Here is a 72089-nt window from a genome sequence, read left to right as displayed (position 1 = left end):
ACACTTGATTATAGTCAAAGCCCTTTTGTTAGCTAATGCATAATAATTCACAACCAACCTACCTTCTTTCATATCTTTAAATGATATTCCAACTTGCAATTTCTTGTAGTTTTCAAACCTATCATGTATTAGTCTTCCCTTTTCCTTGATAATAGCCTCTATCCACTCATTATAATATTCCTCACCCTTGGAAAGATCCCATTCACAATTAGAATCAACATTGTGTTCACAGTCTGTACTAACTTCAATATCTACAAAACATTTTTCAGTATGATGTGTAATATGTTGAGCAAAGACTATGAGCTCACTCTTCTCCATCGTAAAGAAGTTGACAATTTTAAATTCCTCGCACAATAGGTTGAGGATGGAACTAATGCCATCATCCATATGATGGTGCCAACCCAACTCAAGCAGAAGTCAAAATTCATTTTAAATACATAAATAATAACATAAGAAGGTGGAAGCAAGACTAATATAATAAAAGGATTGGGGCCAACGTATAGATATATAAATGCGATACAAAATATATCAAAAGGCCCGAAAGTGATCAAAAATGACAAACTGACGTTAGACCAACCTCAGACTTGGTGTCACCTATACAGGAGTTATTAAGTACAAAAGCTGACAATATATGAATATACAATGCAGAACTGACTGTCCAAAATAAAAAATACAAGTAAGTGCAAAAGAGGGAATGTAGCAAGTCTCTGAACGCTGAAAGCTCACCATAATCCGGACCTTCCACAGCTATGGATGATCAGGCACGCGCTGGGGTGACTCGAACTGAGAGATGCATCACAAAGATACAAAAGTGCAGTATGAGTACCAAATTACAGGTTACTAATAAGGCATCATCGGCCGACCAAACTTAGAAAGAATAAATATATAATAAGTAGCACGATGATACTAATAATAATAGGGAAGAAGCATAAAATTTACAATCTTAGGAAAAAAGGTATGGGAGGATCATACAATAATCAAGCAATTCCAATAAATCATGTCATCACGTCAAAAATCTTAACTCATAAAAATCTTAACTCATAAAATATCGAAGAAATGCATAAAAGTAAACTCATAGTTATGGCTCAATATCCTCCAAAAGCACCATGAAACTCCGAAATAGCCCTCGAGCTCATCAATAAAAAGGATCGTCCAGAATCATACCTCGAGCTCATCAACAGCGAAATATTAAACCAGAATATGTATCAACAGGACGCCCGGATTTCACATTTCAAGCTCATAAAATAAAATAAAATATAGCCTAAAGTCAATAAAAGAGGCCGCCCGAAATCATACCTCAAGGTCATCAACCATGAAATGCCATAAATAAGATATCACCATATTCCCTTAATTTTCTCATATTTATCCATCAACCAAAGTCTTAATATCATCGTTTATTCCTTCTCTTAAAACAATTTTTAACACCGGTGAGGTAAATAAGATAAGTAGCATGTCAAAAATCATATATCACTCAAGCCAGGTAAAATTCCATCAACGGCACCATATTACAAACCTAAAACTCCGGTGTACCTAAAGCACGCCATCATGCCCAATATTTTAATATCATAAGCAAATAAGGCATAAACATAAACCAAAATCATAAAAAGAAGGCATCCTAAGTTCAAATCACCTAGGAGCAAGTTCTAAAGATTCTAAATGATATAAACAATTCTAGCTAGCACCTAGACTAAGGCTCCAACGGCTAAAATCCCAACTAGATACTAACGATGATCATCCACTCCAAAAAGCTCAATAGGATATCAACACCTAAATTACCAACCTAATCACACATTACCACCAGAAATATATCCATTCTAACCAAGCCAAGTCTAGTAAGAGGAAGCCATAACCCACCACAAAGCCAAAACCGCTCACGAATCGCTAAACCTGAGTTTTTCCCTTACGGACCACCTTCGAACGATGCCACTATATCAATTTATCAAAGAACACATCAAAATAAAGTCAACGATACCCATATTACTATAGTTTAAAGCAAAACCAAAATTGAGTCAAAATTTGACATTAGGACCCGCGCACAAAATAAAAAAATCAACTACGTCACAAGGTCCCAAATAAATCAAGGAACCAGTTCCTAAACAGTGGGCTCATTAAGGGCATTGGAATGTAACACCCCCCAAAATTTCTCACTAAGATTTGGACCCTTTTTCGTATAAGTATAGGATCAAACTCGACTATTAAAGAGTGTTAGAGGTGATATGGGGTCACAAAGGATCCCTAAGACCAAGCTAAGTCCAAAGAATTCGTCTTGGCTAAGTTTTAGAATGAGTTCGTATAAGGGGTCGACTACTAATGACCATATCTTTTGAAATATAATGATCTGGGTAGCCCATAACCTATTAAATTAAAGGACTTTGAGTCTTCTTTCCAACGCCGCTAAAATTGTTATTTTTGGAGTTCGGAGTCAAAAGTTATGACAATCCTTAAACGAACTAGTACTGCAGGAATTTCAAGCCTGGGTTGTAACTGCAGGAAACCTGAGCTTGGCACCGCAGTAGTGCGATGCGCCACAATAGCGCCAGGAACCAGCCTCAGTAGTTTAGTCCCTGGCGCGGCACACAACTATTGGATATGCAGGGTTTTTAAGCCTATTTTCCAAAACCCAGAAAATTTAGGCTTGGCGCTGTAAGGGTGCGACGCGCCACTATAGCGCCATAAAATAGCCTCAGTAGTTTCATCCTTGGCGCGATGCGTCACTATCAGATGTGCAGGTTTTAAGCCTTCGACTTGGCGCTGCAGTGGTGCGGCGCGCCACTATAGCGCCAGGAGTGTTTTAGCCATTTTTTCAAATTTTTTGGAGAAAGGGAAAATTAGGCATTTCCCTAAATTATATATACATTAGCCTTGGGACATTTTGGACCATTATTTTCAGTCCATTCCTCTCTCTAAAAAGCCCTAGAAATCCCCTCTTTTTTCTTTCAAATCCATTTCCAACAAGGATTGCCTTCAAGAACTTCAAGAATTTAAGCCTTTCATTGAAGACCTAACATCAAGGTTTCTTTAAAGTCTTCACCAAGGTATGTAAGGCTACTCAAAGCATGGGTTGAGTCCACCCATGTGCCCTACATCTTCTTTGAGCTTGATTGTTCATAAGAATGGAGTTTATTGGTAGATTTATGTCCAACTAGGTCTTTTTCATCTATTATCCTAATTTTTATTATGTTGATGTTGTAGAGTCAAGAAAGTGATGCGATACATGTTGGTATGAGTTGATTGAGATGAGAGGTTGAACATATTTCGTTGATCTTTCTTAACTATGTTGACTATGCTAAATATGTTAATTTTCTTAAATATGTTTCTCATCTTAAATTGTTGATTTAGAATCTTGGAGTTGTGATGAGTCCCAAAGGATGTGTTAAAAGAATAGAGGAGCGATTGGATAGGTTTGTATGTTGTTACAAATGCATATTTAACTACTCATGAAAGATATGATTGGGATTGATCGGATAGTATGATTGGGAGATGTTTGATTGTGATAGAATTAATGATTTGACAAGGTTCCAAATGAGACTTGTCGATATGATTTGATTGAGTTGATTGGATGGAGTTTTATGAGCATTGAGTCTTGGGAGGAGTATCGAGCACCAAATTAGGTGAGAGTAAGTAATAACTCGAATTCAATAACAACGTCGCCAAACGTAGAAGGGGATTGAACCGTTAAAGTCGAATGTTTCCCCAAAATTATTATCCTGACTTGATAGGACTTGGTTGGATTGGATCCATGATTGGTTGATTCGTTCATACCCTATCAAAGTATGAACGGACGCGGCAACAACGTCGGTTTGTTGTATTGTTACTTGCTCATAAGTGATGGTTGTTGGATAAGAGAAACTCATATATAGGTCTTGATAGTATTCAGAGTTGGATTGGGTTGAATGGTATGTGATTGGTCCCGTCTAAACCATATTCTTGTTTAGGCTTAGGACACTTGATTGAGTTGCTCTTCTTTCTGAGTTGAGATTCCGAGTTGGTTTGATTCTCTCTGATGTTGTTTCATTCGGCCATTTTACATACTCGTATATTCCATGTACTAACGCCATTTGGCCAGCATTATTTCATGATACAGAGACAGGTACTCGAGATCATCAACCGGCGCACCGTTGAAGATCCACTTACTTCCAGCTAGTTGGTGAGTCCTTTCAGTTTTCGAAGGATACCGAGACTTATCTTGCAGCTTTGATTTGTTTCCCTTATTTTGACTTTTGGTAGCCATGGACTTGTTATTGGCACATCTTAGATTGTTGATAGAGGCTTCATAGACTAGAGTGTGGAAATGTTGATTTATTCATTTTGACTAGTTTTATTCTAGCTGATTATTGATTTGATAGTTGTTTGGTCTTTGGCCCTAAATTATAGATAGTAGTCCTATAATAGAGTCTTCTGCCGATAGAATATGATTAAATGAAAGTGTGACTGGACCAAGTGGTTCGTTTGAAGGCCAGAAATGGCTTTTGAGTGCCGGCCACGTCTAGGGTACCCTTCCGAGTCCTAGGGAGTCTATGAAGCCGTATCTAGTAGATTCTTGCTTATGGGTGTGTTGTGCACTACATTTATAATCAGGAGGTTATAAGACATTAAGAATTGTTTCACTTCTTTCATACTCTAAATTCGTGCGGTAGAGTTAAACTCTATAAGACTTCCTTTCTAATTCGTGCATTTATACGTTACAGATAATTCCTCCTAAACATACTGCTAGCCAGAGGAATGACGATAACACAGAGATTCCACAGTCAGAAATGCGCCCAGCGAGGACTAGGGGCCGACCTGCAAGGTATGCTGAGGCACCTCAAGTGACTACTACTCCGTCTGCACCAACTTCGTAGGCAGATTTTCGAGGAGAAATTGCCATGCTCACTCAATTAGTGGCTGCCCACAATGGTAACCAGAGTTCGCCCACTCTTAGCTCTAGTTCCCAAGAGTCGTCTGCTGCCACAAGAATTAGAGATTTTCTGAGAATGAATCCGCCAGCATTCATGGGTTCTAAGGTTGATGAAGACCCCAGAATTTTATTAATGAGATGTGAAAGATCTTGAAAGCTATGCATGCTACAGAGATCGAGGGGGTTGAGTTGGTGTCTTATCATCTCAAGGATGTGGCAAACATCTGGTATAATCAGTGGGAACAAACTAGAGGTGAAGATGCTGAGCTTGCTATTTGGGATGAATTTGAGGGAGCCTTTCCTGACCACTTCTTTTCTAGAGAGTTGAGGGAAGCGAAGGTGAAAGAGTTTGTGAATTTGAAACAAGAGGAGTATAGTCTAAAGTTCATCCAGCTGTCTAGATATGCTCCAGAGATGATCCCAGACATGAGGTCAAAGATGAGGAAATTCATCTCCGGATTGGGAAGTCATATGAAGAAGAAGTGCAAAGCGGCATTGTTAATCTCTGACATGGATATTTCAATATTAATGGTGTATGCTCAACAGGTGGAGGATGAGAAGAGGAAAGACAAGGAGAAGCATCTGAGTAAGAAGGAAAAATCAGCGGGACATGAGAATGAACAAAGGAAGAACAAGGGAAACAGGTCCTTCTTCCAGAAGAGGTCTTCCAATTGTGCCTCGTCTACCGCAAGTGCACCTATATTGCATAACAGGTATGATCGGCAGGAACAAAGTCACCAGAATGTCAGATCTTAGGGTTCTCAATCCTAGGCTAGCGTGGGTCAAGGTTCAAAAGGAAATCCACCATGCGGCAAGTGCGGTAAGCTCCACTTGGGAGAGTGCAGAGCTGGAAGGGTTGGTTGTTATAAATGTGGACAAATGGACCATTTTCAGAAGGAGTGTCTAACATGGGGGAACAGAGCCCAGTATTCTACCACCGCACCACTAGCTAGAGGTAGTTAGAGGGGCACTACTTTAAGTACAGGCGAAGGTACAAACCGTCTATATGCCATGGGTAGTCGCCAAGATCAAGATCAGAAGAACACCCCAAACATCGTGACGGGTATGATACGAGTCTCTTCTCTTGACTGTTATGTTTTGATAGATCCGGGTGCCACACTATCTTTTGTGACTCCTTACATAGATAGTAAATTCAATAAAATTCTTGAATGTCTTCTTGAGCCTTTTATTGTAGCTACTCCCATCGGTGATTCTGTCTTAGCTGAGAGAGTCTATAGAGATTGCACCGTGTCAATCCATCATAGGGATACCTTGGCTGACTTAGTTGAGTTGGATATGGTCGATTTCTATGTGATCCTTGGCATGGATTGGCTTTATGTCTGTTATACCTCCATTGATTGTAGGACTTAGATTATCAATTTCAAATTCCCGAATGAGGATGTCATAGAGTGGAAGGCTAGTCTTGTCGTGCCTAAGGGTAAGTTTATTTCCTACCTTAGGGTCTGAAAACTAATCTTGAAAGGGTGTATTTATCACATCTTCTGAGTGAAAGATGATAGTATTGAGTCTCCATCCCTTGAGTCGATCTCGATTGTCAACGAGTTTCCTGAAGTCTTTCCCAAAGATCTGCCCGGAGTCCCTCTTGATAGGGAGATCGACTTTAGGATCGATGTCCTTCCTGGTATCCAGCCTATCTCTATCTCTCCATATAGAATGGCTTCTGCTGAGTTGAAAGAGTTGAAGGAACAGCTGAAGGATTTGTTAGATAAGGGATTCATTAGGCCGAGTGTCTCACCATGGGGTGCTCCCGTCCTATTCGTGCAAAAGAAAGATGGGTGTCTTAGAATGTGTATTCATTACAGGCAACTAAACAAGGTCACCATAAAGAATAAATACCCTCTCCTCAGAATAAATGATTTATTTGATCAACTTCAGGGTGCCACTTCTTTCTCAAAGATAGACCTAAGGTTGGGTTACCATTAGTTGAAGGTGAGGGAGTGTGACATCCCAAGGACAGCTTTTCGGACCCGTTATGGCCATTTCGAGTTCTTGGTTATGTCCTTTGGGTTGACCAATGCCCCTGCAACTTTTATGGATCTCATGAATCGAGATTTAAGCCATATCTTGATATATTTGTGATTGTATTCATTGATGATATTTTGGTTTACTTCAAGAATGAAGAGGAGCATGCCTATCATCTTAGAGTCATCTTGCAAACTTTGAAAGATCAGGTATTGTATGCAAAGTTCTCTAAATGTGAATTTTGGCTTGCATCAGTGGCTTTTCTCGGCCACATTAAATCTGGAGATGGTATTCAGGTTGTTGCTTAGAAGATTGAGGTAGTGAAAAATTGGCCCAGACCCACATCCCCAATATATATAAGAAGATTCTTGGGTTTGGCTGGCTATTATCGAAGGTTTGTAGAGGGATTCCCATCCATATCATCACCATTGACCAAGCTGACCCAAAAGAAGGCTAAGTTCTAATGGTCCGATGCTTGCGAGGAGAGTTTCCAGAAATTGAAGACCAAACTGACCACTGCTCCTGTTCTAACTTTGCCCGAGGGAACAAAGGATTTTATGATCTTTGTGATGCGTCTAGAGTTAGTTTGGGTTGTGTGTTGATGTAGAAGGGAAAGGTGATAGACTATGCTTCAAGACAGCTTAAGATTCATAAGAGAAATTACCCAACTCATGACCTTGAGCTAACAGGTGTGGTAGTTGCTCTTAAAATTTGGTACCACTATTTGTATAGAGTGCATGTTGACGTGTTCACCGATCATAAGAGTTTACAATACGTCTTCAGCCAGAAGGAACTCAATCTGAGGCAAAGGAGATGGCTCAAGCTACTCAAGGACTATGATATGAGCATCTTCTACCATCCAGGTAAAGCTAATATTGTTGCTGATGCTCTTAGCAGGTTGTCTATGGGTAGTACTGCCCATATGGAGGAGGGAAGGAAAGATTTGGCTAAAGAGGTGCATAGATTAGCTCAATTGGGAGTTCATCTTGAAGAGAATAACAACGGTGGAGTTAATGTTCGGGATGGATCTGCATCCTCACTCGTGGTAGAGGTAAAAGAGAAGCAAGACCAAGATCCCATCCTTCTCTAATTGAAGGAAGTTATCCACAAACAAAAGGTGATGGTTTTTACCAAAGAGGGAGATGGTGTGTTGAGGTACCAAAATAGATTGTGTGTCCTAGATGTTGATGATGTACGAGAAAGGATTATGGTCGAAGTACATAGTTCTAGATACTCTATTCATTCTGGCTCTAGAAAGATGTATCATGACTTGAGAAAAGTTTATTGGTGAAGTGGAATGAAGAGAGTAATCGCGGAATTTGTTTCCAAGTGCCCGAATTGCCAACAGGTTAAAGTTGAGCAACAAAGGCCATGGGGGTTAGCTCAAAACATAGAAATTCTGGAATGGAAGTGGGAGATGATCAATATGGACTTTATTACGGGTTTGCCGAGGTCCCGAAAGCAACATGATTCGATTTGGGTGATTATGGATCAAATGACGAAATTAGCTCAATTCTTGGCAGTTAGGACTACTGACACCGCAGAAGATTATGCAAAATTATACGTTCAGGAGATCGTCAGATTGCATGGGGTTCCCTTGTCTATCATCTCAGACAAAGGAGCTCAATTCACTTCCTAATTTTGGAAATCCTTTCAGAAGGGACTCGGTTCAAAGGTGAATCTTAATACGGCCTTTCATCCCCAGACAGATGGCCAAGCGGAGCGCACCATCCAGACATTGGAGGATATGTTGAGGGCATGCGTACTTGACTTCAAAGGAGATTGGGATGATTACTTACCTCTCATAGAGTTTTCATACAATAACAGTTATCATGCGAGTATTCAAATGGCTCCCTATGAAGCTTTATATGTGAGGAGGTGTATATCACCAATTAGGTGGTTTGAGGTCGGTAAAGTCGAGTTGATTGAGCCTGATTTTGTTCACCAAGCTATGGAGAAGGTGAGAGTTATTCAAGATAGGCTAAAGACAGCCCAAAGCCATCAAAAATCTTACACCGACGTGAGGAGGAGAGACTTAGAGTTTGAGGTGGATGATTAGGTATACTTGAAAGTGTCACCCATGAAGGGCATCATGAGGTTTGGAAGGAAGGGAAATCTTAGTCCTCGATACATTGGTCCTTACCGGGTTGTGAGGAGGATAGGGAGTGTCGCTTATGAATTGGAGTTACCCGTGGAGCTAGCCGCCATACATCCGATATTTCACGTTTCGATGTTGAAGAAGTGCTTAGGCGATCCCTTGATGGTAGTCCCCGTTGAAAGTATTGGAGTTAAGGATAGTTTGTCCTATGAAGAGGTTTCGATCCAAATTCTTGATCGCCAAATTCGCAAATTGAGAAACAAGGAGATCGCCTCAATCAAAGTCTTATGGAGAAATCAATTCATTGAGGAAGCCAAATAGGAAGCGAAAGAACATATGAAAGCTAAATATCCGCATCTATTCATGCCCATCGATGAGAATGTTGAAGGTAATGCCCATTTTCTTGATTTGAATTTGTATGCGCATTTTGAATTTAGATAGTAATTTATTTGAGAATATGATTGGTTGAATGACTGAACTCTGATTATGATTTGTACCTCGAGTCCATCCTTGGTTTACTCGTCATTCGAGGACGAATGATCCCAAGAGGGAGATAATGTAACACCCTTCAAAATTTCTCACTAAGATTTGGACCCTTGTTCGCGTAGGTGTAGGATCGAACTCAACTATTGAATAGTGTTAGAGGTGATGTGGGGTCACAAAAGATCCCTAAGACCAAGCTAAGTCCAAAAAATTTGTCTTGGCTAAGTTTTTGAATGAGTTCGTATAAGGGGTCGACTACTAACGACCATATCTTTTAAAATATGACAATCTGGGTGGCCTATGACCTATTAAATTAAAGGTCTTCAAGTCTTCTTTTCAATGCTGCCAAGATTGTAATTTTTGGAGTTCGGAGTCAAAAGTTATGATAATCCTAAAACGAACTAGTACTACAGGAATTTCTGGCCACTATAGCGCCAGGAACCAGCCTCAGTAGTTTGGTCCCTGGCGCGGCGCACAACTATTGGATATGCAGGGTTTTTAAGCCTATTTTCCAAAACCCAAAAAATTTAGTCTTGGCGCTGTAAGGGTGCGACGCGCCACTATAGCGCCATAAAATAGCCTCAGTAGTTTGGTCCTTGGCGCGATGCACCACTATCAGATGTGCAGGTTTTAAGCCTATATTCGACTTAGTGCTGCAGTGGCGCGGTGCGCCACTATAGCGCCAGGAGTGTTTTAGCCCATTTTTCCAGATTTTTGGAGAAAGGGAAAATTGGGCATTTCCCCAAATTATATATACATTAGCCTTGGGACGTCTTGGACCATTATTTTCAGTCCATTCCTCTCTCTAAAAAGTCCTAGAAATCCCCTCTCTTCTCCTTCAAATCCATTTCCAACAAGGATTACCTTCAAGAACTTCAAGAATTCAAACCTTCCATTGAAGACCTAACATCAAGGTTTCTTCAAAGTATTCACCAAGGTATATAAGGCTACTCAAAGCATGGGTTGAGTCCATCCATGTGCCCTATATTTTCTTTGAGCTTGATTGTTCTTAAGAATGGAGTTTATTGGTAGATTTATGTCTAACTAGGTCTTTTTCATCTATTATCCTAATTTTTATTATGTTGATGTTGTAGAGTCAAGAAAGTGATGTGATACATGTTGGTATGAGTTGATTGAGATGAGAGGTTGAACATATTTCGTTGATCTTTCTTAACTATGTTGACTATGCTAAATATGTTAATTTTCTTAAATATGTTGCTCACCTTAAATTGTTGATTTAGAATCTTGGAGTTGTGATGAGTCCCAAAGGATGTGTTAAAAGAATAGAGGAGTGATTGGATAGGTTTGTATGTTGTTATAAATGCATATTTATCTACTCATGAAAGATATGATTGGGATTGATCGGAGAGTATGATTGGGAGAGGTTTGATTGTGATAGAATTGATGATTTGACAAGGTTCCAAATGAGACTTGTCGATATGATTTGATTGAGTTGATTAGATGGAGTTTTATGAGCATTGAGTCTTGGAAGGAGTATCGAGCACTAAATTGGGTGAGAGTAAGTAATAATTTGAATCCAATAACTACGTCACCAAACATAGGAGGGAATTGAACCGTTAAAGTCGAATGTTTCCCCAAAATTATTGTCCTGACTTGATAGGACTTGGTTGGATTGGATCCATGATTGGTTGATTTATTCATACCCTATCAAAGTATGAACAGACGCGGCAACAATTTCGGTTTGTTGTACTGTCACTTACTCATAAGTAATAGTTGTCGGATAAGAGAAACTCCCATATAGGTCTTGATGGTATTCTGAATTGGATTGGGTTGAATGGTATGTGATTGGTCCCGTCTAAACCATATTCATGTTTAGTCTTAGGACACTTGATTGAGTTGTTCTTCTTTCTGAGTTAAGATTCTGAGTTGGTTTGATTCTCTCTGATGTTATTTCATTCGGGCATTTTACATACTCGTACATTCCATGTACTGACGCCATTTGGCCTGCATCATTTCATGATACAGAGATAGGTACTCTAGATCATCAACTGGTGCACCGTTGAAGATCCACTTACTTCCAGCTAGTTGGTGAGTCCTCCCAGTTTTCAGAGGATACCGAGACTTATCTTACAGCTTTGATTTGTTTCTCTTATTTTGACTTTTGGTAGCCATGGACTTGTCATTAGCACCTCCTATATTGTTGATAGAGGCTTCATAGACTAGAGTGTGGAAATGTTGATTTGTTCATTTTGACTAGTTTTATTCTAGCTGATTATTGATTTGATAGTTGTTTGGCCTTTGGCCCTAAATTATGGATAGTAGTCCTATAATAGAGTCTTCCGATGATAGAATGCGATTGAATGAAAGTGTGACTGGACCATGTGGCTCGCTTGAAGGCCAGAAATGACTTTTGAGTGTCGGCCACGTCTAGGGTACCCTCCCTGGGCGTGACATGGAAGAACTCAAATAACCCCACCGATTTCAAGCTTTTGAATAGCCATAAATATAATGAAAAAACAAAATAAAGCAAAACTTATGAGGTTTTTAGGACGAGGAAGGGTCTCAGAACGTCCCCGCAAGAATTTCCAACACACCGGAACAAAAATAATAAAAAATAGTCAAGAATTGCTCTCCAAATCACACTTTTTCTAAGTCCCAAAATGGGACTTAGATTGCTAAAAACAGGCATTTAATTCATTGAAGCCAACGAATTTGTTCATCATGATTGCGAGGCCTAACAAAATTACCCTTCACGATCGCGATACTCATACCCATAAATTCGATGACCAAAGACCCTGTCGTTCGCGATCACAGCCCCTGGCTCACAAACGCGAAGAGCATAGTGGCCTGCACCAGCAGTTCAGCTGGTGCTGAACTTTGAGGAATGAGATTTGTCTCCCATGGGGGTCTGGTATTCATTCGGAACCCTGAGAACATAAAAAGACTATGCTACCCAACTGAAAATGGTATTTCAAATGCAATGGAATCGACAGATTTTCCAACAAAGGTCGTTTCATTGAAATGTTGATCAAAGTCAACACTTTCCAAAGAAGGCATTCAAAATGCACAAACGGTCTAAAACTCATTTTGAGTAACTCGAGAATTAAACCAAAGGTCATTCTAGGCTAGACTCAGCATTTTGGAACTAACCACGCTAAAAAAAATCATCCGAGCGCATTTACTCAAAATGTTGATCGAAGTCAAACTTGACCAAAACTTTAAAGTTAAAATGATAAATCGCACAAACTCAAAATGAAGACTCCAAAACCCAACCAAACTTCCTCCTAGACCAAAATGGACTTTCTGGAGCTGATGGAACCGTTGGACTTCTCATACGACGGCCGAAATCTTAGGATGTTGACTAAAGTCAACTCTTTCAAGACTTAAGCTTTAAAAATCATCAAACTAACTTAAAACTCAACTGGATACCTTGTGGAGCGTGCCACCAATCCCAACATCATATAAGAGCTATAAAGAAGCTACGAGAAGAGGTAAAATGGTAAAAAAAAATGTAAAAGTACAAAAATAACCTTAGAGGTCATTATAACATCCACTACTAAAAGGACTTTCGCCCTCGAAAGTTAAGAAAGAAAGATTCTTGGTGGCTCAAAAAGATGAGGATATCGGGTCCGCATCTCCTACTCAATTTCTCCAAGTGGCCTCTTCGACTGGACGATGCCTTCACTGGACCATCACCGATGGGATTTACTTAGACTTAACTTCTTAACTGCCTGTCCAAAATAGCTATAGGCTCCTAATCAAAGACTAAGGACTCATGAAACTGAACAGAATCCCACTGATGTACGTGAGACTCATCTAGAATGTACTACCACAGCATAGAAACATGGAATATCAAGTGACCATTGAAAGTGTTGGGGGAAAGGCCAACTCATACATTCCATCCCCTACCTATCTCAAAATCTCAAAAGGGTCGATTAACTTAGGGCTAAGCTTACCCCTCCTCCCGAATCTCATCATGCCTTTCATGGGCGACACTTGTAGGAATACTCGGTCCCCAACCATAAACTCCAAAGGCCAAACCCTTTGATCAACATAACTCTTCTGCCTACTCTAGGCAGTATGGATTCTCTCGTTGATCATACAAACTCTATCCATCGAGTCACGCAACAAATCAGTGCCCCAAGGCCTAACCTCGAAAGCATCAAACAAGCCTACTAGGGAACAACATCTCCTACCATATAATGCCTCAAAGAGAGCCATCTCAATGCTAAAATGGTAGCTGTTAATATATGTGAACTCTGCCAAAGCCAAAGATTGATCCCACTGACCTCCAAAATCAATGACATAGGCATGTAGCATGTCTTCCAAGACATGAATAGTCCTCTCTGACTGACCATCGATTTGGAGGTGGAAAGTTTTGCTAAGCTCGACTCGAGTGCCCAACTCTCTCTATATAGATGAAAGATCCAAACTCCTCTGTCTTAATTTAATTTAATTTATATGACATAGTTCAAATTAAGAGAGTCAAACAGAAAACATTATTTTAATTTATTCATATATCCTTTGAATATTTTAAATTGTTAATTCTTGTGACTTATAGTACTTTTTACATAGATTCTAACTATGTAATTATTTATCAAAAACCTTAAACATTATATGTTTGAATGAAAGATCAAAATTAGGAAGTTTGACTATAACAAATAAAGATGTTACTAATGAACAATAATAATAGCTCTCAAAGACCACCTTTGTATTGATAAACTGAATCAAATACAATTGTTGGAAATAGTAAGGGAATTTAAAATACAAGAAGAAGTAACTAGATGTAGATAGATAAGAGAATAGAGATGAGAAGATTGATTGAATAAGGAGATGAGAAACTAGAGGAATAGAGGTGACAAATCAGAAAGATCTATCATAATTTTACCTACTCCATTATGTTCGGTCCTTGCTCTATTTATACATCTTGTTGCAACAAACTCTCCCCTTTGTCACGTGACTTCCCACTCTTCAAAACGTAATCTCCAAGTCTTTTAGGTAGAATTACTCTTCTAGAACTTTTATGTGGCATATCCATGTGATTATTCTCTATGAAAGCTCCCATGTCATCCTTATAAGCAACTTGTCTCCTCTTATTCACAACAATACTCCCTTCTTGAAAATAGCCTTGTCTACAAGGTTAGGGTTAAGTTGATCTGCCAAAGATGCAATATCTGAAAGCTGCAACGGTGTGACTTGTTGGAATGGTTCACCAACACACCATTTCAAGGTAGAAACATGGACCACAAAATGAATTTTAGTAGCCTCGGGAAGATCCAATTTGTAATCCACGATGCCCACACGTTTCATAATTTTGTAAGGCCCAAAATAGCGTCTCCCCAACTTGTGATCGCGTTGCAAATGCAGAGTAGACTGATTGTAAGGTATAAGCTTCATAAAAACCAAGTTCCCTACCTTAAATGTAATCTCAGTGTGAGATTTATCCGCAAAGGCTTTCATGCGATTCTGAGCTTTTTCCAAATTATGCTTGAGAAATTGCAATACTTTGTCCCGCTGTAGCAAGAAGGACTCTACTAACTCACTGGTTATACTCCCTAATATGTAGCATGTAATAGTAGGAGGCTCGTGACCATACAAAGCCTAAAAAGGAGTTATTCCATCAGATGTTTGCTACAAAGTATTGTACCATAACTCCACCCAAGGCAATATGGAAACCAAGTGGCCGGTACATCAGCAACATAACATCTTAGGTACTGCTCCACACACTTGTTGAGTGCCTCAGATTGGCCATCCATTTAAGCATGATAAGTTGTACTAATAGCCAACGTACACCCCTACGAATGATGAATCTCCTCTCAAAAAGAGTGAAGAAAGAGTGGGTCTCGATCAGTTACAATAGTCTAGGGGGTTCCATGTAACCTGATTACCAAAATCACAAATGCTTCAAGTATCGTATAAGTAGAAAAGATAGATAGTAAGGGTATAAAGTACCCATATTTTGTGAGACGATCCACCACAGTCATAATGGTAGTCCTGCCTTTGGAGCTAAAAAGGAAAGTGATAAAATCCATGGCAATATCCTCAAAGACTTGGTCTGGTATTGGCAAAGGATGAAGTAGACCTGCGTGGTGCAAGTGAGAGTCTTTCATCTATTGGCAAATATGGAAAGTTGCAACAAAATATTGGACATCCTTGCGCATATGCTTCCAAAAAAAATAGATTCCAATCTATGGTAAGTCTGAGAAGCCTCAACATGAACCCTAATAAAAGTGGAATGAAACTCAAACATCAACTTATGGCGCAATGGTGAATCAGTAGGAATTCCTATCTGACCTTTGTAAAATACTAATCCTTCCTTAAACTGGTAATGAATAAAGTTCTCATCCAATCTCTGTTTAGCTTGTTGTATTTCTACTAATTCCAAGTGATTTGCATTTAGTTGTCTCAATTCTTGTTCCAGTTCTAGTGATGCAACAGAGATGGTCATATAAGTGCCTCAAAGTTATGAGAAAGTGCATCCGCAATAGCATTTTGTTTCCCAAGCCTATAGACTATCTGAAAATAAAGCCCCACTAACTTGGTGAGCCATTTTTATTTCTCTAGAGTTTGGATAGCCCAATTCATGAGGCTCTTCAATGATTGTTGATAAGTAATAATAGTGAACCTTCGCCCTAAAAAATATTTCCTTCATTTACTCATAGCTTCAGTGGTTGCAAATATTTCTCAATGGTAAGTGGACATTATTTGCTTTCGAGTACTCAATTGTTGACTAATGTATGCAATTGTATGGCCCTTTTACAAAAGTATAGCATCAATGCATTGCCCCGATTCATCTGTCTTGACCTGAAATTCTTGGCTAAAGTCAGACAGACATAGGATAGGAGTAGAAGCTAGTTTGACCTTAAGAGTGTCAAAGGTGCTCTGCCTCTATCCACTGATAGGAGTCTCATCGCAACAAGTTATTTAGTCACCCGACTATAACTGCATAGTGATGAATAAAACATCGATAATACCCAACGAGTCCAAGGAAACTACACACCTCTTTCATAGTTTTAGAAGGGTGGCATTGTTGTATCACCTCAATTTTATCCAGATTCATTGCCAAGCCTTGCGCTAAAATTATGTGGCCCAAATAATCAACTGTTGTCTGCTCAAACAAACACTTAGAACGCTTAGCCAATAATTGATGTTGTCTTAGTAATTGTAAGACAATCTCCAGATGCTCCAAATGAGTGTTCTAAGAAGGTCTATAGACCAAGATATCATCAAAAAATACGAGAATAAGCGACACAGGTGCGGCCTAAAAATCTCCTTCATAGTTGCCTGGAAGATTGAAGGAGCATTATTTAATCCGAACGGCATTACTAAGCACATCTTCAGGTGTCACACGAATCTGGTGGTAACTAGAGAGTAGATCAAGCTTAGAAAAATAATGAGCCCCATGCAATTCATCAAATAATTCATTAATAGTTGGGATTGGGAACCTATCTTTCACTTTGATTGAGTTGAGTGCTCGATAGTCAATACAAAAATGCCAAGTGCCATCTTTCTTTTGAACCAATAACACGGGCGATGAAAATGGGCTGGTGCTAGCCCGTATCACCCCTTATTTAAGCATTTCTGAAACCATTTGTTCCATGACCTATTTCTGAAAATAAGAAAACCTATAAGGCTTAACATTCACTGATTGTACCCCAAAATTATGATGTATAGCGTGGTCCTGGAAATGGGAAGGTGGAAATATTGTTGGCTTTTGGGATACATTAGCATATAGGTCTAATAAACTAGCTAGTTCCACAGTAGGCTTCTCTATAACGAAATTATCTCCAATAACTATCTTTAGGAAAAAGCATGATGCAATGGCTTCCGTAGCTGTCATTCGTCTTAAACTATGCAGCTGTACGGGTTGTACATCAGTTGAAGATACACCCTGCCATACAACTTGGTTTCCTCCTAAATAGAATTCTAGCGTCCCCATCGCATAGTTAGTGAGCACTGGACCTAGTTTTGCCAACCAAAACACTCCAAAAACTAGGTTAGGACCATGTAGTGATAAGATATACAGGTCTTCAATGAGCGTGGTTCCCTGAATCAACACAGTGATTCCTCTGGCCACTCTTCCACACCAAAGGCATTGGCCATTCCCCACAACCATAGGGAATCTGGAAATGGTTTCAATAGACAATTGCAGAAAGCGTGCCACTCATTCCAGAATGAAGTTATAGGTACTTCCTCCGTCCACCAAGATCTGAATTGAAGTCCCATTCACTTTCCCTATAAATCAAAGTGTGGAAAGTGAACTTCCATCGGCTAGTGCATTATAGGAAATGACAGAGTGTTCCTGTATCTCTAAGCACTACAAATCCTCTGCCAAAATATCATCTGTGACAAAAGGGTCCAGTAATAGGGGGTCTATAGCTGACCCATCCGTAAGGAGTAGAAGATGACGTGGGGTTTTACATTTATGGCCTACAGTATACTTCTCCTCATATTAATAACAAAGACTATGCTCTCAACGCTTTGGATCTCAGCATGTGTTAAATGCTTGAGTGGTGGTCTATTGTGTGTTGGTATCGACAGTGAAGAAGGAACAATAGAATTAGAAGACGATAGATTATGAAAGGTTTTTGTGCTAGGGCTAGGAAGTAAGGGAGAAACCCTATTAGCAAAGGCGGGCCGGATATGCCCCTTTTTCTCTTGGATCCTCTTCTCATGTATATGGGTCAGAGTAAGTGCCTCCTCAAAACTTTTAGGTCCATGAGCAAGTACTGAACCCTTAATATCCTCTCTTAGCCCAGAGATAAACAGATGGACCATCAGCCTCTCTGACATATCAGTGGTCTAGTTTGTCATGGCCTCAAATCGTCCCTAGAACTCCAACACAGTGGTTGTCTGTTGGAGCTTCGCCAATCTCCCATCGACTGACTCAAGCCCCCTTGGTTGAAAATGGATCTTCACTTTTTCAATAAAATGGTCCCATTCGACTAATTGTTTGTTGTGAAACAACCATCGGTACCAATCCAAGGCTTCTCCATCGAGGTAAAAAGATGCTAAAGTCAATTTGTGTGCCGTCGTGATGCCGTAGAAATCAAAGTAACACTCAACCTGAAATAGCCATGCTTCTGGGTTCTCACCACCAAAATGACCCAACTCAACCGAAGCTAGTTTATGACGAAGGAGTGGTGCCGCTGGAGCATCCATGAACAGATATCGTTGAATAGCACCCATCAGAACTATTTTTCCCACCATCTATAGGAAGAAGCATCACATATCAGCGAGATCCTTGGCGACTGAATCCTTTACTTTTTTCATTGATTCTACAATTAGAGTCTTGAGTTGTTGGTCCTCCATTAAAGACCTCTGCATGAAAGCACCAATTTAACAAATAAAGATGTTACTAATGAACAATAACAATAGCTGTCAAAGACCACCTTTGTATTGATAAACTGAACCAAATACAACTTCTGGAAATAGTAAGGCAATTTGAAATACAAGAAGAAGTAACTAGAGATAGATAGATAAGAGAATAGAGATGACAAGACAGATTGAAGAAGGAGATGAGAAACTAGAGGAATAGAGGTGAGAAATCAGAAAGATCCATCGTGATTTTGCCTACTCCATTATGCCCAGTCCTTGCTCTGTTTATACATCTTGTTGCAACAAACTCTCCCCTTTGTCACGTGACTTCCCACTCTTCCAAACGTAATCGCCAAGTCTTTTAGGTGGAATTACTCTTCTAGAACTCTTACGTGGCATATCCATGTGATTATTCTCTGTGGCAGCCCCCATGTCATCCTTTGTCAGCAACTTGGCTCCTCTTGTTCACAATATTGACTCTTGAAATTCAAACTATGTCATATAAATTGGGACGATAAAAGTATTATAGTGTTTGGCCGTCAAGGGTCAAGGCTATTGACTATTTTATTCTAGCATAGTACATTTCTGACTCTAATAAATTGGGAATTGAAATTGGAATCGGAATATGAAAGGTTAATTTCTAATTCTTGAGTTTTACCGTTGATGTAAATGCCTTTTGGTCCCCTATAGCTTTTGTTTAAAAGACAATTGGGAGTGTATTTTTAAGTTTTCCACCTTGTCCCCATGTGTTGCTTTCTTTTTTTAAACACTGCTAGTACTAGTAGTACCAATTAAGGGAATTTATAAAGGATAAAGGGCTCTTCCTTCCAAAATTGTACATAATGGCCATCATAAACTGAAAAGGACTTGTTAGCAGAAACGTTACGTTTAGCATATTCAAAGAGAATTTTTTTAATGTAGTCGCTAGTCACAAGTGAGAAATATTTGTTACATTGCCACGATATAAATTTAAAAAACTTTAGAAAGCTTGTAAAAGATTTAAATTATATCAACCTTTCACACGAAGTAGGAGTATTCCCAGATTTAGAGTTACTTTTATAAATAATTTTGAATTATTGTTTCAAATATTATTTCCTCAAAAAACAAATCTTACATTAAGTAATATTAAACCCAAGGTATTTAAATGTATTAATACTCCTTCAATTTTATTTATATTTTAGTTAACATTTTAAAATTATTCTAATGAGTAAAAATACACAAAAATTATTCAAATCAACTTATATGCTTCCTCGAACACCTTTGCACACAACCTTATTTGAAACATGAAAAATTTAGTACCATCAACTTTATTTTGTAATGACTAAATTCATCGGTGGCCCCTTAAAGTTGGCATCAATTTTTACTTAGATATCCCAACTAAGCTTTGTTCATTTTAAACACCTCATGTTATGTCATTTTGACACTTTTTTAATAATCAACTAAAATTACAAAGTGTGTGTATTACACTCGCTGATGACGTGGCATGATGATTAATTAAAAGATGACATGTGACATTTGGGTATAAAATAATAATTAAAAGATAAATTATAAAAAAGTTAAAAGAAAAACTATTTTTCATTAAAAAAAATAAAGCTATTATCTAAACCCCCACACCACCAACCTGCCCAACCCCTCCTTCCCCAAGAATTCCCCCCATAGCCATTAGAACTCCATTTCAATGAGCATCATCAACTCCACCGTTTTACCTTTTTTATTTTATTTTTTTAATTCATATAAGGTTCATGGATAGAATTCAACAAGAAACTACACAATACATTATATACCAAAATGCTAATAGTTGTTAACCAAAAGAATTGCAATGAAAAAAAAATACAAAATGAATAGGTAAATTTTGAAATTAATGAACTAAAATGATAGCTTTTAATTTTATTTTTGCAAATGAAATGAACGGAGTATTAGATTAACAAATTTGTATAATCGTTGACGAAAAAAATGGAGTGTTAGTCAAAATTTCTTTAAGCTTAGATCTTATTTCTTCTCTTGATGAATTTTTTCTTCTTCTTTCTGTCAATTTTGATTAATATGTTAGATCTATAATTACATTGACATAATAACATATTGTGATAAAATCTTGAAGAGAACAAAATAATAATTATGAAAGATTCGTTAATGGTAAAATATTAAATAGAGAAGATATAGAGAGAGAAATAAAGAAGACGAAAAATGATGAAGAAGAAGGAAATAAAAAATATAATTTTTTATTTAAGGATATGTCACTTCTCTCCCCACATCATTAACACTCAACTTTTGCCTACAAAGCACCATAAATAAACATCGGTTTAGTACACCTTTAAAATTATAAATGATGGAGATAGTAACTTTTGTTGCTCATGATACAGAGTAAATTCTATTAGAACATGATCACCAATAAATTAAAAAGAAAAGAGAGATCAGAAAGATATCATTTTTCTTTTGTTGTTTGGATGGGACAACATCATCAACTTCCCATTTTCCTAGTTATGTTATATTGGTGGGAGACTTTGGCTACCTTGAAACAAAATCTAATTTTGTCGTATTAACCGAATTGGTAATTTTAGAGATAAGGAAAAATTACACCATACATATATTTAAAAGTCAATATTTCAAGTTTTAAATGTAGTTTTAAGTATGTTCAAGTTATAATATTTTATTCTCAGATCTTAACATATCTCTATTTATTTAAAATTAATTTAAATTAAATTATTTATAATTTTTTAAATTTCTCTCCAAATAATCAATGGGAGTGATAATCACAAAGATGACACATTTATTGGAACAATTCAATCATTACAATCAAGGATACTTACAGTTTCTCTTTCTTCAACTTCATTCAAAATATTTTCTTCTACACCATTTCTATACCTTTATTTTCAATACGATTTCAACGGTTTATCAAGATGCATAAAAATAAAAAATATTGTCAAACACCAAGAAAGTGTCACGACCCAAATACGGGTGTGGTGGCACTCATCTCTACCCACCGAGACAAGTCAGCCTAATACCCAATAAAAAGTAGATGCGGAAGAAAAAGACATAAATCAAATTTAACTTAACCGAAAACACCTAAAACAACCTCAAAATCCCTCAAGATTGGTTATCACATATACAAGCCATTAATACATTACTGAAGTACAAAAAAAATATAGTCACAATGTCTTTGTCTCTAGAATAGGACTAAAACATAATAAAAGAGTAAGAGATGTCCTCTAGATAGATGTAACAGCTACCTCAACACTCGAAATGATAGTCTCGGATGTAGTAGAAAATAGTAGGAGATCAAGCAGGTCCGGGCTCACAACCTACACAAGTGTAGAAGCAAGGGGTGAGTACCAAATAACACGGTACTCAATAAGTGGACAACTAAAACTAAGCAAAGCTCAATAGATATAAGTACTCATGTCCTCCCAACCGAACCTCCATAACTACAATCTGTATAAAACCATCCCAACTCTATACTTGTACAATAATAACAGTAATACAGTCCACGAACACTCATCAATAGTCTCATCAATGAATCATATCAAGTCAAGTTCAGCATATACAGAGCAATAAAGGGGTAAACACGAATTCACAAATATCAACAAACTATGATGCAATGCAATGAGATGATACATGTCTGTCCTATCAGTACACATCCGCTGAATTACAGTCTGAAACCCATGGGGGACATTTCTGTCCATGTAACCTGCCACGGAGCGTGTGGCCCATCCCCTCAATATATATATCTTGCCATGGAGCGTATGGCCCGACCCCTTTGTTTTATAATACCTATCATGGAGCATGTGGCCCGACCTCTTTATTTCATAATACCTGCCACGGAGCGTGTGGCCCGACTTCTTTTGTTTCATATCATTTTCAATCTCAACACAATATGTCAAAACTAATGCAATCAATTCGTGTTCATATAATTCACCATAATAACATGACAACAACAATAATTTTTCCTATCTCACATCAACCTAGTCATTTCACATGTACAAAATAAACCCATAATTACAACATATCAATTCCACCCACACATGTCATTAGATCACCATTTTATACCCCTCATCTCCATTTTTAAGGCCAATCATACAGTCAATAACTCAGTCCAATTCTCAGTACTCCCCAGTATACATAACACAGAAATACAAGCATCTACAAGTTTAAACTGAGGTTTAGAAATTTGTTTGCCTTAATTAATCAAGCAATCACTTCGGAACTTGAGCCTTCCCTTTTCGTTGGGCCTCCAAATCAACGTAATCTAGTCAAATAAATATTCATAATAAGATTTCAAAACTAACAACACCCTTATTACCATATGTCTAGCCTAGACCCAAAAATTTAAGCAAATCTTTAAACACGTTCCTAATCTTGATGTCACTTAACATGTCAACTCCCATATTTTTTGAATTTCAAAACTAGGGTTAAATCTCAATTAAATTGAATAATCACTTTAAAACATGATCCTTTCGTAACGCTTCCTAATGATTAAAATCTGTTCAAATACATAAACTTCATAAGAATACGAATCCAATGACACCCATATTGCTATATTTATTTTTGGATCAAAAATTGGGTCAAAAAGTCATTCCGAATCATTGAAGTCAAATCTAAAATTTTCTTTCCGATTATGTTCACTCATGATAAAATAAATTCACATGTAAAATTTCAGCTAAAACGGATCGTTATTCGACCCCCAAATCAAGATTTTATGTGAAGAACCCTAGGGTCATATTTTCTTATTTCAGCGTTATTTTTCCACCAATATACCCTAAAAATATGTCCATAATCACATAAAAATTTAATGGAAAGGATGCGAATAATTACCTTGACGCTTTGGAATGAAAACCCTTATTTTTCTCTTTTCCTTTATTTTTCTTTTCCCCTTTTTTTCTTTCTTCCTCCGTATTTTTTTCCAGTTTTTTTTTGTGTTTGTCTGCGTCGCTGTTCTTTTTTTTTTCTTGTTACATCTGATGGCATTAAAATATCTAATTATATATATATATATATATAATTTTTTTTCTTTTCTTTTATTATTTTTTTTCCTTTTCCAAACTAATTATGTATTAAAATTTACAAATCCTACTAACATATTTTAATAAATATAAAAAAAGTGGTATATGATATTAAATAAATTAATACTTTAGCCCATCAATTAAATTAATTCTCTAAAATTATCCCTTAACTAATTAATCAAAGTTACTGAAAGGTCTAAAATTTTCAACTTAAATTTACGAAAAAGGTCTTCTATGAAAGGAGGAAGATTTGTTCTCAAAATTACCTAATGGGTCATTACAGAAAGAGTCCAAAATTTGTAGAAGATGAACATGACGTATAGATTGAGCCACCAGCCTTCAACATTTTAATCCAAACCCCCACCAAAGAGAATACCACCCTAGCGAAGAAGAATCCAACTCCTTTGAAGAGGAATCAGAATACATCCACGAAGAAGAAAACCCAAGTCAAGAACAAAGAAACCACAGAGAAGGGGAAGATGTTGGATTCTCATTCATCCGATATTTCAGATTCAAATTTTGATTTTGATTTCGTAAGTGAGAATAAATCACAAAAGACAAAGAGTTTGAAGAAGTGTGAGCCTTCAAAACCATCGGAGAAAAAAAGACCTAATAGTTCAACATTGAAGAATTAAAAAATACTCAAATCAAAAAAGGTCAAACATGTTGTGAAGGTATTTATTTAACAATTATTTTTGAACATATTCTTTTTTTTATACATACCCCTGCTATGAAAGTTATATGAAATTACTAGAAAATTCGTATTGTTTATGTCTTGGCATTTTTTGAAAAAATGGGATGATTTTGATTTACCTTATGTATATATTTTAGATTGTTTATTTGTTATTATAGACTACATTTTTTATTGTGTGTCTTACAGTTGCCCTAAGTTTGTATAAATCTGACATTTTGATAAAGCTGTATTTATGTATTTTTAAATTTGTATTAAATTAATATGTAGTTGAGATAACATGTTTTATATACAAACTCTTACAAAGTATGTAGTATTTGTTTTGTATGAAATTTGTATATAAAAGGCATGTAATTGATATGATTACAGATTATGTATCATAGACCTATTTTTTGCTTGTTTTATAATTATTCAAAATTGGGTTAAATTGGATAAGTTTGATATATATTTTTTACATTTGACATAAAATTGGTATGAATTTTTATAGTGTGATATAATTGGCATGGAATGTGCACTATGTGAACATCAAATGGCATGAAAGTGACATGAATTTTGGCATATACTTTGGCTTGAATGTGTACTCTGTCAACCTAAATGGTAGGGAAGGGACTTGACATAAAAATGACATGTAATTTGTATAGAGTCTGCATGAAAGTGGCACGTAATTTGTATAGATTTGACATAGTGGTATGCAATGGGTGTATAATGTATATATAAACGACATGTACTTAGTATGAAAGTCAAGTGATTTAGCTATAGTGTTCATATATTTGGCATGGAGTTTGGTATTAACTTTCAATTGTGTTGAATTAACTTCCAATGAAATTGGTATGAATTTGTCTTTCATTACTGCCTCTAAACTTGTATAATTTTGATAATTTTTTATAGTTTTCATAAAGTTGGTATGCAATTTTTATTATGTATATTTTTTTGGACTGTAAATAGTATGAAATGGCATAATATGTTAAGATATAAATTTTTAGGAAAGAGAGATACACGCACATTGATAGAGAAAAGTATGTTGATTTTTAAATGGGGGAAATTATATATTACATACATCACATGTCGTGGGAGGGACACAACAAGAAGACATGTTCAAATTATCCTCCTGAAAATTTGTCATAATTTATTTTTATTTAATTTAGTTGTTTAATTGTGAAAAACACATATTTTAATTTTTTTGGTCATTTAACTCAATGAATTCTGATTTCAGAATATTTATTATGTGTAATACTTAATCCTTTGTATATGCATTATTTTTCAAATGTAGACTCAAAAACTAAAACTGATTAATGTTGGTAATCATTTGGTATCCACATGGTATCAACTTAAAAAATTAAGTCCACTAATGTATGCAATTGGTTTCCAATTGGTATCCTGGTGATATCCAACTTAAAATATTAAGTCTAACAAATGTATGCAATTGATATCTAATTGGTATCCAACTGAAAATACAACATATAATTAAGATTTCAACTGAGTAAACCAAGTTAAAACTAGTTAATGTTGTATCCAATTGATATACATCTGAAAAGCTTAAGTGTAACAATGTATGCTATTAGTATCTAAATAGAATTTCAAAATATTTAACTCTAACTACTTTGTGTATGTAGTGTTTTTCAAAACTAAAATTTCTATCTAAATACCAATTTTAATTAAGATTTCATATTATTATCTCCTTATTGAATCAAGATTGAATGAATGTTACCATATTTCATACTGAAAAACAAAAGAAGAAAAATTTATGTTAATTTACAAAATTAATATAAAAAATAAATTAATTTAAAATCATGGATGAAAGCATAAAATTTGTATTGAAGACAAATAGGGAAGAAAAAATAAAAGAAGAGTGCATGAAAAAAATTAAAGAAAAAATAACTAATGTGGGTTTATTAATGAAGAAAATTGTGTGAGAATATTAACGAGTGATTTAAAAAAATAAAAAAGATTTAAGAAATAAGAATACTAATTTTAAAAAAATGATTTTCAATTATTATTATTTTTTAAAATGATATCAATTTTCAAAACAATTAAAATAAATCGTAAAAATAAGGAGGAAAGAGAAACTAAAACATGATATTGATACTATTAATTAGAATGTTAATTAGAAGATTGATAACAACTAAAATAGAGTCCAACTAAATGGAGAAAATCAAGGATTGATATACCTAACCATTTATAAGACACTATTTAAGAAAAAATATATTGTTATTTAATTACTTAATAAAATATAATCAATTAATTTATATATTAAAACTAGAGACCTGATTGAATGATTAATACATTTATTATATTTTTTTATCTATTTATTAATAAATTAATTATTTTATTATATTTTAAAATTTGTTATAACTTGATAGAGCTCTACTGCTACAACTTGAAACTTATAAAATCCTGTTATCTTGATATCTTGATAATGCCATTTCGAAAATTTTCACTTTAGATTATCAGTTTTCTTTAATCAACCACAAAAGTGGTCCAAGTTAGGTCTAAAGGAAATGGAAATGGTGAGAATCTAAAAGAATGCCGGGAGCCGAGATATAAAATTTATGAATACAAAATCCAATTTAAGGTCATGTCCTCGATAGACTGAAATTATCATGTCATGTCTAATCACCTCTAGTCCCCAATACTTCTTCGGTCTACTTCGATTTCTTCTATAACAATCCATAGTCAACCTCTCACACTTTCGCACTGGTACATCTCCTTTTCAAATGTCTGAACCATCTTCATCTTGCTTATCGTGTCTTGTCCTCCATCGAGTTTACTCCCACCTTGTCTCGCATATCTTTATTTTTAATTCTATGTCTTTTAGTACTTAAGCCCACACATCTATCTCAGCATCTTTAAATGAATCTTAAATTAAGATCAATATTTGAACCAAAATTATTTTATTCAATCGAATTCATACTTTAATGCTGTTTAGGTCCGATCCGCCCCTGAAAATGCACCCTAGAAACAAGAGAGAAAAAGAAAAAAGAGAATTTCTAATTTTGAATTGAATAAACAAAGTGCGAGAGGAACTCAAGCTCATTGCATTGGACATGTAGTAATTAAAGTTAAAGACTTATTCTAGTAATAATAATAATATATGTACTCTATTTACTCAAAAAGGCTCCAATATGTGTATAACTATTTTAAAATCAAGGATGTCGGGTTTTTATAGTGCATATATTAGGAAGGTCATTCTCTCTTTTGGAAAACACTCAATTCCTCTGCTTTTTCACTTAAGTGCGTTAAAATGGAAAGTTCATAATTAATTGGAGATAAACAAATGAATGTGCCTACTATCACTTTCGTAAATAGTGGACGATGGAAAAGAAAATAACCCCAAATATACATTATAAATTTAAATATTTTAGTTCAGAGGACCTTTTCTTTCTATCTTTTTTTTTTTTTAATAATCAGTGAATTTGGCATATCTCAACTATTTAATTAGATATTCATTTAGCAACAACATTTGATAATGGTGTGTAAGTAATCCTACCCACAACCTAATTTAGGATTCTTAGATCTCTAGATAAATAACTTAATATGTAATTAATTATATCATTTAACTTTTTTATAAAATGGACATCAACAAGTAATACTATATTAATTTTAAAAATATGTTTATATATAAAATATCTAATTTTATAAAGAAATCATATACTAAAGCCACAGTAGCCCATGTGGCTACTCCTTTACAAGGAACAGTTTTGCGTTTCTACTTTCTAGTTTTCAATAAGTGGGCATAATTATATAACAAAATCTAGGAGGAGAAGTGGGGACCCAAAAAAGATGTCGGCCCTGAATGAATATGAGCGTTCATGTCCACGCGTTTCATATCGTCCACCAATATGTTGTGTTCTTCCTAGACTCGTCAAATGATTCCCTATTTGATAATGTCATTTTTGAAGAGAGGCATAAATTTATCACCTATTAATCTAGAAAAAAATTGAAAAAATTTATAACCACATAAACACAGTTATAATTTATTTTAAGGAAATAATTATACTTCAATACAACTCATAAAATTATTTGGGAAAACTATATAAAATACACTCAATTATAAAATTATTTATTTAAATTGAACCTAATCCCTTTAATGGACCCATGACCCAAATTATTTATCCATCTTACCCCATTTTCTGCTTTCTTATTTAGTGCATGACTTTAGCATCACTGCTATAAATTAATTATTTGTGATACTCCATCGCTATATTAATACTATATCGGTATCATATAGGATTGAACTTAATTCTCTATGATACTTCATCGGTATATTGATATCATATCTGTATCATATAGGATTGAGCTCTTTTTTTAAGAAATAAAAATAAAATAATTAAGAGAAAATTATTAAAGTCACAATCTTATTTATTAAACTCTAAATTAGTAGAAAATATATTATTTATGATACTCCGTCGGTATATTGATAACATATCGGTATCATATAGGATTGAGCTTAATCCTCTCTGGTACTCTGTAGGTATATTGATACCCTAGCAATATCATATAGAGTGTGCTGACGTCATCGCACGAATTTTAAAATAAATCTATGTCATTTTTAAAATAAAAAAGGTATGAAAATAATGGGACATTTAAGGGTAAATATTTTTTCTTTTGGGGATACTAGTCTTTTGACACATGCGTGTTGCACATATACATTTATCATGTAGTATTCAATTTTTAATTATGTAAATATCGAAACTATGTGTACTTTGTATTAATTTCAGTGCTCATTTCTTTTCAATCTCTACATTGGCACGATCTGGGATTGGCACTCGCCTAATCTACCAAGGCGAGTCAACCTAAAAGTTTAAACACTTCAAAAATAAATGACAATAAAAGTGAAAATCTAAAGTCTAACACAATATAGATAAGGATAAGCGAAAAAATAAATTTTAAACCACCCAAGACTTTGTGTCACATGTACAAGCCATTATTTCAATAGAAATAGAAAAGGTACAAGTCTATATGTCTCAATCCTCAAGTAGAACAAAGCATAAAGTAAATGGGCGGAAAGAGTCTACCGAAGAACACAAGTTGCTACATCTCATGTGTCTATAAGCTCTGCCCAATCAATATAACGTACTAAGAGCAGGAGATGTCGGGCTCAAATTCTACATAGATGTAGAAGTAAGGGATGAGCACCAATAACACGGTATTCAGCAAAATGGAAACTAAACCCTAAGTAAAGCAATGCGGAACACAAGTACTCCTGACATCCCAATCACAATCCTCCACAAATACACACCTACACTTAGACAACCTAATCTATACAGTCTATATCACAATTATACAAGAATACTAGGCAGTCCACAACTAGAAAGTACACATACGTTCTCACCACCATACTCAGGCATACACAGAAAATCTCAATCATAAATCAATCACAAGATGAAATAGATGCAAATGCAATGTCAAATAATCGTGATGCATGACTGTCCTACGACACACCCGTTGATCACCTCAGATTGGAACTCATGGGGGACTCACATAGATCATGTATTCGCCGGAAGAGACCTCTTCTATAACATCCTCGAAAAAGATCTCAGCCAATATCTGTCGGGAGAGACCTCGACTATAATATCCTCTGAAAAAAACCTTGGTCACTGGAAAAAACTTCAACAAATTACCTCGACCGGTAGAAATCTCAGTCCCAATATCTAATATCTCACTCATATCATTTCTCAGCTATCACATAGAAGTATATACACAAGTAATGAGTGAAACAGCACATATGATGTCATATAGTCCATAATCACACAATAAGACAATGTCTCGTAATTTAAACATTTAGACAATTACCCCTATCCGAATTCCACCATCAATCTAATGACCCAACACACTCTAATTCCCTCACATATGAAAATACAAGGTTCAACATACTTAACATGTAGCCAAAAGTCACAAACAATCCAAATTCATTGATTTTTCTCTTCGACGATACTCCAAATCAGCACAATCTAATAGAATATAGACACAATCACATTTTTGAAGCTATTGACACTAAAATTAATCAATTCAGGTGAAAACGATAAAATGGTCAAAATTTTCATACCAAAAATCGAACGTGGAATCTGATTATGTTTAGATGAAAATGTTCCCTAAGAAATTAAGAATCTAATGGTGAAAACCATTTTAAAAAGAGATAAGTGTCAAAAATACACCTAAACTATCCCTTTTTTTGAGTTTCATACCTAAACTATTGGCAGTGTGGGTTTCATACCTAAACTATCACTTCTTAGTTTGAGAAACACACATCTCTCTTTTATTTCACTTTCATCATGGTGTGTGTGCTACGCTCTCTTTCATTTTAAAAATTTTGTCACATCACACTCCACATAGACAAATATTCCATCTAGACAAAAATCATATAAATTCTTAGAATTAATTAAAATTATATTAAAGTATTAATATCCCACCCTAAAAAATATATTAAATAAAATATAAAACATTTTTATCACCCCACCCCATCACTTTTTCTCACCATACCCCCCCCCCCCAATTTTTTTTGTTTTATTTTTATTTTCTAAATTTCTTTTATAAAAGTTTTTTTAAAAAATTCCTACTTCATCTTCCCCCTCCCCCTTCAAATACTAATTTAGATATTATATATATATATATATATATATATATATATGTTTTAAAAAAAATTCTACCCCGCCACACTTAACCCTTCACTTCCTAAAAATTTTCTCGTTTTGTGTTAGATACATACACATGAGTGAGAAAAATATTTTAAACTTTTTTTAAAAAATAATTTCATTTTTTAAGAAATAATTTCTTTTTTGGGGATAGAAATACTTTATTTTTAACTTTTAACTAATATTAATTGTTTATTTAATTTTTATCAATATACAATATTCTATCCACGTGGCAAAAAAAATTTAAAAAATAGAGAGAGTAGAGAGAGTGTATTACACACACTACTGATGTGTGTTTCTCAAACTGAAAGTAATAGTTTAAGTATGAAACTCACACTAGCAATAGTTTAGGTATGAAACTCAAAAAAAGAATAATTTAGGTGTGTTTTTTAAACTTATCTCTTTTAAAAGCGGAGTTAAAATGAGTTCACATACCCAACTTTGGTAGAATTTTGAATTAGGCAAAAACTCCCAAAATCTTCAATTTGAAATCCAAATTTTGAAGTTAAAATCACGAATTAATCAATGGGAATTAAAGATATAAGTTGAAAATGACTTACCCAATAGTTTTCCATGGACAATGGCTTAGACCCTGACTGTTCATGAGACTTTTGTTCTCTCCGAACGCGGATGACTTACTCCACGAATGCGGAGGTAGCAGGGACAACACTCCATGAACGCGACATTTCCTCCACGAATGCGGAGAAAGAAGCCACCACACTCCGCGAACGTGGTCCCTTCCTCCGTGAATGCAGAGAAGTAAAACATTACTCACCGCATACGCGGAGAAGGATTTCTCAGGTACCAGATAGCAGATTTTCAATAAGTCTCAAAGTCACGGAATAGATCCTCGAGTTCGTTCGGAACTCCGTATACGCAAACCATATATGCAAGCCCACTAAATTTAATGTTCCGAACTCAATAAAATTATCAAAATTCAAATTCGAGGCCTCCTTGACTCAAAATTTGTTAAGTCGCAACTAAATTAGTTTCGGCACTTGAAATACCCAAAATACCCTTGAGGTCTCAAAACATTATGACGAACCCATTTCTAGCATTAGAATCACCTCCGAAACCATTGGAACCATCAGAAATCCAATCCGAGCACCTAAATCCCAAATATTGACCAAAGTCAAACTTGAATCAAACTTTTACTCAATTTCCAACTTCGGACCTAAATTCCACGTTTTAACACCAAATTTGATTCCAAAAACTCTCCTAAACCAATTTCTACAATCCAGAACTAACGAAATTTCATTCCGAGACTCGAAACTCCAAATGACTCCAAACTCAAAATTTGACAACTTAAGCTTTTAAAACTCATTTCTCAAACAAAATCTCAATTTTTCACAAGGTTTCCAAAAACAATATTCAGACCTAACCAAAAGTGACTCGAAAAAACTAACGGGAGAGGTAAAATAGTAATTTTATCAAAAATATCAAAGATGACCCTGAGGGTCATTACATCATCCACTACTAAAAATCATGTTCGTCCTAGAACATATAGCAAGGGACATACTTGGAGTCTTAAAAAGATAGGAGTAACGACCCTACATGTCTGACTCCAACTCCCAAGTAGCCTCCCCCACAGGCCGACGCTGCCACTGGACCTTCATCGAAGCTATCTATTAGTCCTCAATTTCCTGACCTACCTATCCAAAATAGCCACAGACTCCTTCTCATATGTCAAATTTGGGCTCAACTTAACCAAATCATGGGAAATCACATGAGACTCATCTGGAATGTAGCGCCGTAGCATCAAGACATGAAATAGTGGATATAAAGAGGATAAACTAGGTGGCAAGGCAAGTCTGTAGGCCATCTCCCCCACTCGATCTAGAATCTCAAAAGGACCAATAAACCTAGGGCTGAGCTTGCCCTTCTTTCCGAACCTCATGACACCCTTCAAGGGCGAGACCCTCAACCATACCTGGTCACCAATCATGAACACCAAAGGTCGAACCCACCTATCAACATAGATCTTCTGGCGACTCTGAGCTGTCAACAACCTACCCTGAATCAATCAAACCCACCCCATGGCATCTCGGGGAAAATTGGTGTCTAAGCTATCCACCGCCATAGAATCAAACTATCTAATGGGTGACCTATATCTCTGGACATACAAGGCCTCAAAAGAAGTCATCTAGATGCTTGAATGGTAATGGTTGTTGTAAGCGAACTCTACCAGGGGCAAGTGATAATCCCATCGAGCACCAAAATCAATAAGACATGCCTATAGCATATCCTCAAGCACCAGAATAGTCCTCTCAGACTGTCCATTCAATCTGAGGGTGGAATATGGTACTTAAATCCAATAAACCCATGTTGCACGGCCTCCCAGAAGTGAGATGTGAATAATGAGGCCCGATCCGATATTATGGAAATAGAAACTCCATAGAGTCTAAAAATCTAACTAATATAAAGCTGAGCCAACCTCTCCGCCATGAAATTAACCTTAACCAGAATGAAATGAGCAGTCTTGGTCAATCGGTCGACCACAATCCAAATGGAATCATATACTCCCATGGTAGTGGGCAAACTACCATGAAATCCATAGTGATCCTTACCCATTTCTGAGTAGGAATGGGCATCCTCTATAACTCACCCTCGGGCCTTTTGTGCTCACACTTAACCTGTTGGCATGTCAAACACTTGGACACAAACTCGGCGATGTCCTTCTTCATACCACACCAACAATAGTGTTGATTCAAGTCATGGTATATCTTTGTTGTCCCCAGATGAATAGAATATCGGGTGGAATGGGCCTTCTCAAGTATCAATCTAACCAACTCACCTACCTTGGGCACACAAATGCGACTCCCAATCCTCAAAACATCCTCAGAATCAAACCGTGTTTTCTTAGCTTCACCTATCGTCACCTTGTCTCTAATAAGGCATAACTTCTCATCCTCAAACTGCCTCTCTCGAATCTGACCATCAAAAAAGAGTAGGCCTCTATGAAAGCAAGCACTCGGCCCTCTTTAGAAAGCTGTTGTAGCATCCCCTTTGGGAGGATGCCACTTACGAAACAAAAGATAATTTTTTTTATAATCTCAAATAGTCAACACATTTAGAAAACTTACTTTGAAATTCTATTTCCAATTCAACACCATTGCGAGTCCATAAAATACACAGAACTCAAACTAGTAATTATCACAAAACTATTATCTTCCTTTGTGCATACTGACAAGTCAAAATATAAACCCAGTACATGGCATGACTTGAGTTAAAAGCACTCCAAAGTAGCAAAACTAGTTACCTAGTTCAAGTTACAAGCATGTAGTTTTATTTTCATAAGCCTTCAAAATTTCATACATAAGTTCCACATGTATCATGTACAAGTCCCCAAAATATTTACAAAACTAGATGCATATGCAGATGTGATCTTCACAAGGGCTCCAAAAAGTCTACTCCAAATGGACATCTTCATATCTCATCCCGCACATCGCTAAGCATAAAGCTTAGTGGTGTATAAACTTTGGGCTTGGAGCCATTAGATTTTTCAATTCCCCTGTTCGTCACAGGTGGCTCAATAAGGTAAAAGTAAGCCCAAGTGAACAAGTATATCAAAGTATCGAATTCAAACCTTGAAGAGTTTCAAAATATCAATATTAATTTTGAAGGCTCAAGTATTAAGAAAGCTTATAATATAATTCAAAAGAGTTGTCAAATAATCAATTTCGCCCAATATATACGTCATGCCTTCACACTAAGCATAATCAGTATCAAGACAGACCGAATCTCCAAAATCAAGAAGGACTGAAGCCCATATCAAGAAGGGTCTTCACCCAATATCAAGAAAATCAAGAACCATGTTAAAAGTGGCTTTCCACTCGTACTCGAAAATGGATGAAAATCCATCGTCAAGACGAAATGTAAATCCAAAGTCAAGATGGGAAAGATCTGAATCGAGAAGCATGCCAATATCGATGACAAATCACCGTAATAAGAAGGACAAAGTCCCAACAAGAATTCAAAATGATCAAGCAATCTGTACAAGTGGGTGGTTTAGCAAAAATTTTACAGTACTTGAGATAATAATCATGCCATAATACAAGATAAAGAGTAAGGAAACAACCCATCAAGATACTTCAAATTTCAAAAAATAAAATATTCCAAATTCAAGTTTATACACAAACCTTGGCGTTTTAGCATATAACAAGTTCTACCACAACTCGAGGAGTTCAATTCATCTACGCCATAGACCAATCAAAGTTTACTTCATCAAAAATTCCCCTTAGCTTGTATAAAAGCATATACACCTTAAATACACAATCAAATAACTATCCAAGTTTAAAAGTCTCAGCATATCAAAACTCAACATGAAATCAATAAAAATCAGCCCAAACTATCAAAACAGGAATTCTAGACAGCACTACTGTCTTGTATTGTTGCTCCGTTTCGAAGGGGTAAATGGGGGAAATAGACTTTGTGGACTCAATGAAAGTTATAGAAATATGTCTTAGGGTATTAGAAAATTTTGAATCACCCCTACAGAAATTATGTAAAAAACGATATGCTCAAAATACCAACAGCAGTACATGTAGGATTTTCAAAATAACAATCTGGGCAGCACCTCTCCTGTAATTTATCACCCTTTTTTGAGTACATAAAAGAAAAATTGGATTTAGAGACTAAATGAAAGTTGTATATATATGAAATGTCTTTCTAGAAAATCTTGAATTACTCGAAACGAAGCTTTACACAAGGAGTTATACTAAAATTACTAACAGTAGTCCCATCCAAAAATGGGTGTGCAAAACAAAAGTTTATTCCCCCAATTTTGACAACAAAAACTTATCAAAAACAATATCAATAATCATTTTACATCATAACTTAACTAATTTCACCCATTTAATCCAACCAAAATAGCCCCTAATCCATAAGTCTCAACAATGCAACAAACAAGTTTATAACGCTACTTCCTCCGTTCTAATCCATTAAATCTCTAAACAAGCTTACTAATAAAGAAAAAGGAACCTCAATCTTACCTTAAGTGTAAATAAACCACATCAATATACTCCTTCTTCGCTGATTTTGAGCTCAAAGTGAAGAAAATGCAACGTGCAACGCCTTTCTCTTCACGAGCTTCGGAATTTGGGACTCAAATTTGGGTCAAAATGGCTTCTTAGCCTAGAAGTTCTCTCTCTCTCTCTCTATGATGTTCTGGAAAGGCCTGGTCTAAAATGGAGAAAGTAAGGCTGAAATTATCCTTTATATGGTAAGAAATATGGGCCTCACCTGACTTGGAATCGGATTGGGCCAAAATCACTACCCAGCTTGACCTTTCTTCCTTAAAATGTCCATAACTTTTTCTTCCGAGTAACATATAAGCCCATGACCTATGGTTGGAAAGTTACTTTAATTATCTACAACTTTCATTTTAGGAGTTTTCCCAAATTTCCAAATTTTGATGGGGTTATAGCCTCCCGGAGTCAGATCACCCGAAAACATAACAAACAAAACAATAATTTTTTGCCTCACCAACCCATTAGCCAATCTCTGAACATCTCTAGCCAAGGGTCGCTCCTTAGCTCAAATAACTACAAGACTTCCCATGCTAGAAGTCTTCCTACTCATTGCATCGGCCACCACATTGTCCTTCACGAGGTGATATAGAATAGTCAAATCATAATTCTTCAGAGGCTCAACCCATCTCATTTGCCTCAAATTCAAGTCCCCTTAGCTAAAGATGTATTGTAAACTCCGGTGATTGGTGAATATCTCATAATGAACTCCATATAAATAATGTCGCCATAACTTTAAAACAAAGATAACCGCCGTCAACTCTAAATCATGGGTGTGATAGTTCTTTTCATAAGTCCTTAATTGCCTCGAAACATAGACAATCACCTTCTCCTTTTGCATCAACACCCCACCTAAGCCCACACCCGATGCATCACAATATAGGGTGAAGTCAATACCCTCCTTAAACAAGGTCAACACAGGAGATGATAGTCAATAATACCTTAAGCTTTTGGAAGCTCTCCTCACACTCATCCAACCAATGAAATACCACATTCTTCTGAGTGAGCTTGGTCAATGGAGCTGCTATCGTAGAGAAGCCCTGAAACGGCGATAATACCTTGCCAAACCCACAAAACTGTGAATCTCAATAGCTAATATGGGTCTAGTTCATCTTCAAACTACCTCAATCTTAGCCGGATCAACTCTAATGCCCTCGTCGGACACCACATGCCCTAAGAACGCCACCGAGCTCAAACAAAACTCACACTTGGAGAACTTGGTATAAAGCTTCTTCTCCCTAAGCCTCTCGAGCACAATCCTCAAGTATTGCACATGATCTGCCTCAGTCTTAGAATAAACCAAGATATTATCAAAGAAGACAATCACAAATAATTCTAGATACGGACGAAACACCCCATTCATCAACTTCATAAATGTTGTTGGGTTGTTAGTCAGCCCAAAAGATATAACAAGAAACTCATAGTAGCCATATCTGGTCTGGAAGGTTGTATTAGGAATATCTGAAGGCCGAATCCTCAACTGATGATACCCGGATCTCAAATTGATCTTAGAGAATAAGGCCTCTCTTTAGAGATGATCAAACAAATCATCGATACGGGAAAGAGGGTATTTATTCTTGACAATAACCTTGTTCAACTGTCTATAGTCGATGCACATCGTTATGGACTCGTCCTTCTTCTTCACTAATAACACCGGGTACCCCAACGCAAAATACTAGGGAGAATAACCCCTTAGTCAATAGATCGTGAAGCTGATCCTTTAGCACCTTCAATTCAGCTAGAGCCATATGATAAGGAGAAATAGAAATGAGCTTGGTGCTTGGCTCAAGGTCAATAGCAAAGTCAATATCCTTGTCAGGTAGAACCCCTGGAAGATCAGTAGGAAATACATCCATATAATCTCGAACCACAGGAATATATTCCATAGAAGGCGGCTCAAGATTAGTGTCATGAATAAATGCCAAATAGGCCAAACAACCCCTATCGATCAATCATTGGGGTAGAATACAAGAAATAACCGTACTAGGATAAGAACCACTCGAACCCTTCCACTTTATCCGCGGCCTACCAGGCATATCTAAGGTCATTATCTTGCCATAACAATCAAGAATAACACGATACAGAGATAGCCAATCTATACCCAAAATGATGTCGAAGTCTACCATATCAAGGATAATAATATCTACCCACGTCTCATAACCCGCCAAAGACTCAAGATGGAATCGATACACCTGACCCACTACTAAGGGCTCTTCTACTAGGTAGAAACATACACGGGCACAGACATACAATCACATAACAAGTCAATGCCAGAAGAGAAATATGCAGAAATATATGAATAAGTGGAGCCAGGATCAAATAACACAGATGTAGGGCAATGACAAACCAGAATAATACATGTGATGACTGAAGCCTTAGCCTCGAGTCTATCTAGAAAAGCATAACAATGAGCTCCGAGTTCGCCACCTATCTAGGCAACTCCTCTATCACTCTATTGTGCTAGGACATCACCCGCTCCCCTACATCTGGTATGACCACCTTTATCGAACTGACCCCTACCATGACCCCGAGTCGGTAGGGCTGAACCTATGGCTAGTGGCCCCAGACCCCTGACTGGATCTGCTATGTGAGTACGGTGTGAATCAAAATGAGTCTGCATGGAGCATTGTCGAACCATATGGTCCGGAGATCCACACCCAAAACACAATCTCGGAATAGATAACTGTTACGAAAAAATAAGAGGAATACTATAACCACCCCAGCCCATAGACCTATGTTGTAACCCGAACGAATTCTGACCCGAACTGTATGAACCGCGATAACCCTGTCTCCCCTCAGATGTTGGCATAGAGGCATGAACGGACCTTCTTCGCTGAAAGGATCCACCTCCTCTATAAGAACTTCTACCTCCAAATGAGATACCCAAAATCTAGCTAGAAGCACAGACCCTCTTGGGGTACCCAAACTCCTCCTTCTCTATCAACTCCGCCTCTTTGGCGGCACTAACCACCAATTAAAAGGAGGCTCTATCTCTAGATAACCAGAATACCAACTATCTGATAGAATAAGTCAAACCTCTCACAAAACGGTGATCCCTCTCGGTCTTATCGGGGATGATAGCGGTGGCATGTCTGGCTAGCTGATAAAACCGAACCTCATACTCAGAAATGGACATCACATCCTGCTTCATGCTCTCAAACCTGATGCGACTCTCCTCCCTCACACTCCAAAGGATGAAACGATCATTAAAAGCACTGGTGAACGTTTCCCAAGTCACTAGAGGAGATCCAACTGGTAGAGACCCAAAATATGTCCTCCACCACTCTCTCGCCGGTCTACAAAGCTGAAGAGTAACATATCAAACACCATGGGACTCGTCTAACCCAATTATCTCAAGCAACTCCTGGCAAGTAGTCAAGAACTCATATACATCCTCGGTCTTCCCACCTTAGAACTGAGGTTGGTCCATCTTCCTAAACTTCTCATAACAAAGCCACTCATCATCAGTGCGTCCTGACCCTCAACTTCTAGTGGTTGAAGAATCTCATCTATAGGGACTACTAGCGATTGTCCCCCCTGTCTCTAAGACTTAAAAGCATGCTACTGCCTGGGACCTGGACTCTCATTCGGGTCTGTGATGTATCGGGTGTGCCCGCTGCGCTACCAGTCTGTGCCATAGTCTCGAGTACGCCCAAAGCCCTCAATAGGGTGTCCTGCTCTCATCTGGCCTCTGTCGTCGGCTCAAGGGAAACGCCACTCTCATGATTACTATCTAGTGCCTCTCATTTCCCCCGACCCCTACCTCGGCCGCTGACTCTGCCTCTATCTATACCTCGAGCCTGGGTCTTAGTGGCAATCTCGAGGGCTAGCTCCCCTCGTCCAGTAGAAGCTGACGCTCGAGTCCTAGCCATCTACCGAAAGAACATGCGATAACTTAGAACTTATACAAAAACCCACACACGACAGAATTGAAAAAAGTAAAAAGAGGATTTCCTAATAGTTTTCATAGCCCCTCGAAGATAAGTAACGAACGTCTCCGCACCAATCCTCAAGGCTCTACTAGACTGGGCTTATACACACTTGAGACCTATGAACCTGGGCTTTGATACCAATTTATCATGACCCGAAATCGGGTGTGATGGCACTCGCCTAATCCACGAAGGTGAGTCAACCTAAGAGTCTAAACACTTTAAAAATAAATAACAATAAAAGTGGAAATGTAAAGTCTAATACGATATAGATAAGGATACATGGATAAATAGATTCTAAACCACCCAAGACTTGGTGTCACATATACAAGTCACTATTTCAACATAGATGAAAAAGGTACAAGTCTATATGTCTCAGTCCTCAAGTAAAACAAAGCATAAAGTAAATGGGTGGCGAGAATCTGCCGAAGAAGACAAGAAGCTACCTCTCACACATCCAGAAGCGTCCATTGAATCCCTACCTCCTTGGGAAAGGAAACTCTTTCTCTTTTCCAAAAGCCGGCCCAATCAACAGAAGTACTAAGAACAAGAGGTGTCAGGCTCAGATTCTACATAGATGTAAAAGCAAGGGGTGAGCATCAACAACAGGGTACTCACCAAAATAAAAACTAAACCCTAAGTAAAGCAATGCAGAACACAAGTACTCCTGACATCCCAACCACAATCTTCTACAACTACATACCTGCACTAAGACAACCCAATCTATGCAGTCTATATCACAATTATACCAAAATACTAGATAATGCACAAGTAGAAAGTACATATATGTTCTCACCACCACACTCAGGCATACAAAGAAAATCTCAATCATGATCAATTACAAGATGAAACAGATGCAAATGCAATGTCAAATAATTGTGATACATGTATGTGCTACGATACACATCCACTGATCACCTCAGACCAGAACCCATGGGGGCCTCATATAGACCATGTATCCGCCGAAAGAGAGCTCGACTATAATACCCATCAAAAAAGACCTCGGCCAATATCTATCGGAAAAGACCTCATCCATAATATCCATCGAAAAAGACCTCGATCGCTAGAAGAAACCTCGGCAAATCACCTAGATCGGTAGAAATCTCGATCCCAATATTTAGTATCTCACTCATATTATTTCTCAGTCATCACAGATAAGTATATGCACAAGTAATGAGTAAAATGGGATAAATATTAACATATGATGTCATGTAGTCCACAATCACACAATAAATCAATGTCTCGTAAATCACAACATTTAGATGATTACCCCTGTCTGAATTCCACCATCACACTTCAATCATATAATTCAGCTCAATATAATGACCCAACACACCCTAATCCCCTCACATAGGAAAATACAAGGTTCAACATACTTAACAAAGGTTAGATTCACTTGTCATAGCCAAAAGTCACGAACAATCCGAAATCACCATTTTCCCTCTCCGATTATACTCTAAATCACCATAATCTAATCAAATATAGACTCACAATCACATTTCGAAGTTATTGACACTAAAATCAAGCAATTTGGGTGAAAAAAATAAAATGGTCAAAAATTCCAAATCGAAAATCAAACTCGGAATCTGATTATTTTTAGATGAAAATGTTCCTCAAGAAATCAGGAATCTAATGGTGAAACCCATTTCAAAAATGGAGTTAAATGAGTTCACAACCCAACTTTTGATAGAATTTTGAATTAGGAAAAACTCCCAAAATCTTCAATTTGAAATCCAAATTTTGAAGCTAAAATCACGAATTAATCAATGGAAATCAAAGATATAAATTGAAAATGACTTACCCAATAGATTTTCTTGAAAAATCCCTTTGAAAATCACCTAAACCGAGATTGAAAACTCAAAAATTGTGGACAATGGCTTAAACCCTGACTTTACACTGTTCAGATGACTTTTGTTCTACGCGAATGCGGAGGCAGCAGGGAAATCACTCTGTGAACGTGGCCTTTCCTCCGTGAACGCGAAGAAGGAAAACATTACCCTCTTTGAACGTGGAGAAGGCATCGCGAACGCAAAGAAGGATTTCCCAGGTATAAGATAGCAGATTTTCAACAGTCTCAAAGTCACAAAATAGAACCTCGGGGTTCGTTCGAAACCCCGTATACACAAACCATATATGCAACCCTACTAAATTCGACGTTTCGAACTCAATAGAATTATCAAAATTCAAATTCAAGGCCTCCTTGACCCAAATCTGATAAGTCTCAACTAAACTAGTTTCGACACTTGAAATACCCAAAATACCCTCAGGGCCTCTAAAAATTATGATGAAGTTATTTCTAATGTTAGAATCATCTCCCGAAATCATTGGAACTATCAGAAATTCAATCCGAGTACCCGAACCCCAAATGTTGACAAAGTCAAACTTAGATCAAACTTTAACTCAATTTCCAACTTCGGACCTAAATTCCACGTTTTAACTCCAAATCTGACTCTGAAAACTCTCCTAGAACAATTTCCATATTTCAGAATTAACGGAATCGACAAAATTCTATTCTGAGACTTGAAACTTCAAATGACTCCAAAACTCAAAATGAGATAACTTAAGCCTTTAAAACCCATTTTTCAAGCAAAACCTCAACTTTTCACAAGATGTCTATAACTAACTTTTAGACCCAACCAAAAGTGGTTCGAAAAAACTAACGGGAGGGGTAAAATAGTAATTTTGTCAAAAATATCAAAAATAACCCTAAGGGTCATTACATACATCCTCATCATCTATTCCAGCATATAGAGTCCTAAACATAAAAGCAAAAAGAAATTGATTTTTTTTACTTCATGTCGATGGCCAAGTAAGTCTGATTGACAAAATGTAGTGTGTATGCTACTATTATCAATTGATTAAAGATACTCCCTTCGTTAAATTTTGATTTTGATATTTTGTGGTGCGGTAGATTGCTATTCATAGTTTATTCAATTTTGACTTACATATATATATTCATACAATAGAGAATTATGACTTTGATTTTTCAAGAACTTAATTATATCATCATATCAACATGGTACAGATGTAGAAATATTCAAAAGAAAGTATAAACAATTTCCCCATTTATTCAATTACACAAAAAATATTTCAATCAAGATAGAATTGTCAAAGATCCATCGTCTAAATAATTGATTTGATATTATTTTACATATTTGATAATATTATAATATTATATATGTAAGTATATATTTCAGTACGATATTCGACATTTTTAAATAAATACCACATCAAATACCAACAATGTAAAAGTACATACTAAATATTGTAATGTTGAAATAACAATAGCATAAAATTTAGTTTCGATATTTGCGTATCATGTCCACCCTTGTAGTACACAAAGATGAAAAAAATTGTTGAATACCAAAATAATTAAGCTAATAATCGTCAATCAAAAATCAGTGACAATGACAAATAAATGAAACCAAAAATTGAAGAAAAGAAATCAAACTTTCAGAAATATATATATGCCATCCAGCAAAAACATGCGGTGCAGAAAGGAATGTTGTTTATGAAAAAAAAAACATAAAATCAAATTTACACATGCAACGCACAGTTAAATTAGGTACAAATCACCCACTTATTCACATTGCTAATACAATTGAGGATTTGATAAGAAGTTATTCATAGTTTAAAAACGTCAGAAAATTGTAAGAAATTACGTACAGAAAACCATTAACATACCATTGTCAAAACTAACTACTTAATCAAATAATATAATACAAAAGAAAAGCTTTTAACTTGAATAATCTTTCTTCTTAGAGTATAATTTTGTGCACTGACTTAATCGAAACCGGACAAAAAAGTTGCTATCTCTGTAACCCAATAAATTTTCGACGTCTTTATCTATTTGAGTAACCTGCAAAAAACAGTCTTTTGTAACAACGTTTTCACCCGTAAATCACCGTAAAAAAACAACAGAAAAGAAGAAGTGAGATGTTCCGATAATAGTAAAACTGAAATTTTGTGAAGAAACACAACCCTTCATATAAGAAGTTATATGTGTGTTTGGCATTGTTGGAAAGGTTGCGACTTCTCATTTTGGATTTTTGATAATTGCAGGGTGTTTTAAGAGGGTATTTTAGTAATTTAACTTTTAAATTTTGAAGTTCATGCTTTTAAGGTAGTATAGATATAGATATAGATAGATAGATAAGTGTTCTTTTCTCAAATTATTTTACATAATTTAGCTAAGATTTTTAATACTTATCTGAATTGGTTCAAAGGAGGAGTTTAAAGGCCCTAAAAGATTTTCATGGGGTCACAATCCCCCCGACCTTCAAAAAAATCAAAATTCAAAGTCAAGTGATAGATTATGATGAGACAAATCTAGCACAACAAGAATCGTCTAAAATTACTTCAATAACTCTAGGAAATCGCGAATTATAGAAACGACGATTCTATCAAAATTTCAAGAGCAAACTGCCAACAATTTTCAAAATATTTTCCAATCCAATTCTGTGGTGATTCATGATGGCTCACCTATTGGGTATGATAAGCCATCACTAGATCTACCTCTCCACAAATTTTCAGAAGATTCCATCTTACCGTTTGATAAAAAAACAGTCGACAAAGTTTGACGAAATTTTAATTTGTATAATAGTGTATGAAATTGTATATTTTTGTATATGGTGTACAAATACTTTTTATAATTTTGTATAATATAGTATATTAGATATATAATATTGTATATCAAACTGTTAAACATTGTTGTAAAAATATATATATATGAAAGTTTTGTATATTATTATATAGTGAATGTATACTGAATTGTGTTTTTGGCTGAGGATTTGTAACCTAAGTTGTTAGCTATATTTTTACAATATAAGTTAGATAAATTTTCCCTATTTAAAACTACGTGTGTAAAAAATCTCTCTTTTTTTTTAAAAAACTTATATTAAAACTCCATGTGAAGTCAAACACAGTCACATAAATTGAGATGAAGGGGTACTAATTTCTTCTGACTTAACGCAGCTCTAAAAGTATAATTCTAACTTTTGTCAACGATCTACACTATCCATATTGGGTCTCTCCTTACAACGCAAAAATCTAATAAGTGAAAGAAGCAAGTGATGCTCGAAGCCAGTTCTATGAGCCTGAAGACAGAGGTAGCTGCAAGTAAACCCCTACTCATTGATATGAAGTGGTAAAAGTGGGGCCTTTGAAACGATTATTTACTATCCCATTAGGCTCAATCAAATATATAAGCTATAAGCCTACTGGAACTCCAAAATTGACACAAATCCAGTACCATTTAGACTCCATGATGTGCCCAAGATACAGTAAGAACTTCTCCCTTGATAAATATGTAGAATACAAACTACAGATCAGATAAGTACAGTACAACCTTCAGATATGTTTTACAAGACCATAGGGGAAAGACGTGGAAATCAAGAAATATGCATCTGAACTAGACCTACTGAAGTTGGAAAAACAGAAACTCGCATGGCCGCTAACCATTTCGAAGAAATGCCTACATGCAAGAAAAAAGAACCAACCAAAAACTAACAAAGACCCGAATGGAAATTACTTCAGACACCCTTTACCAAATACAACATGCTTCTCATTCTACTTTGCTTTCTTTAAGAGTTGTCGTTCCAAATTCACTGTCATCCCTTACGAAACTCCACCACAAGTATGTCAGAGGAATGGAGATACCGTGCCATAAAGCATCGGCATCCACATATCCCATATAAGGAGGAAAGTCATATATCTTAAGGAGTGTGGCAAGGATTCCACCAGCCACCAGACACCACAACTTCCAGCGTGATGGATGGTGACTAAAACCTGCCCAGACAGTCCATAACATAAACTGCAGCATGGTCATAGCAACATAGACTTTGAGGTTTAATCCTGCAAGGTAATCTGGCAACTTCAGCTTCCACACCTCGTATCATGTAGCAAATTCATGACATATAGAGCTACCACTTAAACATAATCAGTAATTTAAGGGTCCCTGCTACTACAATGGCGATACGAAACATGGGACACTAATTTGACCACCAAATATGTTCCCTCAATGTGTCTGAAGTTGGTTACGGACAAGAAAAAAGCCAAAAAAGGAAAAGAGTTGCTTCTATCACATCTCAGCTCACCCCCACCCCCAGGTGCAAGGTCATATTAGTGTCGCGATGTAGATTTAAGAAAAAACAAGGAGAAAAAAAAGGAGACTGTCAAATATTATTATTAATGTACCAAAGCAAGATGATCCACAAGTTTGACAGGTGATGCATAACGCCAATGCTTTCAAACTTTATTAGACGGCTCTGTCCCGATTTTCAAGATTCAACATCTATTTCGTAGTGTCCTGTATTTTCTAAAATTCTGATTACTGTATGTGTCCAAATGGTGACTGTACATATGCTTTACAAGAAACATCAGTAGTGCACCACTATCAAAAGGGGAAAAGGGAAATATTAGTCCTGGACCAGATGAATCTATTCAAAGTTTGTCCAGAATCGTGAATTTGTTTCATGGAGTGTCAAAATGGCAACTTGACAATAAATGCATGCAAATAATATTTTCAATTGGTAGAGGATAAAATGGTCAATCAGTAGAGGAAGAACTCCTTCAAATAGCCTTTTAGTACTCTTGAATCTTGATAGAGTAGTTTCCGATCAACAACATGTTTTCTCTTTTATGTCAAACACTTCATGATAGCAATTGAACATTCAACTCATAGATTCAATAACTGTTAAATTACTAAAGAACAAATTAAATTTTAGGTCTACTTTTTCTTTTCTCGAGTAGTTTCTATTTTGTTTCGCTTGTGACTGAATATATATGATAAAAACTATTTGCACGTGTCTTTGGTCCCGGGACAAGATGATCACCTGACACCATCCTCATTAAGACGGTTTAGGAACACTGGAAGGTGGAATATCCAACTACATCATTAGGACTAGAAGCAGCAAACTTAGCCCATGAAAACATGCCCCCCCCCCCCAAAAAAAAAAAAAAAAAACCAGTCCAAGTTTGGGCAGGTTATGACCAGCCCATTTATTAACTCACCCCATCTTGACCGCCCCAAATTCAGCCCATCTAAAAGTTGGCTTAATTTGGGCTACGCATTAGCCCAAATTTACCCATGATAAACCTTGTTAAAATATTTAAATAAAAAAAAAAAAATTGTTAGATATGTTACATATAGCTATAATAAAGAAGTTTTTCTTTAGAAGTTTTGTTTGATAATTAAATAAATTATAAAAAAACAAACAAAGAAAATCAACACTTGGTAAGAGCTGGGTGCGTTGGATTATGACCAATTATTCAGTCCATCTTCACCCATCCCAGCTCATAGCAACTTTTAGGCAGGGTAGAGTAGTGACCCGTTTATCGGTTCAGCCCATTTTGGCCCGCCCAAATTCAGCTCAAACTGCCCATTAGCCACCCCTTAGGAACAAATCTTAAGGAATCACAAATTGAACTAAGATCAAAGGAGGTTGGTGAAGTAGATAGCCTAATGGACAGTTCTAATTGATTTTTAGAAAGTTATCTGTTACTTTGTTTCACCTTCACAGTGGTTGACACCCCACAAATCACCTATTTGATACCTTAAACAACGCCATTGGGAAAAGGCGCTCAACCTCATCAAGGCAGACTGGATTCAAAATAAGATGCAGCATTTTACCTTTCCTAAAGATCCATTCATTGCAATCTTCATCTTTACTCCCATCCAAACGAACATGCATAATAACTTGAAAGTAAATTCATCATCTACCCACATCTACAGCCTCCTCCCTAGTAACAATCCACTTGATTATATCTTTAGAGAGAAACTATAAGAAGTTACTTAACCAAGTTTTTGCATTTTTCATCTACTGCAGAAGCTGAAAATTATAAAGATCTTCGGTGTTGACCCAGAGAAAATTGGACTAATGATACTACAATTATCCAAGGAGTTGATGTATTGTTTCCAGGCCTAGCAGGAATAAGGTACACTTGATGACAGTCATGCATAGCTCAACAGAAAGAAAGTCATACTGAAAGAGGACATACCATAGTCGAGTTGATAAAAGTTCAGATACAAGATATGGGTTGTTACAAACGCAACAATGGGAGCAGCAATCATTACCCTTGATGCCTCATCTCTCACATTGAAGGCTCGCAATATAGCAACAAGAAGAGAATACCCAATAAATGCAACCACGGATGAATAGTCCAGCTTCTCAGTCAATTCCACATCTCTGCATTTAATTCGAAAACATTAAACAAGGAAAATCCAAACAGAGAAACCGTAAGCAAGAAAAAAACAGTATAATTACATTAGAGAATAGTGTCAGTTACCCAACAAGGTTATTACTATGACGAAGAACCTTGGGTAACTTTTCTGAAAAGTTACAAATATAGGCAGTCTTAAACAACTGTTAAAATTAGAAAGTGTTAAGATCTAACTGAATAAACAAAAGTGTCCCCTCTATAATAACTTAAGCCTAGATGAGGGATCATATAATTCAACATGGTAGCAAAGCAGAAAAGACCCTTGGTTCAATATTTACCACAACCTGTTAACTAAAGGTATTTCCATGTGCTTCGCCAAAGAAAAGAATCAGGAAAGCGCTTGCAAGGACATGTTAAGAAATTGTTAAAGTCATAGGACTGAGCACGAATTTAAGAAAGAAAGACTTTTTGAAACTTGTGGTCCTAAATATGTCATGACATTTGTGTGGCTATAAGTGTTCTGAAACTTGTGATCTTAAACATACCATAACATTTGTGTGGCTGTAAAAGCTTGTCATTAAAGGTAAAATGGAAAATTTAAATTATTTTTTTTCAAATTTAGAAAGTTGTCATTCTTTTTGGAATGCAGTAATAAGGAAATAGTACCATATAAATTGGAACAGAGGGAGTAAGCTTAATGAGGTAGTCATGCAGCTCAAAATAAATTACTCTTTAGTAAACAGCAAGATTTACATGCACCAAACAGTGCTACCCTGTTACATTCCACTAAAAAAAAATGAAGTGCAAAAGGCACAATTGTCATTCTCATTCCTCATAAACCATAGTTATTCATAGAAGCATCGTAGTCACATATGATATCTCAAGGCACACAACTTCATTCGGAAATTGACAAGCAATGGAGAAAATTTCTACTTTCTTCATGTGTGAAGATGAAGCTGTCTATTAATAGAAGAAACCTATGTTGCTTGGACTCTTCAAAAATGGCAATGGGTGCGTGTCGGATTCTCCAAAAGTAGTGTACTTTTGGAGAATCCGACACGGGTGCGGCATCAAAAGTGAAGAGTCCGCGCAACTTAGGAAGAAACTCGAACAGTTTCCTGTAACAACGTTTACAGCAAGATGCCTATACTAAAAAGGTGGGAACTGCCATAACTTCAAAAGACAGCTTCAAACCACTTGATTTCAGCTTAAACTAAATTTATGCAGTTTACAGTAGATAGGAATTAGTAAACAGAGTCCAGAGAGAAACAAAAAGAATGGGAACTCACCTACTATGGGAAACAGCACTCCAGATCCAGGAGTTCATTGATAAAATAGCATAAATATGCCACAAGCCAGTGTATTCATAATATGGCTTCTTCTTCGGGCTAAAAGGTAGCTTGTAGTTCACTAGAATAAAAAAAGATACCCAACCATGGAATTGTATAGCAAGGTTAAGGGCAGAGAATGCCACAGAAACAGGTTCCTGGTTAAAGATAGGACTATGTTAAGATGAGTGAATTATATCAGATGCTAAATGTAGGGAAAAATTGATTTAATTTTACGAAGAACCTGAATCCCATAAACACGCCGGAATAGCCATTTCCCATGATATTTGATAGGCTTAAGACCAAGTTTCCGTCTTTCTTCCTCTCTGGCAAGCATACAGTGGTATCGACAATCACTAAGGCAGTCCCACTGTTTCCATCTCAGATAAAGTGGTTCCTGCAGGTACCATGGACCATCAATTGGATTTTCCCCAGAAGAAAAATTACAATGCTGAAAGCATTTCTCCCCCACACATCCAGTCTCCTTGCAGTGACCAACACATGTTCTGTGAAACCAACAAATTAATGATCAGAAGTCATGAAACAGATAACTTCAGAATTGCAGCAGAAAACAAGCAGATACTTGGCATTTAATCAGGATACAGCCCATAAAACTATCACCAGGATTGAAATCAAGGAGCTATCCAGGAAAACAGGAGTACAGAGAGAGCCAATAGCTGATTGCAATAATCTTAAGTATACAATAGTCCAGAGGGTGGCTACAAGCTTAAAAATCTTTCAGAAGGTATGTTTTATATGCATAAACTGCTATTTATATTTCATGATTTCGTCTAGAAAATACTAAACAAAAACAGAGAGTAATGAAATTATAATAACTTTATACATTTGACAATAAATAGCTGTTAGTCGTCAAGTTCCACATCCAAAACGAGCTTAACACATCCATGATCAATTGTCTGGTCAAACATACATGGACTCTCAGTTGTCACTAGTTCTTGGGATCACTCTTGATCTTTGCAGCTTCTGAGGCTATTCATGCTTTAGCTGCGTTTTGGAATGTATGACTTAAGAGCTGAAGTAGTAGTGGCCTTGGCTACCCTTGGCTATGTGGGCTTTCAGGATAGTTGTGTTCAATTTGACAAGCAAGCCATAATAGCCTAGGTTATGTGGGTCTTGTAAGAGTCAAATGTTACAATTGTAAAGTTATGTTCTACGAATTTGATCAAAGCTAAACTAGAAAATCTGAGATCAGAGATTTGCAATTAGTAAGATCACTGACATTTTGGAATCTGTGGATGTTTCATTGTACTTTCAATTGAGTGAGGGGAAGGGAGGGTCATAAATTAGATATTTAATTACATGACTATAATTTACTGAAGAAAAACATTACGAGTAACAGTCCGCACCTAACCACGGTTCTGGAGGACATGACGGTGCCTCTCCTAATTAATAATCTTATGAAGTAAAAAAGCAGCTCAATGGCATCAATTCACTCAAGAGATAAAATATTGAGGTATTAATAATCTGCTACATAATAAGAAGAACGTGATCGAAACATGTCTAATATATATACAGTCTAAATCCTATATTGGCTTGAATTCTTGGGCCTATAAAAAACTGTTTTCATCGATTTTGTTTTTCAGGAAATGCTGCTTCATACTCCGAAAACCCCAAAAAGAAAACAGACGAATTATTCCTTCCAAAAGTAACACGACACAAGCAATTCTCCCAAAGCAAAATCCAACCACCCCTTATTTTCCAAAACATAAACCAAAACAAAACCAAGCCAATCCAAATTAAAACCCTTTCTTGATCCAAACGCCACCATCATTCGACATCACTTAGTTGTATGACTTGTAACTTTAAGAAGTTAAAATCCAAGTGTCAAGAGATATATAGCTGCTTCTAAAGACTAACATCAATATCTATGTGGTTGAAGTTCTGTCTAATTGATGCTTATTTGAAAAGAAAAGAGTTCTCAACAGTAACAGGTTCCTTGACCACAGAGCATTTTAATCCATGATTAAATCACTAATGATCCAAATGGAGTGTAAGGCACAATATACAAGGCTTTAATTTTCAACAAGAAAGATCAATTGATTCCACAGGGTACTCTAGAAATCCAAGTCTATTTCTTTGGATTAGCAAGGACGAGAAAATTCCACAGCACAAGAAACAAAGATTTGTACCACAAGATAAACACTCATAGACTACTGAAATTTTCCCCTTGAAATGTAGATTTCAACAATAGATAGGCAACAAAAAATAACTCTCCATCTCCCACTAATCAAGTGATACAGCACCCTCACCTCTTATTCCCAATGCCTCATTTATCAATTTTAACGAAAATAGCTTCAATTTCCAGAAAAGGTGTTCAACAGTGTTTTGGTACAATGGAAAATATTATCTACCAACAGAGAGAAAATGACTATCTGTCACTGATGAGTAAAGGTTATTCACAAATATCCCAAAACTTACTCCATATCACTTATTTCAACTTAAACTTTAACATTATTATCAAATATCCAAAATAACCGGAAAACGCTAACCTCCTACTCTATCTTCCACCTCAAAAATCTACCATATGTCACCTAGTTTATACCCAGCATTACTCCGAAAAATGCTTTACCTAGTTAAAAAAGCTTCCACCCGGCACAAAACACTCTCCTTCCAATTTAATTGTTTGATAATCAAGCTGTGGGAATAGACAAATCCCTAAAGTTATGAATTACATTATCTACCAGACATAAGAGTATTTTGGAGTCTAAACTCTAGTAAATCGATAGTTGAGAAAGAAGAATAAGGTAGCTAGAATACTTGATGATCAGCTGAAAGTAGGAGAAGTAAAGCTGAACTTACTTGTAAATGGGATCAGCGTCGCCGGAGGTAGCATGGAGAAGTCGGAAAATGGAAGAAATTGCGGCAATAAAGAGAAGCAGACGACATTTTCCCATCGAAATCGGCAAGTGGAAAGTCAAAAGGAAAGAAATTGAGGAGTTGGTAAAGGAATCAAAGGATGAAAGTAACAGGTCTCATAGTGAGTTGAATTTATAGCAATTTCAGAAGAGGAGGAAATGGATGAACGACGTGAACACAACCAAGAGAGAGAGAGAGAGAGAGAGAGATTTGTGAATTGTGAGTGACAGGCAAAGTTGAGGTGAGCGGAGACCAGAATCTCGTGATTAGCACTCTCCCACCCGTTTCACCACAAGCCACGTGGATTATCTTACGTGGCCTTTCTTACTAAAATTTAACCAACACTTTTTCCAATGGAAAAAAATTCGCAAATAATCATTATAATGAATTTATTTAAGTTTTTTAGCTATAGTTTAAAATATTTTGTTTGTATTGTTCGCTATAGTTATTTTTGTATAAACTATAAATAATGAATTTATACAAACACAAATATTATACAAAACATTAAGCAATTATACAAATTATATTATACAATTTTTGAATTATACAAATTCGAACCGTATAAAGATAAATATTAATAACGAATTATAAATTAGCTAAATTATAGATATGTTAACTAATTAACTAATATATATTTATTTATTCACGTAATTTTTTCTTTTTCAATAACATTAGTCAATACAATTAAACTAAGGTCTCTATTCAATCAACTTGATCCATTTTGAATCAATTCATTCCATTTTGCATTAATAATTTAGTTTGGTTTGTAAACTTTTGGTGCATAAATAAAAATATGATCATCAAATTGAATAAGTTTTGCTCAATTCAGTTAATTTTCTCAATGCAGACTCTATTGAATTAAATGATTAAAAACATAAAAATTAGATAAAATTTTCAATTAGCAAATACACCTCATTGATCTACACATATCTTGATTAATATTATGTCTCTTCATATCATCATTCTAAATGATTTTGGAAATCAAGGAAAACGTAACACTAGATGAATAAAAAGAGAAAATGATTAGAATTATATTCAAATAAGAATATAAACATCCAGAAAAAAAAAACAAATACATAATTTAAATACAATAATAAAATAGGATTTTTAAAGGAGAAAAAATAAATAAAAGAAATTAAGAAGAAAAAATGGAAAGAGAAGAGGAAAGGGGAACAAAGTAGGCCCTGATTACTATTCCAAATCCTAATACTTGATTTATTGATTTTCTTTTTAGTGTTTTTTTTTTCTTTTATCTAATATATATGACCTTAATTCTTTTCTTCTTTTCTCTTCTATTTTGTTTTCTTTGTTTATTAACTTAGAAAAATTGTGAGACTGTAAATAACTTGGTAATCTCCTCTCCCAATAAAATTATTATATAATTTGACTTGAAAAAGAATTGACGAGAGTAAACTATATATATTAAGTGAGAAAAATAATATTAAATGCCATAGAGTCAATCCAAAAAGAGAAAAAAAATTATGTTTTGCCCATTTGTATAGTAAACCTAAGTTATACACAATACAAAAAGAATCAAAACTTATCAGAAACTAAATCCAACTAACCAGGAATTTAATCTTTGATGCAAAATATTATAGAGATAATATTAGTAATCTTGTTTGTAGCACGATTTACTCATCCATTAGGTAGTTCACTTCAGAGTTGAAATGACCCACTACTGTTACAAAGTCTCATAATCGTTAACAAAGTCTAGATAAGTGTTCTAAATACACATATGATGTCAAGCATTTAATGCAGTTGATGTGTAATACAACTTCATATTCTAATTTAATTGTGTGGGCCACTCTGCCTAAAATTGTTTCAGTGTCATTTGAAAACGGCAGGGTCCAAAATAACATTAGCAAGATGAATTTTTAACATAGTAACACATTTAAGGTTCTAATGTTGTCAATTTGATTAGAACAAACTTGCTCTTTTTGAGTTTCAATTCTAATTGGATTATCCCCTCGACTCATGTACTAATAATTAACACCTACTTTCCATCACATAGGCGGAAGGTAATGAATGAACTAGAGAAAGATGATGTCGGAACTGTATCATATAGAACACTTTCTTTTTGTAGGAATGAACCTTCATCTATAAATAAAATCCTTCCGTTCTTAAAAAAAAAACATAGGCGGAAGGTTCAAATAAGAGGGAAAACTCCTAACAAAACAAAAGAGACATCTGATTGATATGAATTTAAATGGTAGATGATTGTGGACCTGGTACATAGCACAGAGAAAGGAGCATCTTGTTACAATTAGAAGTTGAAACAAGTTTCTAGCTTGAGCATCTAAGTGTCGACTAGTTTAATAATTACTTCTGATATTTGTAATTCGATCCCATAAATATTGTTATCTTTATCATTATAGTCCCTAGGTTAGTTATGTTATTTTGTCCATATATATTCAATTTAGTGGGGAGGAATTGTATTATTTTTGAGAACCAATTCGAATTCATTTTGTGGAGGAATTGCATTATTTTTGAGAACCAATTCGAATTGTTGACGATCAACTATGAAAGTATGAAAGTTATTCATTTTTAAAGGAGATTATTGGAGCAATATAGAAATAGGAAAGAGTGAGAAGAGTTGAGAACAAAAGTGGCGAACGGGTGCGTAACGAGTGGGAATTTGCCGAATAATTCAGGCCAAATCCTGAAGAAAGCTAAAAAGTGTTGTTTGATGAGCCTATGTAGTATTAGGTAGTTGGTCAGGCCAATGATGCTTAGCTGGTCTTTTTGGATTATCAGCCATAATGGGATTGAGAAATGATCTGGACTCCCACGGGGGCAGTAGTGGGGAATCTAGGACAATGGGCAAAAGTTCGATCTAGAAATATCGCATGAGTGAAAAAGGGCAACGCCGCCTAAAAAGCTCTTTCATCGAGTGTGCGATCATGATAGGACTCGAGGAATAAGCCTCGACTAACTCCGTGCCAGCAGCCGCGGTAAGATGGGGAGAGAGGCAAGTGTTCTTCGAAATGATTGGGTGTAAATGGCACATAGGTGGTGAATTGGATTGAAAGTGAAGCCACCAAAAATTGGCATAATGCTCTCAAAACCAATTTATTTGAGTGAGGCAAAGGAGAGTGGAATTTCATATGTAGAGGTGAAATTTGGAGATATACGAAGGAACGCCAAAAGCGAAGACAGTTCTATGGGTCCCTATCGATGCTGAGGTAAGAAATCATGGGGAGCAAACAGGAGTAGATACCCTGATAGTACATGTCGTAAATGATGAGTGTTCGCCCTTGGTCTACGCAGATCAGGGGTCCAGCTAACGTATGAAACACTCATCCTAGGGAGTACGGTCGCAAGATCGAAACTCAAAGGAATTGATGGGGGCCTGGACAAGTGGTGGAGCATGTGGTTTAATTCAATACAACACAAAAAAACTTAGCAGCCCTTGGCATATGAACAAGAAAACTTGTCCTTAACGGGATGGTATTTACTTTCATACAGGTGCTGCATGGTTGTCGTCAATTCGTGTCATGAGATGTTTGGTCAAGTCTTATAACGAAGGAAACCCTTATTTTGTATTGCTGAGACACGCGCCTAAGAAGAAATTTTTTGCAATCGAAGTGAGCAGAGGAGCCGAGTTAGGTGCCAGTACTATTAATTGAGTACCAAGACCTAGCTGTGCTGTCAGTACGAAGGTAGCTGGGGCCTTTCGAAGCACTTTTTATTTATAGTTAGCGTTATTTTTTTATTGCAGCAAGTGCTTGACTAATAAGATAAAAAGAAACTTTCTCGCTTGTTTAGTAAAGTCGGCGTTTTTGGCCTTATCTTGCAGGTGATGACGACGTCGAGAGACTCAATCCCAAGTACCATTCTAGTGCTACAATCTCTATTTACATAGAGCTGCCAGCAGGGTTGACATATGGCCTCTGCAAAGATATCAGGTTAAAAAAGATGGATGAAATTGCAAAAAATACTCATGGGAAGTAGACAAAGACTTAGTTGATACAAACCTATGAATAGAAAAATGAAGACGGGTGTGTGTGTGTGTATATATATATATTTATTTATTTATTTTTTAAAAAAGCATATGACAAAATCTTAAGGGAGGTTTTATGAAGATGATTAAAGCTTAGCAGTACGTGTGACATATATTAGAGTGGTTAAGACATATACGATGGAGCCCAGTCCTGAGCCTGAACAGTTAGAGGAGACTCGAAACACTTTCCAGTTGAGATGGGGTTGCATTAGATATCAACTCTTAGTTAATTTTTTTTCATGATGATGGATGAATTGATATGAGTTATTCAAGGAGAAGTACCATAGTGTATATTATTTATAAATGACATAATATTGACTAATGCGAAACACACGACAAAGTTATGATAGTCTGAATATTGATTAATACAAGACACACGGCGAAGTTAAGATAGTCTGAAGATTTGAAGATAGACCTTATATTGTAAAGGTTTCGGGTTGAGCGGCACTAAAACAAAGTACACAAAGTGGATTTCATTGACGGATCGCATGAGACAGATGTGAAAGTGAGAATTGGTACTGAAGTTATCCCAAGGAGATGAAGCTTTGAGTAACCTAGGTCAATAATGAAAGGAAATGGGAAGATCGATGATGACACACATCATATTGGAGGGGGGTTAGTTTAAATGGAAGCTCGCATTCAATGGCCTATGTGATAAGAATGTGCTATCGAGACTTAAAGGTAAGTTCTATAGAATTGTTGCTAGACCACCTGTTATAGAGATAGAGTGTTGTCCAGTCAAGAACTCACACATTCAGAAGATGAAAATTAATAGAAATTAAATGAGAAAACTTAAATGGATGTGTAGGATACCAGGATATAAGATTAAACACAAATATTTATGGAACAAGATAGAAGTAACCTCTGTGATGGACAAGTTATGAAAAATGAGGCTGATATAATTTAGGCATCGTGTGAAGGGGGAGCATCGATACCTCAGTGATGAGATGCGAGGGGTTGGATATGTTAGGTCTAAGTAGATATAGAGGTAGACCAAGGAAAAATTAGGGAGATATGATTAGAAAGGACTGACACATCTCCAGCTCACCGAGAACATGACCCTAGTTAAGAAATCATGAAGGTAGAGGATTAGGGTAGAAGGTTAGCAGGTAGTCAATCAATTCAACAACCACAATCACAATCATAATGAATAGTTCACATACTTGCACAATCAAATGACAGGTTCATTACATGCAATTGATCACAAAATAGTCATTTCATTAGGATCATTACATCTTTCCGTATCCACATACATGCAGGCAATACTAATGATGTAGTTAATAGACATACATAACACATACGGGGAGAGTAAATCATTACCTACCTTAAGACCAAGCCTGAATGCTCTTAAAGAACTTGAGCTTTTCTTTTTCGGAGTCTCTTGGCTTGTTCTTGGTCTAAAAATAAATAGCCAATGCAAGAAATAAATGACAATGGCCCAATTTATCCAAACTAACCACAAGTTCTAACTCGTGGCCAAGTTCATGATCCTATCCCCTAACTAGGGTTTTTTCTACCATTGGTTCAGGCCAAAACCTTTCTCCAAGTTAATTTCTATAGATTCTAATGATTGAGAATCGAATTACACGTTAGAGGAATAGATTACTTACCTTTACTGAGTAGATTGGTAGAAAACTGAAATTGAAAGCCCTAACTCGCCCTTAGCTCTGCAAAAACAAAACTACATAAATAATTACATTCTTGGGACTTTTACCTATTAAATCCATGACTGAACCATTCGCCATAGAGGCCTAATCCCATCGTGGGGGGTTGCATGGAAACAGAAGCTCAGAATTTGTGTTCAAACCCTTATTTCACAACACACCCTCAAACCTTGACTTTCTAACACTACCCTTTCACACCAAGATCAATTCTGGGAGTTCTACTCACCCGCATTCGATTCCGTAAAGTCGTACATGCTCCTTAATATATTGGCTATCAACTCAAATTATCAAACTCATAATTTAATTCTCCATCCATTATCATACTACCCCATACCTCACCTGATTCAGATTTCATCTAAGCCTGGTCTAGGCTCGAAATTTCCAAGTTACTACTCAGAGGTTTTTTGGCCCAAGCTCCTCCCCCATTGGCTTATCCAAAACACTAAAAATGTGTTTTTACATGTATGCATATCTTATCTCTATTTGTAAGGTAGATAAGTTGTTCCAATATACTTTCACTTCAAATAAAACACTTTCAAAATAGGTTTAAAATAATACACGAGCAAAAAAGCTATGTAGAAAATACTAAATAAAAAAATATTGACACCAAATTAAGAATAATCAAAGTAAAATAAAAAACAATAGTAATAAATTGAATAATATATAAAAATAATGGAATAACAATAGTGATATTGATAAGGAGAAGAGGGAGCGGATAAGGTGATCTAAACTAGAAACATGATCTCCCACATATAAAAGGAAAATTACCCTTACACCAGCAACTGCTATAGCTTAGGATTTTGGCATTTTCTAAGTCTCTAACGGGGTGCTCAAGATTCATTTAAAATTTTATGCATGCAAATGAGATATGTTACCCCACCAAATTTAACGTATCGGACTCAAAGGCAAAGTCAAAATTTTCATACGAAGTCATTTTAACAAAAAATAAGTCGCACACCCTAGTGCCATCTTTTACCAAATTCCGTAACCAACCTCAAGATTAGATTGGAATCCTCGAGAAGCGCACGTAGGGTAATTGTAGACCAAACTCAAAATTTCAAAATTAACCGGGTTAACAAAATTTTCAACTGAGTGCATTTTCCATGAATGTTGACCAAAGTCAAAGTTAGGCCACATTTCAAAGGCTAAAACGCCTAATGGTCCAAACTCGCCCCGAAAGCCTAAGGACTCGTGTCGACCATGTTACTAGCCTAATTTGACCATTTCAAAGCTAATAGAATTGTCAGAATTTTATTATGTGGTCATTTTCTTGATTTTTTGACAAAAATCAACTTTTTAAGCTGTAAAAGCTCCAAAATGGGGAAACGGGCATAAAACTCAAACGAATGACCAGAAAACTGAACAGTCAGTGCCAGCAAGTCACAAATGACTTGGGGTCACTATAGGAATTCGTTAAATGATGAAATGAATGCATTAACTCAAAAATGACCTAGAGGGTCGTTACAACATCCACTACTAAAAGAACTTTTGTTTGCGAACGTAAAGTCAGGAAGTAACTGAAGGTTCAAATAAGCTGGGGAACTACTCTCGCATCTCCTACTCGATATCCCAGGCAGCCTCCTCAACTGGAAAATGCCTCCAACAGACCTTAAACTAGGGGAATAACTCTGGATTGCAATTGTCTTATAACTCTATCTAAGTTGCCCTAGCATGAACACGTTTCCCACATTTTTTATTCTATCTCCTTATCCTCTTCCAAATTTAAGGGAGACAACACATGTATTCTAATGCTGGCCAGACATTAAAATAGTAAAAATCAAAATGCAGGAGTAATTAGTAATAACAACCCATCACCAACCAAACTCAGATTATATTACGCCATAATTTCGTAGCTACAACCCCAAAATAAGAGCGCTTAGCTACTCATGTTTAATGAAAACACCAAGTACATAATTTCATACACTTTAATGTTCATGGAAAAGAAGAAGAAAAGGGAACCTAAAGTGCGTGTATTCTCGTCTCTCTACTCCTTTGAAACGTGCGTGAACCCCTCTCACAAGCCCTGATGATCTATTTATAGGGTTTGGAAAATAACCCTCTTTTCCTAATTGGACCCAGACTAAAACAAAAAATTAGAAAATTTTGGGGCTTCAGAGGCGCGGTGCCCCAAGATGGTGCCTGGATCTTAACTCAGTAGTCTTACCCCTGGCGCGGTGCACCAATAGTACTCCCAACCAGGTCTTCAGTTGTTTATGCCTTGGCACAACGCATTTACAGTACGCCCGCCCAGGTTCTCCTTTGGACTTCAGTTTTTGCTCCCGTTTAGCTTGTAGCATTTCACGTTCTTACTTCCGGGCACTTGTTTTTTCCAAAATTTCTGCATTATTTCAACACACACCATAGTGCATACTTATTCTTCATTCAATTCAAAATACACAATTAATTTGTAAAATATTCTCAAAACAATACTAAATATAGGCACAATAAGGTACATGGGCACATAAATGTGCCCAAGATCACCACCCACACTTAAACTTTTGTTCGTCCTTGAATAAACACCTGACTCATGCATGGATACTAAAACACAATGTACATAAGGATGTCCAACTTGGCTACACAATTTGTATTCCAATTTTCACCATTGCCCAAGCAGTTCATATTTTTACACAAGAATGATTAATCACACACCTCCTAACCTCAAGGACTAACTTTATAACGCAACAAACTCATATGCATCATTCAGTTAGCAATCATGTAAGTTACCAATACTTTCAATTTAACATGTGCCTCTCACCATAAATGAATTACCCACAAGAACTCACATAATATTTTTAACATCAGTGGGTGTAAAACAACAAAGTCATTCACTCTGTCAAACGATTGCATGTGCCACAAAAGATTTTTCATAGGATTACCCTTAGTGTTTTTCTCCACTAATACAAGAATGCGATAGTTTAGGATCAATTAGGACTTCTTGGGTTGTAACGTAGGCTGAGGGATGGATAGGACTATTATTTGTCTATAAATAGTGACTAACTTTCTCAAGCGCTTTTAATACATTACTTTTCTTACTATACTCAACTCCAATCATCCTGTTAATTTTTTCTTTCATTATTCTTGTTTATCTCTTATTTTCAATCCACTTACTAATTTTATGATAGGATGTCACTTTTCTTCTTTCTTCCTTCATTCATCACAATTCTTTTTATTTTTCCCCATTACAGGGTGTAAGTCTATTTAAAGCACCAATACCCCACTTCATATAACTTTATACTCGCTTGTCCCTTTTTCCTTTATATTTTTTTTTAAAAGATCTTAGGATTTTGAATCAAATTAATGGGCTCAAGAAGAAATGGGATAAGCTACGTATAAGGCTACTAAAGAAATATTTCAAGGCTCAGAGGGGTTAACTAGGGATTAAGTATTAATGTTGGGCACAAAACAAGGGGGAAACAAAAATAATGTTATCAAAGAAACACCTACATTATTTCCTAAACTCTACAATCTTCATTTTATTTCACACACACACCGAACAAGTTCTAGCTATCAACATGTACGCATAGAACACAGAAAAGTCTCACACACATGGCATATATATAATTGAAGAATGTCAACTACAGATTACCAACCACACAATCATATGAATTCAATATTAAGCACGCATCATTTGAGTCGAGTACAAGAGCTTAGGTGTCTTAAACTAGTCATTGCATTTCATCGCATGCTTTTAATACAATCATACAGCCAAGTCAAACACCTTATATACATGCATACTTAATAACAATGAATACCGTTAAGAAGGTCGTCATCCATCTATCATAGGTCAACGTCACTCAACTACAACTTACTTATACCTATAAAACTTTTTGTACGGTTCAATAGGGACTATCCTTGGCTAAAGAACCAAAAACAACTACCAAGGAACCCAAAATAAAAAAATGCACTAAAACAAACTCTATACAATAATAAAGTTTTAAGAATTCCAACTCCCACCCAATATTTTAACCAAGCACTGTCCGTAATGCACAAATTCGATACGCAGTACAAGAGTGAAAGAAGTAACTCTCTGATCTACTCAATCATCATCTCCTCCATCAGTGGCAGTAGGATCATCAACCGCCAAAAGAGCAGTGAAAGCATTATCCTCCGGCTTGTCCTCCTCAACATCACCGCCTATCTCATCAATCATAGGCTCATCATCATCTAGAGGTTCTTGAAAGGTCGGGCCCATCCGGCGTATGTATATAATACTATGCCTAAGAGGATAAAAATCAGCCAAAAAAGTCATTTCTTCATCCATTTCTAGACGGCCACCAATTCGCAATTATAATTCTCCCATACCAAACATATAACCCATCCAACTATCATCGCGATCTTGTCGGTCCACGACAAAAAACACCGCCCTGTGGGCTGTATCTTGGGCCTTAGTCTTGGTCACATCAACTAGATTACATACCAAATATGGCACCCTCGGTGCACACAAATCATGAACCTCTTCTTCAACCCTCTCATCCTGCAAAAGCTGGGTTATCATACTACCATAGTAGAAACCAATTGTTGTTCCAGAACTTCATCGTATTATGGAGTAGCATAGACCCAACATTTACCTACAATCCCTTCATCAAGCGATATACTAAAACAACCCTATCCTGATTTATATCAGACATGTGCTTACACAGCAACAATACACTGCAAATAATTTTTAACCACACACTAACTTCGCTATTGAGATGCGCATAGTGAAGCGTAGAATGTCTCTTAGTATCCTTTACCCTATCCCAACATATAGTAGAATTAACACCACACAAAGTGTGATGAATATCTCTATAAGGGGTTGTTCTTTTATGTCAAATACTTTGAATAATCACAATGAGGAGTTCCCAAAAACTCATTCAATGCCCGAGTAGTGAAACGAATAGTCTTACCACTAACTTCCACCTTGTTACTACTAGACTGCTCCGTATTCCAATTCACATAAAATTCATGAATGAAAGTAAGATTACATTAACCTTGGTCTTTGAAGATGTATTAAAGACCCAAGTCGTATACCCTCTCATGAATTTAGGGGAAATCAGCCTATAATCAGCCCTCATTGACTTATTCATCTCCCATATACTTGACCTCTTTCTAGAAATTGAACCAATCCAATCCAGACCTCTCTACTTCTTGCTTTTTGAAATGCCAGGGTGGCAACTTTGAGCTTGTTGGTTCCACAGAAGAGGGTTCCCCACTCTTTAGAGGTCTCTTATTACCCGTTCCTGCCTCCACTTGTTTGCCTTTGGGTGCCATTAAAAAAGAACAATAGGGATTTATAAAGGTGGGGCAGATTATATGATTACAGTGGTGGTTTAAAGATGTGGGTGACTGGAAAAGAGAAGAGAAGTAGTGTTGGGGTTGTGTAAGGGAATGGAGTTGGTAGGGAGAGGGTTTTAAATGAGAAATTTTATTAGGGAGATGGAGGAGAAGGGTTGTAGGTGTGGGAGATCGGGTGGGGAAGTGGGAGAGTTGAGGGAATGAGGGAGTGAAAAAGTTGGTTCTTTTAACAAGAGGGTTTTTTGATTTGGGACCCAAACTTGTCAATATGACATTTGTAGCGCGGCACTCCCATATCATGCTAACTTAGAAATTTATTCAACAGAGGCTTGGCGCGACGCGCCAGGATAGAGCTCATCTAAATCTTCTGAAGTTTATCCCTTGGCACGGCGCGCCTACAGAGTGTCCGACCAGGACCTCAGTAGTTTGGGTCCTAGCGCGATGCATCAGCAGTGCGCCAGCCTGCCAGTGTTTCTATTTTTTTGTATTTTGTGTCTGCCTTCTCTTTTTCCAAATTATCTCCTATCACTCTGCACATTAACTACCCAAGGTTAGAATAACAAACACGATAAGTTGCCTCCCATCCAGTGCCTTATTTTTTGTCGTGGCACAATGCCTTCTTTTTAGAAACCGTCCTACTCCTAAAATTTTAAAGAACAACAACAACAACAACAACCCAATAAAATCCCATAATATGAGGTCTCTGGAGGGTAAAGTTTATGCATACCTTACTCTAACAAAGGTAGGATAGATATTTTCAAAAGACCATCGGCTTAATAAAAGCATAAAAAGAGGTTAGATAAGGATAAGAAGTTCAAAGCAATATCAGAAAAAAAATAATGAGAGTGACACAAATAAAATAGAGTAATCAAAGTACAAAAAGTAATAGATAATAACAAAAATCAAAGCACAAGAAATTATAGTGCGCTATGCGCCTACTAATAAGGTAGAATAACGAGACTATGTACTAGCCTTCTACCCTAATGTGGATCCTCCACACCCTCCTATCTAAGGTCATATCCTCAGTAGGTTGTAGATGTGTCATGTATTGTCTAATCACCTCTCTCCAATATTTCTTTGGCCCACCCCTACCTCTTCTGAAACCATTCATGGCCAATCCCTCACACCTCCGCACTGGGGCATCTATGTCTCTCTTCTTCATATGCCCAAACTATCTCAGTCACATTTCCCGTATCTTGTCTTCCACCGGGGCCACTCCTACATTATCCCTGAATAGCCTCATTTCTAATGCTTTTGCTCCTGATATGCCCACACATCCATCTCAACATTCTCATCTTGGCAACTTTCATTTTTTGAATGTGAAAAACTTTAACTAGTCAATACTCTACCCTATAAAACATAGTCGGTCAAACCACCACTTTGTAGAACTTTTCCTTAAGTTGTTGTGGAACCTTCTTATCAAATAGCACACTGGAAGCGACCCTCCATTTCATCCACTCTACCCCAATACGGTGTGTGACATCATCGTCAATCTCCCCGCTGCCTTGCATGATAGACCCAAGGTACTTAAAACTACTTTTCTTTTGGATGGTCTGGTCACCAAGCCTAACTTCCACGCTAACCTCTTGAGGTATCTCACTGAACTTGCACTCTAAGCACTCTGTCTTGGTCCTACTCAACTTAAACACTTTAGACTCCAAGGTATGTCTCCAATCCTCCAGCTTAACATTAACTCCACTACGAGTCTCATCAATTAGGACTATGTCGTCTGCAAAAAGCATTCACCATGGCACCTCATCTTGAATTTATCACGTCAATCCATCTATCACCAAGGCAAATAAAAATGGACTGAGAGATGATCCTTGATGCAACCCCATCACAACTAGAAAGTGCTCTGAATCCCCTCCTACTATCCTTACCTTGGTTTTGGCACCCTCATACACATCCTTGATCACCCTAATATACGCCACAGGTACACTTTTAGCCTCCAAACATCTCCATAGTATCTCTCATGGAACTTTATCATAAGCCTTTTCTAGGTCGATGAATACCATATGCAAGTCCCTCTTTCTCTCCCTATATTGCTCCACCAGTCTCCTTATAAGATAGATAGCTTCTATAGTTGAGCGTCCCAGCATAAATCCGAACTGATTCTCTAAAATAGACACGTCTCTTCTCACTCTCATCTCCACCACTCTTTCCCGCACTTTCATAGTATGGCTTAGAAGCTTGATACAACTATAGTTGTTGCAGCTCTGGATATCTCCCTTGTTTTTGTATAGGGCGATCATTATGCTCGACCTCCATTCTTCGGGAATTATTTCCATCTTAAAGATGACATTAGATGACCTAGTTATTCACTCCAAACCTACCAAGCTCGCGCTCTTCCAAATTTCCCCAGGAATCTCATCAGGTCCGGTCGCTCTTCCCCAGCGCATCCTACGAACAACACCCTTAACCTCCTTGACCGTAATACTCCTGCAACCCCCAAAATCATGACGCCTCCCTGTATGTTCCAAATCTCCTAACACAATCTCTCTGTCCCCTTCTTCATTCAAGAGTTTATGGAAGTATGACTATCATATCTGTTTAATAAGGGTCTCCTCTACCAATACTTTTACATGGTCATCTTTAATGCACTTCACTTGATCCACATTGCTTCCCTTCTCTCTCATGCCCTGGCTAGCCTGAACAATTTCCTATCCCCGCCTTTCTCTTCTAGTTCAGCATAAAGGCGCTCAAAAGCTATTGTTTTGCCGTCAAAACTGCCGACTTCGCCTTCTTCCCCACTATCATATAAATTTCTCTCTTCGTTCACTTCTCCATCTCATCATTTCTTTCTATCAACTTTGTATATGTCATCTTCTTTGCATCCACCTTCCTTTACACTTTTCTATTCCATCATCTGTCCCTTTGATGTTGTAAGGACCTTGAGGGTGATTTTCGAAAATTTGTACAAAACACGCGTGAACAGTAACACGCATGAATAGTAACTTTTTGGGCAAAAAATGCCCCTTTCTTTCCATTTCAATATTTTCATCAATTGTTTGAGTTCTTGAACTCCTTGAGGTGATTTGAGAAGAGATTTTTAAGGCAAAGTATTGGGTAAGTGATTTTTGAACTAAAACCTTTCCTTTTCATGTGAGTTGAATATTACTTCCATGTCATATGTGTTTTGATGCATTCATCCTCATTCATCATAAAAGTTGAGAAATATGGAAATTCTTTTTGAGAAAGAAAATGAAACACCTTTAAACCTTTGTATCTTGAGTCCCTGTCCGAGGTAGTATTATGGCAGGGTAGTAGATGCATTGTGATCCCTTGACCATGAGGAGGTGGCAAGGATAATGAGATATTATGATTGATGTATATGGTCTGCGAGACCCCCATGGGTCCTACTTGGTAGCACAGCTCGGCAGGTGTATACGATAGGCTGTGCGACAGTCCTGATTCCACCGTACCACCACATCATTGCATCATCGTATTGTATTGCATTGCATTGATATCTGTGTTGCTTGAATTATCTGATTAATTATGATTATGAGCTATTATTACGGGTCTACTTTACTCGTGCCACTATATATATAAATTGGCAGCATCGATGCCGAAGTGAGACTTTACTGTATGTAGGTGGAAGCATTTCTTAGTTTATTTCATAGGTTTGATTAATTTCTTATACTTAGTCAGCTAAAACCTATTAAATACATATGAATTATACTCACCCCTACTTATGTATCCCTTTTTGATGTAGATACTAGTTGGGGTACCTCACATGGCAGTTGATATTCTAGCGGATTGTGTATTTTTAGATTAGTGGTGAGGTCCCAGAATTTGGATCGTCACTAGTCTATCCTTATTTTTCAGTCATTTGTATCATTCAGAAACTTATGTTGTATCTTCAGATTTGAACCTTGTATTAGATGCTCTTTATACTTATGACACCAGGTTTTGGGATAATTTTCTCTTTATTGTTTTCTTATTTAAATTGTGGCATCACTTTCCCCTTTGGGAGTCTGGTATGAGTTTTATTTTTAGGGTTACACATCAAATTGGGTTTTGAGATGTGTGCCATCATGACCTCGATTTTTGGGTCATGACAAATTGGTATCAGAGCACTAGGTTCACCGGTCTCATAAGTTAAAGAGCAGAGTATCTAGTAGAGTCTTGCAGATCGGTACGTAGACGTCCGTACTTATCTTTTAGAGTCTACAAGATACTTAATAGGAGGATTTCCTTCTTTTTATTCCATTCATGCGATTTATTCATATCAAGTATTGTATACCTCTAATCTATTCCTTCTGCGCAGATGGTGAGGACTAGAGCCACAATTACTGAGGGTGAGGGTGCACCTGCTGCCCGAGCCCTAGTACACGGGTGAGGTAAAGGATGTGGTGGAGTTAGGGGATGAGACCGAGAAAGGGGAGCGGCACCTACTCGTAGATAAGCTAGAGAGTCATCACCTGAGCCCATATACGAGCATAAGGATGACTTGGAGCAGAAGACTGAAGAGTAGAGGCCATCCCAGCCTCATGTGGTTCCCAATAGTGCTCCGATGCTTCAGGAGCTACTGGTTCGATTATTGGCTAGACTGGATGGTACTCCTACCTCTGGTATTCTTCCAAGTAGTGTAGGTTCTCCTATCATAGTTGGTGCTACACCGCTAGTTCAGGGGCCTAGTGTAGGATTTCATACTCATGGTTCTTCTTTAGTGCCTTCTATTGCACCTCCGAGATTTGCAGCTCTGCCAGTTTCTGTTAGTGCTGCCATGTCGATAGCTGAGCAGAAGAGCTTCGAGAGGTTTGTTCGAGTAGCGCCTCCAAGGTTTGATGGTACAGCCAAAGAGAAAGCCTATGACTTTTTGACTAAGTGCCAAGACAGGTTATTCAACCTAGGCATCTTAGAGGCACATGGAGTAGCTTACACTTCATATCAATTTGCGGGAGTATCCAAGGAGTAGTGGAGGTCGATTCTTGCCCGTGGACCTATTGGTTCTCCTATGATGAGTTGAGAACAGTTTACTGAGATATTCCTTGAGAGATTTATGCCTTATAGCCTCCGTGATTAGCGTAGGGATGAGTTTGATAGACTAGAGCAGGGCTCCCTATCTGTATCTGAGTATAAGACTCGCTTTCATGAGTTATTTTATTATACTATGTTGAGTATTCCCGCTGAGTTTGAGCGGATTTGCAAGCTAGTGAAGGGATTCGTCGGTTATCTCTAGGAGGCTACAGCCTCTCTTGTACTGTCTAGTGATACATTTCAGAGTATTATTGATCATTCCAGGATGATAGAAAGTATCCAACATGCTAGACAAGGCGGGGCCAAGAGGTTCCGTCAGCAGGGTCATTTCAGCGATCATTCCTCCAAGGGCAGAGAATATTTGGGTTCTGGAACCCATAATTATCAGGGCAGACCGGTCCAGGCAGTTATTCAGGGTTCTTCGAGCTCTAGAGGCCATTTTGACACTTTTGGTTATCCCCCACGGGGTTCAGGTCCTCGAGGTTCTTATGTGTGTAATGAGTTTGAGCATAAGGCCCAAGATTGCCCCAAACGTGCTTCTTCTACTGAGCGGCCCAGGGCACCAGTTGTTCGTTCTACAGATGCTCCAGCTATTCGAGGTTCTTTGCAGAATACTAGAGGTGGCACCCGTGGTGCTAAGGGTGAAGCACGAGGTGGTGCTCATGGTGGTTCGCAGGCTAAAGGTGACCGTCCGTTATGCTATGTTATACTGGGTAGATATAAGGCAGAAGCCTCTGATGCAGTTATTATAGGTATTGTTCCAGTTTGCCATCGTTCTGCTTCAGTATTATTTGACCCAGGGTCTACCTATTCTTATGTGTCGACTTATTTCGATGTGGGTATTGATTATGTGAGTGAGTCCCTTATTGTGCCTATTACTATTTCTACCCCAGTAGGTGAATCTTTAGTGGTGGATCAAGTATACAAGGGATGTTTGGTGATATTTTCGGGTAGAGAGACCCGTGCAGACTTGATTATATTAGACATGCTTAATTTTAATGTGATACTGGGTATGGACTGGTTATCTCCTTTCATGCTATATTAGATTATTATGTAAAGACCGTGACCTTATCTTATCCTAGTTTACCTAGCATGGTATGGAAGGGTAATCCAAGTTTATATCCTAAGCGGGTGATATCTTATATTCGTGCTTGTCGCTTGATGGATAATGGTTATTTGTCTTATTTGGCTCATGTACATGATCTCACTATAGAGTCATATACTATAGAGACTATGAAGGTGGTGAGAGAGTTTATGGATGTATTTCCTACAGACTTGCCGGGAGTTCCTCCTGACCGTGATATCGATTTTGTAATTAATTTAGAGCCTGACACTAAATCCATCTCTATTTCTCCTTATCGGATGGCTCTGATAGAATTGAAAGAGTTGAAAGAACAATTGGAAGATTTATTGAAGAAAGGGTTTATTAGACCTAGTATATCACCGTAGGGTACACCAATTTAATTTGTGAAGAAGAAAGATGGTACTATAAGGATGTGTATTGACTATCGACAGTTGAACAAAGTTACTATAAAGAACAAGTATCCTCTCCCTTGCATTGATGATTTATTTGACCATATTCAGGGTGTATCGGTGTTCTCAAATATTGATTTGAGGTTGGGTTACCATCAGTTGAGAGTTCGGGAATCTGATATCCCGAAGACTACATTCAGGACTCGTTATGGGCATTATGAGTTTATGGTTATGTCCTTCGGGTTGACTAATACCCCGGCTGCTTTTATAGAGTTGATGAACCGGGTATTTCGACCTTATTTAGACTCGTTTGTGATCGTGTTTATTGATGACATCTTGGTTTATTCCAAGAATAAGGTAGATCATGTTAGGCACCTGAGGACAGTCCTTCAAAGATTGAGAGAAGAGAAGTTGTATGCAAAATTTTCCAAATGTGAGTTTTGGCTTGAGTCTGTGACATTCTTGGATCATATAGTGATCAAGGATGGTATTATGGTTGATCCAGCCAAAGTTGCAGCGGTTCGTGATTGGGTTAGGCCTACTTTAGTTATCGAGATTCAGAGTTTTATTAGGTTGGCAGGCTACTATTGTCGGTTTGTTCAAGGATTATCTTCTATTGCAGCCCCATTGACTAGGATAACTCAAAAGACCGTGGCATTTCAATGGACTGATGAGTGTGAGGCGAGCTTTCAAAAGCTCAAGGAATTATTGACTTCAGCACTTATTCTAGCCTTACCCGAGGAGGGCATGGCATTTATTGTGTTTTGTGATACTTTGGGAGTCGTCTTGGGTGGTGTATTAATGCAAAAAGGTAGAGTTATAGCTTATGCTTCTCGACAGTTGAAGGTACATGAGAAGAACTATCATACCCATGACTTAGAATTAGCAGCGGTGGTGTTTGTTCTAAAGTTGTGGAGGCATCATCTCTATGGAGTGCATTGTGAGGTCTATACTAACCACCGTAGCCTTAAGTATATCTTTTCTCAGCCGAATCTGAACATGCGGCAGCGTAGGTGGTTAGACTTATTGAAAGACTATGATATCACCATACTTTATCATCCAGGCAAAGCTAATGTGGTAGCGGATGCCCTGAGTCGCAAAGTAGTTAGCATGGGTAGTTTGGCCTTCCTTAAGGCTGTTGAGAGGTCTTTGGCGTTAGAGGTTCAGTCATTGGCTAGACAGTTGGTCTGACTTGATATTTCTACATATCATGGTATTTTGGCCTTTGTGGAGGCTAGGTCTACTTTGATGGACCAGATTTGTACACACCAGTTTGAAGATGACAAGTTGAGGGCCATTCGAGACAAAGTGTTGAGTGGTGAAGCAAAATTAGCCTCTCTTAATTCGAAAGGAGTTTTGAGGATTAATGGTCGTATTTGTGTGCCCAAAGTGAGTGAATAGGTACGTATGATATTGGAGGAGGCTCATTATTCCAAATATTCAATTCACTCGGGAGTGGCAAAGATGTTTCATGACTTGAAACAACACTATTGGTGGTGTGGCATGAAGAGAGACTATTGATTTTGTGGCTAAGTGTCTAAATTGCCAACAAGTGAAGTATGAGCATCAGAAACCGGGTGGTCCTATGCAAAGGATGCCCATTCCTGAGTGGAAATGAGAGCGTATTACTATAGACTTCGTGTCTGGATTACCCATGGCATTGGGTAAGTATGACTTTGTCTGGGTGATTGTGGATCGATTAACCAAATCAGCCCATTTCCTTCAGGTGAAGACTAGCTACAATGTGGATCAGTTAGCTAGGATCTATCTTCGTGAGATTATTAGGCTGCATGGGGTGCCTATCTCTATTGTATCGAATCGAGGTTCAGTTTTCACCTCTCATTTTTGGAAGGCATTACAGCGTAGTTTGGGTACGCAGCTAGAGATGAGTTCAACATTTCATCCCCAAACCGATGGTCAGTCCGAGCGGACTATTCAGGTGTTGGAGGATATGCTTAGGGCCTGTGTGATTGATTTTGATGCCCGATGGGACCAATACTTTCCCTTAGCAAACTTTGCCTATAATAACAGTTATCACTCCAACATTCAGATGGCACTATTTGAGGCATTGTATGGTCGTAGGTGTCGATCACCCATTGGATGGTTTGATTCTATTGTGGTTGATGCATTGGATACTGACTTACTTAGAGATGTTGTGGAGTGGGTACGTTTGATTCAGGGTCGACTATTGACAGCTCAGAGTCGTCAGAAGAGTTATGCTGACAGGAGGGTTCGTCCCTTAGAGTTCATGGTGGGTGATTGTGTGTGGCTTAAAATATCACCCATGAAGGGTGTGATAGGGTTCGGAAAGAAGGGC

The 72089-nt window shown here is 36.9% G+C and overlaps 2 protein-coding genes across 6 annotated transcripts; both read right to left on the bottom strand.

Annotated features, from left to right (window-relative positions):
- Positions 1–18647: 18647 nt before the first annotated feature.
- LOC129899959 (uncharacterized) lies at positions 18648–39959 on the bottom strand. Its single transcript, XM_055974954.1, has 11 exons — positions 39864–39959; positions 39131–39391; positions 38572–38770; positions 38322–38478; positions 37815–38028; positions 37211–37375; positions 37029–37145; positions 33859–33990; positions 32991–33074; positions 29910–30107; positions 18648–18743 (listed from the first exon to the last, which is right to left on the bottom strand). The coding sequence occupies exons 1-11, from the start codon at positions 39957–39959 to the stop codon at positions 18648–18650; spliced, it is 1719 nt and encodes a 572-aa protein (XP_055830929.1).
- Positions 39960–40464: 505 nt separating this feature from the next.
- LOC129900246 (uncharacterized) lies at positions 40465–52616 on the bottom strand. Of its 5 annotated transcripts, XR_008769590.1 has the most exons (6): positions 52325–52616; positions 49749–50010; positions 49466–49662; positions 48015–48202; positions 47647–47756; positions 45751–45869 (listed from the first exon to the last, which is right to left on the bottom strand). XR_008769590.1 is itself a non-coding variant. In XM_055975176.1 (5 exons), the coding sequence occupies exons 1-5, from the start codon at positions 52417–52419 to the stop codon at positions 40557–40559; spliced, it is 771 nt and encodes a 256-aa protein (XP_055831151.1). In that variant the 5' UTR covers positions 52420–52616; the 3' UTR covers positions 40465–40556. The 5 variants fall into 5 exon arrangements, 4 of the variants coding, with proteins under 4 accessions (XP_055831151.1, XP_055831152.1, XP_055831150.1 ...); XM_055975176.1 differs by lacking the exons at positions 45751–45869; positions 47647–47756 and adding an exon at positions 40465–40585; XM_055975177.1 differs by lacking the exons at positions 45751–45869; positions 47647–47756 and adding an exon at positions 43698–43875.
- Positions 52617–72089: the final 19473 nt, after the last annotated feature.

The sequence above is a fragment of the Solanum dulcamara genome, chromosome 8 (genome assembly GCF_947179165.1).
Source record: "Solanum dulcamara chromosome 8, daSolDulc1.2, whole genome shotgun sequence".
NCBI classification, from domain to species: Eukaryota; Viridiplantae; Streptophyta; class Magnoliopsida; order Solanales; family Solanaceae; genus Solanum; species Solanum dulcamara.
The sequence above is the reverse complement of the archived record's forward strand: the minus strand, read 5'-3'. Positions and strand labels throughout refer to the sequence as shown.

What these genes read in the sequence shown, in the direction of transcription:
- LOC129899959 (XM_055974954.1), bottom strand. Translation starts at nt 39,959, where the DNA reads ATGGCTAGGACTCGAGCGTCAGCTTCTACTGGACGAGGGGAGCTAGCC. An exon ending in GAGGTATAGATAGAGGCAGA is followed by an intron (nt 39,392 to 39,863) that starts GTCAGCGGCCGA and finishes GTTACTCTTCAG; the next exon opens with CTTTGTAGACCGGCGAGAGA. An exon ending in TGGCTCTAGCTGAATTGAAG is followed by an intron (nt 37,376 to 37,814) that starts GTGCTAAAGGAT and finishes GTTTATTCTAAG; the next exon opens with ACTGAGGCAGATCATGTGCA.
- LOC129900246 (XM_055975174.1), bottom strand. Translation starts at nt 52,419, where the DNA reads ATGGGAAAATGTCGTCTGCTTCTCTTTATTGCCGCAATTTCTTCCATT. An exon ending in AGTGCTGTTTCCCATAGTAG is followed by an intron (nt 48,203 to 49,465) that starts GTGAGTTCCCAT and finishes AATTAAATGCAG; the next exon opens with AGATGTGGAATTGACTGAGA. An exon ending in CTTTTATCAACTCGACTATG is followed by an intron (nt 45,870 to 48,014) that starts GTATGTCCTCTT and finishes ATTACCTTGCAG; the next exon opens with GATTAAACCTCAAAGTCTAT.